This window comes from Taudactylus pleione, unplaced genomic scaffold (assembly GCF_031769625.1).
Source record: "Taudactylus pleione unplaced genomic scaffold, aTauple2 ptg000665l, whole genome shotgun sequence".
Lineage (NCBI taxonomy): Eukaryota > Metazoa > Chordata > Amphibia > Anura > Myobatrachidae > Taudactylus > Taudactylus pleione.
Genome location: NW_028285067.1, coordinates 611,707 through 683,795, shown reverse-complemented (window position 1 = coordinate 683,795; position 72,089 = coordinate 611,707). Strand labels below are relative to the sequence as shown.

The 72,089-nt window shown below is 44.6% G+C and overlaps 1 protein-coding gene across 1 annotated transcript; it reads right to left on the bottom strand.

The window, feature by feature from the left end:
• Nucleotides 1-13,642: 13,642 nt before the first annotated feature.
• Nucleotides 13,643-67,358, bottom strand: LOC148478291 (protein bicaudal D homolog 2-like). Its single transcript, XM_088455686.1, has 9 exons — nucleotides 67,076-67,358; nucleotides 60,098-60,337; nucleotides 45,205-45,417; nucleotides 42,540-42,692; nucleotides 40,411-40,824; nucleotides 30,711-31,655; nucleotides 22,983-23,134; nucleotides 21,762-21,986; nucleotides 13,643-14,255 (listed from the first exon to the last, which is right to left on the bottom strand). Coding segments are annotated over exons 2-9 (2,304 nt in total). The 5' UTR covers nucleotides 60,299-60,337; nucleotides 67,076-67,358; the 3' UTR covers nucleotides 13,643-14,254.
• Between the last annotated feature and the right edge of the window lie 4,731 nt (nucleotides 67,359-72,089).

Genomic DNA, 72,089 nt, shown 5'->3' with positions numbered 1-72,089 from the left:
CGTTCCTAAAAATATGGGAAATGCCCATGGTTATGCTTTTTTGGGGGGGGGGGACCCTACGTAATTTTTTTGGTAACATTTCACTCTTTTTTGGCTATTTACAGGCAGACACTTACATGATCTGTCCAGACTTTTCCCGTAGCAAAGGAGATTTTCTTCCGAGTTTGACATTTGTAAATTTGCGAGTGGGGAAAAAATAGCCAAACTCTCCAGCGATTGCTATCTCGACCAAACTCGATTGTTAGTAAATTTACCCCTAAGTGTGTGTATATGTAATAAATGGAATTCTCTTATCAAATGCCATTGGTCCTCGGTGCCTAACACTAACCTCCCCGCACACCTAACACTCCCTCGCCGGTGTCTAAACCTAACCTCCCCCTCCTCGCGCCCTAAACCTAACCCTCCCCCTAATCAGTGGCATAACTTCATCCCAGACGCCCGGAGGCAAGTTATAATTTGGTGTCCCCCACTGTCACACCCATTGACACTGTAATGTAGCAAGTCGCATGCTGACAGGCTAGATAGACAAAGGCAGCAGCTGATGGTCTGACATGGAGCTCTCCACTAGTGTATGGTGGCTTCTCAGGTGCCGGGAAGGGGTGCCATGTATTGGGCGGCCGTGACAGTACACTCCGGGTACATAGTTACAGACCTAACTGGGGTGAATATATTGTGGGCAATGGAAGAGGTGCCCCTTCAGAGCTGGAGCCCGGCGGCAGGCGCCTCCATTGTCTCCCATAGTTCTGCCCCTGCCCCTAATGCTTAACCCCGCACCCTAACCTTCCCCCTAACGCCCGATACTTACCTTCAGGATGCCGATGCTGTTTGGATTTCGGCAGCCGGTAGTTCGGCCGTCGGCATCCCGCATGCCGGAATGCTGACTACATCCTGAATTCAAGTACTCTACTTTGCTAAGCAGGCTTCTCGGCTTGATCTCTCTAACGAGATTGATGCTGGTGAACTACAGGTCCCAGCCTCTGTCGCTCTCTGCAACACTTGTCTTTAAGATGTCTCTCTACTGTCTTTCAAGGTGTCATGTGCCCCCTTGCTTCACTTCTATGCTACTTTGCCTGTGCCAGTCTGGCTTCTCCGCTCTATTGAGTCTCCGCTCCAATCTGCCTTTGTCAAGACAAAATGCTGCAATTTGTGGGTCCGTGGAGAGGGGGCGGGAATAAATTACGCATTTTCATGTCATTTTATCCCCGTCCCACACTGACCGGCGATTACTGTTTTGATCTCCAGGATGTGGGAGATCCGGCCACTTTCCCGGGGGTGTGTGGGGATACTAAAAAGATCAGGAGCCTCCCACAACTCCCAGGAGAGTAGGCAAGTAAACTTGAGGGGAGTTTGCCAAAAACAAAAACTGGGTTTACCAAAACACGGGGGTCCATGTACATCTCTAGTTATACATAGATAGGCCGGGATGCATATCCTAAATGTGTTGCATCCCGCCAATGATCGCATGCATACTGGCATTTAGTAACATTTAGTATCATTTAAGCAAAGGACAGCTCTTTCCTTTGCGGTGTCGGGACTTCCGAGTTTGGATCCCTCACGGGGAAGTTTTCTGATAAGAAGCTCATAGGCTTCTATTAGGCAATGCCCTACAGGAAAAAAACAAAACACATTGGCCATCACAGGAAGACAAAAAAACACACACATTGTCCCTCACAGGAAAACAAACCATATTGGCCTCCACAGGAAAAACAAACACGTTGGTCGCTAACAGGGAAAAACACACAGTAGCCCCCACAGGAAAAAATAAAACACATTTTCTGGGATTTGACTGCATTTTTAGTTTTGATGCATCCTGCCTATAGTGAGAAGAATCAAGAACAGAGTTCTCTCTTTAGGATAAATTTGGACATAACAATCGACGGAGCAAATTATTATTCTCAAGGCACACACTCTGATATTATTGATATCTGAGAAGATCCTATGTGTTAAGGCCCCCATACATCAGAGATTGAAAAAGGGAAAGATTTTTATACACAATCGATTGATTGCAGCAATCGTGCAATTTGCAATCTCTGATGTATGGGGGACTTTACACTGCTAATGATTAGGAACACAGCAAAATAAAACTTCTGCATTTGAGGCAACACCGCCACCTGGTGGCTGCAACTGAGAAATACACAGGTTTCCGTTTGAATACAAAATGAAACTTTGGGCAAAATTTACTAAGTGGCGGGTTCTAAACCCCGGCGGGTTGGCTGCGGTTTTGCTATCCGCAGATTTACTGCCAACTGCAGGTAACCATTACCTTTCTACAAATGCACGGTTGGCTGATCAACCTGAAAGAGTCTTCCCTGACACCCTTACAAAGGATGGTTCATTTGGGAACCCTCCTGGACTCTTGAGTTCAGAGAATCTACCAGACGGCAGACAAGATTTCAGCACTACAGTGCAGACTACGCAGACTGCTTCACAATCGCAGAGTATCAATTCACTCTGCAATGCAGGCCTTGGGATCAATGGTGTCCATCTTCGTCATGGTGGAGTTCGCCCAGTTTCACTCCAGACCCCTACAACACCTGATCTTCTCCAGGTAGAACGGGCTACCACATCTGCTTAAATGCCAGACGTTGAGACTTACTTACACCCCCCCCCCCCCCAGAGGAGTTACAGTGAGTAGGGGGTGAGACAGGCTCCCAGCACTCAGACCCATCTCCATGTGTCCCTCCCCAGCCACTGACCTCACGGCACGTCACTGCTGTAACCTGTATGTTATTATAAGGTTAGACGAAGAAAAAGGTTTGGCTGTGTCTCCCCTTCCCAACTCATGCACATGATGGGTGAGACGTAAAATATTTTATAATGAATGTGATACTAACCTGTTGGTTCAGTGGGAAAATCCTGTCTGAGTTTGGAGAGGAGACTGAATGCCTTCTCAGAAGTTTGGGAATGTTTATAATGAATCCAGAAGGAGAGTTGCCTGAGTAGGCATCAGGCGTTCCCCAAAGAGCACAGCGACCTCCTGATGCAGAATTTAGCGGAGAAGTCGCATTAAACCCTTAGGGCAGAGGTTCCCAAACTATGCCCTCAAGGCACCCTAATAGTCCAGGTTTTAGACTGTCAGATGACAGTTAGGACCTGATTGGCTACCTAGGGGAATGTACGTCAAGGTTGGCTGGACCAAGTATGTAATGGAGGTATGCCCTGCAGAAGTAGTTAATAACTTTTATTTTATTTTTTCAATAGAACCAATTTAACTTCCCCTATTCATAGGCAAATCTTTTTTTAAAACATTTTTTATTGAAACAAAAATAAGTTGCTTCCAAATCAAATAAAAAAGAAAAATAATACAATAGACAATATAGTGCAACTTGTAATTCAAACCAACAAAAAAAAAAAAATCATAATAGGCACATCATATGAGACAGAGACAGATTTTCATATGAAAAACACATAAAGGATATATGTTCAATGGAAACTAATTTAACAATGTACAGGTTGAGTCTCCCATATCCAAATATTCCGAAATACGGAATTATTTTGGCATGACTGAGATAATGAAACCTTTCATTTTTGATGGTTCAATGTACACAAACTTTGTCTAAGGCACAAATTATTAAAGATATTGTATAAAATTACCTTCAGGCTGTGTGTATTAGGTGTATATGAAACATAAATTAATTTCATGTATTTACACAAACTTTGCTTGAGCCACAAAATTATTGAAAATATTGTATAAAGTTACCTGCAGGCTGTGTGTATAAGGTGTATATAACACATAAATGCATTCTGTGTGTATATTTGGGTCCCATTCCCAAGATTTTTCATTATGATATGCAATTATTCCAAAATACGGAATATTCCGTTATCCAAAATACCCCTGATCCCAAGCATTTTGGATATGGGAGACTCAACCTGTAATATTGCAATGCCTCAAACTCCAATTTGTTTCAAAATGTCCCAACCATAATGGTGAGAGCATGATCTCTGCAACCTTGTCAAATCATCTATAGGCTTTAAACTATCCACCAATAGAGGCTAACCGATTTTAAAGAAATAAAATTGAAGGTGCTATATAATAAAGAAGTCCAATCTATGTATTTTGACGAAGGGTAAACTGTAGACTATTATTAAATGATCCATAAGGTTTGGACTATACACCAATAGAGGTTATTGGATTTTCAGATAATGAAACTGAAGTGGCAATAAAACAAGAGAGTTATCCCATTTGTGAGAGCATAATTAAAAAAAAACATTATTTAAATAGCAAGGCATGAGGAAATAGATCATTTAATTTTAATTTTGTATCTGTGCATACACAAGCAAAAATGGTAAATTAGCTAAATAAGCCTAGCGAGCCATAGACAAAAATAGGACAAAAACAAACATCCTTCCATTAACTTATATTGAAAAACATAGAGAATGGCTCAATAAAACTATAAGGATAAGAGCGCCACAGGCAACCCCTCACTCAAAGAGAAGTCTGAGATAAAAGCATGAATATTCCTCTTAGTATGAAGGGTTGCGGATTGATCATAAACCAGAGACATTGTGTGCATCATGAAAACATGGTTAGCAGGAGTAAAGCAAAAAGACAGGAATTACTAACCACATCAACAACCAGGGCACACAATTTGGTAGGGAAACTAATTAGGACATGGGAAGAAGGATTCCAGAAGAAAACATTTTAGTGCAAAAAGTGTCCTCGATAGTGGGAATATGGCACTGTACAATGTAATCTCGCACAGTAGCGCACATATTGCCATCTTGTTGCAGTAATGCCACAATTTATTGATCTATGGTGCTGGGGTGGTGTCAGAATTACACACATCTCATAGATTTGCATCATATTTGGCTCTGATCATGGACTGTAGAGACAGAGGGCCTGATTCAGAGCCGCTCGTAAGCGGCCGCTCGTTCGCTCCGAGCGATGTTCGCACATCTGCGCATGCGTTTTAGTACGCATGCGCAAACCAGTCAGTGCGGCCGAAAATCGTGTGCTCGCAAAATAGCGAATGCCTGCTAATTTGAGTGACAGGATGAGGCGTTTGTGGGTGGTAACAGGGGAAGGTGCTTGAAAACGGGGAGTGGAGATCCGAACGCAGGCATGCCAAAAGGTCAAAACGGGCGTTTTAAGGGTGTGCATAATTAACAAAGCAGCGTCATCAACCACGTCAGTTGGATGTCAGTTGGGTGTCTTTTAGCCAGAACTGCTCGCATGATTGCGGTAGGAAAATGCAACCACAAGAATAGCGAGCAGTTCATTCGCCTTTCGATGTACTCGATTAATCTAATAAATAGCGGAGATGACGTATGATGCGAGCGGCCAGGAGGCGTTTTTTACAAAAAAACGTCCACATGTTTTGTTCGCTCGTTCAGACATAGAGGCGTCAACAGACCGCAAAGAGCGAACGGTCAATTTAAATAGCCAGCCCCTTTTTCTGGACGAGCGAGCGCAAATAGCGTCCGGCTCTGAATCAGGCCCAGAGTACCCAGCAATCTTCCCTGCTTGTGCTACTGTAACCCTCATTCTGAAGAAACACTAACCCCCAAAAATTCCTGCTATATTTGTGACGTTGGTTGTTATTAAACTACACTTCTATTAAATATATGCAACTTTTGTATTTGATACTTAACATTGTTTCTTCTCTTACACCAGTTCCTCTATGTATCAACCATTACGAACGTTATGTATCTGCCACCATGCACTTCCGAGAGACCATCGCCCAGTGTTCTCCCCAGGCTGTTTTCTGTGGGCGCATCGCCTGGCAAAAACAGCCTAACACCCGGCACTTCCCCCCGCCCCAATGCACCGCATTCCCAGTCACCCCCAATGTGTCCTTGTTGCCACAGATACGGATGCAGGATGCGACGCCAACGCCACGTTCTTCACATTGGAGGCTCCGTGTCCGCCGGCAATAAGGACATGCTAGTGAAGGTTCCAGGTGACGGGACATGGCGCATTACAGCGGGGGGAGGTGTTGGGCAGGGGATGCGGCATTGGGAGGTGACGGGCCGGGGACACGGCATTGGGTCAAGGGAGAGTGCCGAGCAGGGGATGTGGCATTAGGGCTAGTTGTCCATCACAGTGCAGGGGCGGTGTCGGGCTGGAGGGCAAAGATCCCTCCTCCTGTATGAAAGTTCAGGCGGAAACAGTCACCTGAACTGATTAAAGAGAGCCTGCAAGTGGGGACAGTATCTGTAGAGCTGTATAAAAAATATATTCTGTGTAGCCTGCAAGTGGGGACAGTATCTGGGCCTCTAAGAAGAAGATAATTAATATATAAATTGTTATTTCAAGATTAAATCATTAAAAGGTCGGGATTGAAAACATTTTATTAATGCGAAGGCCCCCACCCGGCTACTTCTTAATGCCACCCGGCTGGAAAAATGTTCTGGGGAGAACACTGTCGCCCGTGCATGCAGTCCAACCTGGCCGATATCGACCAGGTTACTATAGGGACCCTTGATAGTTGATCGCGGGTTGTTTAGGGGTTGGTGCTGTGCTGGGTGTTCGATAACGATCATCCAGCACATGCAGGATGATCAGACAATAATATCTTTATTGCTGTCTGATCTGACTGTGTGTATGCGCCATTAGTCTTTGTTAATGTCTACACTCTCAATTCCTCCTTCCTCATTTCTTTTAGACCATTAGTAATTTATTAACACAACGTAGAAGAGGTAGAGTAATCCTGGAGGGATATTTTAATACACCCTCAACTCCTATGTAGACAGATCCAAACCACCACCAAGATCAATACAACATGGTGTCTCTGGTAACTCTGCTGAGCTGTTGTCGCTCCTCGCCCACTTTTTTTTTTTGTGTGTGTGACAAGTAAAAGAACCCACTGCTATGTATTATACATTCTATTCCTCTGTGCACAATATCTATACAGGTCTAGACATGATCTTTCTCAGCTCAGAACCAGCACAACAGATCACGGATGTTATGGGGGGGTCGCTAGGCTTAGGCTATGGGGAAAGGGGTTAGGTGTAAGATACTTACCGCCAGGTGTCGATATCCTAACCTATCGGGATGTCTGGGTTATTACTGCAGGGATCCTGAGCTCCTGCATGCCATACCCAATTTGCAATGATGGGCTCATAAAATAAGCTGTTCAGTATCACTGGGCCTGGGTTTGTTCTGAAAAGGTTTCGGCTACAGTCAGATTTCGTGCACATGACTTAAAATATGGTGTGTTAATAGACCACTGAAAGTGGCAAAAAAAATTACACCTGTTCGTTCCCATGAGTTGGCAACATCTTTCTCATCAACTTTGCACATGATTTTACAACAAGGCAAAGTGGCAGTTGTATGCCTCAATGCACAGTGTAAACTGAATCTGATTGGTTGCTATGGGCAACATCTCCACTTCTAAAGACCCGCACTTCAGTAAATATACCGGTGTGCCTCAATGCACAGTGTAAACTGATTACATGTAATGAAAAATAAACGCCCTCTTGTGGCTGCTAACAATATTGCCAACTTGAAAATTAGAGTTATAAGACATTCTTGCATTTGCCTAGTTATGAGAAGTACAAGTTATTGCAAATTGCTGAAGTCATTCAGAGACAATAAGAAGTGTACAGATTACAGCTGAGTTAATGGAGCAAGGATACTGACATGATATGTCACTTAAACAAACCAAACATTACTGTGTAGGGCAGAGCTGTAGCTAGACATTTTAGTGCCCTGTGCCAGAAAGAGCTTTGGTAAATTGTAAACAGGGACAGTGCTCGCTGCAGGCGTGTGGGTCAAGAAAAGGGCCTGGTCTCATAGGGAAATGGCATGGCCACACTATAGTACCCACAATTCACATTATGCCACACAGTAGTGTCCTTTATTTACATTACACTACATACCTGTAGTAGTGTCCCTTATACACATCACGCTAAATTGTAGTAGTGCCCCTTACACCACACAGTAATAATGCCTTATACATTATGCCTCATGGTACAAATTCCTCCCCACTACAACTCCCCCTTTCCCTTACACATTATACCACAGTAAAAATTCCCCCATTACACCACGCAGTACAACCCCCCTCTCCTTACACATTCTGCCACACAGTACAACTCCCCCACCTCTCCCTTACACATTATGCCACAGCATAACTGCCCTCCTCTCTCTTACACATTATGCCACATAGTGCAAATCCCCCCCTCTCCCTTACACATTCTGCCACACAGTACAACTCCCCCACCTCTCCCTTACACATTACGCCACAGCATAACTGCCCTCCTCTCTCTTACACATTATGCCACATAGTGCAAATCCCCCCCTCTCCCTTACACATTCTGCCACACAGTACAACTCCCCCACCTCTCCCTTACACATTATGCCACAGCATAACTGCCCTCCTCTCGCTTACACATTCTGCCAGAGTACAACTCCCCCCCCTCACACATTAGCCATACAACCCCCTTCATTTCTCTCCCTCTCCCTTACACATTATGTCACACAGGACTTACGCATTATGTCGGGGGAAGTCACAAGCTCCATTCCCGCTTGTACTACCTTCTCTGCACTGACTGGGCTGCAGCCCGGATCCAACGCCAAAGGAACTGCTCCTCAGCGCAGGGCACCGTGGGACTGGACTGGGAGAGACATCATGACGTCTCTTCCAGGCCTTGAAGATACTTTTGCAGACGGGGGAGGTGGCAGGCAGCTGCAGCGATGCCCGCTGTAATGTGTAATAGTAGCGGTGCGCCTGGCAGAGAAGCCAGGCACACAGTTACTACTATACATTGCAATGGGCGGCTGCTGTATAGGAAAGGCAAATTAGAGGGGGTGATCGTGGGTCGAGGTGGCCGGTTACACCCACAGGGCATGTGCAATCTGTGCGGGCGCACCGGCCACACCACCCTAGTTACGGGGGTTTATTTAATAGCCCAGTCTTGCTAGTAAAAGCTTTGTCCAAATACATATCGGCCATAAACACGATCAGAAGTGTCAGGTTTTACATCCCAACGCTTCGTAAATAAACCCCTAAATGTTTTGATTTAAATATGGACAAAATACTAACTTTTGTTTACTAGATACACAGATTTGTAGTGGTGGTAATAAGCGCTGACAGCAATTATCTGTTTTGTATTCATACAAGGCATTAATATCGGCACGCAGCTGTTTCCATGTAGAAAGGATGCCAATGAAACTCCATGCAATTCCCTTTAATCTACAGCAGGCCTGGCCAATCGGTGACTCTCCAGCTGTTGATATGCTAACACTGTGGCAGGGCATGCTGGGACTTGTAGTTTCACAACAGCAGGAGAGCCACAGGTTGGCCAGGCCTGTTCTACAGCATACCACATTTTTTGTAGTATAGTGCCACTTTGTAGCATTCATCTTTTTTTTCAGAAATAAATTTAATTTCATATAATAGAATTACCCAAAAAGCACAATCTTTGCTATGGGCTTGCTGTAGAGTAGGTCGCAAGACAAGTGTAAACCTACATGTCCCTGCCCCAGTGGAGCTTACAATCTATATTCCCTACCACATGCTCATATACACACTAGGGGTTATATTTACTAAAGGTCAATTTGAATCGATTTAAAGTTTATCAAAATCGATTATCGATGTTGTGTTTCTGGGACCAAATCACACATTTACTAACAAACAATTTTTTATTTAGTTTAAGTGCGATTTAGCCCCAGAAACACAACATCGATGTTAATAGATTGATAGTTTTTAAATCGTTTAAAATCGACCTTTAGGAAATATACCCCTAGGAGGAAGCCCACGCAAGCACGGGCAGAATAAACAAACTCCACATAGTTACGGCCACATTTGGAATCGAACCCACAACCTGTGTGTATTGGTTAGCATCACGGCCTCACACCACTGACTACGGAAATTTAAATGATCAATTAAACAAACACCCCTACCAAAATACGTACCCAGTAAAGGCATTACAGCTGGTAACCACTAAAGCAAGGGGGCAAACATGGGTTGCCCATTAGAAGCAGCAGCCAGTAGGTTATGAGAGTCTAAGCCGATCCCTTCAGAACAGCTTGGTGTCCTCCTGTCAGAATATGAAATTTACGGGTCATACAGCAAAACGCCAATTCCTCATTCTGTCAATCATTACTTTGTCAGGGGATTTGGGGGGGAAGAAGAAGAAAAAAAAAAAAATTTTTTTTTTTTTTAAAAAATCGATATTGTCCAACACATTGAATTTTCACAATACCCTGACCCAAGCGTTGGATGAACAGGGAATTTCCCCGATAGAGGCTATATGTATTTGCTCCATTAGTCCCAGCACAGCAGGTATGTGACAGAACCCTAGGGAAATAGAATTAAAATAAGTATAGGACCCAGATTTATAAAATAGGTGCAGTTTTTATATTCTGCTCCAAAAGCCCAGTTATGTGTGAACGGTTTCAGATCATCTTCCTTCCCCGTAGCACAAGACAAGGTTGTCCTCCTTCACCGGCATTGTTTGCCATTGCAATCGAGCCCTTCGCTTGCTTATTACGATCGCATCGGGGTATACAGGCACTTGATTTGGGCTCAAGGACAGATAAATTGGCATTATATGCAGATTAGTTATTGCAGTTTATTAAGGATTACCAGTTTTCTATGCCCATATCCTTGATCTTATTAATCAATATGGTAGCTTTTCAGGCCTATCTATACAGTACATTGGACTAAATCTTGTATCTTTCCACTAAGGGGTTCATGTCTAGCTAATTCCTTAGTTACGTTCTCAGTACAGTATGTAGACATATTTAGGTATATGGGTCTCAAATACATCAAGATTATATTCAGTTGAACGTTAAACCGCAATTGGAATATTTAAAAACATAGGTGAGCAGTTGGCTAAAACTACCCTTATCTGTGACGGGTCGAGTTAATTTAATAAAAGATGGTGATCCTCCCGAAACGATCGTATGCTTTTATTTTTTTTGTAATTCTCCTATATATCTCCTAATTGCAATCTTTAGACAGATAGTTTGGTTTTCGGCTCTGATTTGGGCTGAAAAGCAGGCCCGAATAAAGCTCAATGTACTGACAAGGCCTAGAAAACAAGGTGGACTTGTGCTACCCCATTTTCGTTTATATTATGCCACCCAGTTGGCTCACCTATGGTGGTGGATTAGAGATCTGGATCTGTTAGCATTGTATAAATTAATGGTTGCACAACTAAGAATTTCTCGCACACAGTTACAGATGTTGTTGAGAGGTAAGGTGTTTCGTAAAAACATTTCTCTTTTTGCCCAGGTGACTCGAGTTTGGGAATACGCTAGGAAGCTTTTGGGTGAAGGGGACTTCGATCCGGATACACCTCTTTGGCACTCCAAGATGTTGCCCGAATTAGATGGAATTCAGGTGCGTGAGGTTTGGAGAGAGTGGTCTCAGTGGGTCAACTATAATCTTCAAGGGTGTTAACATCATTCCCCCAGTTACGAGAGAGTTTAGCATTCCCACTGCTTAGTTTTTTAGACTTCTTCAGTTAAGGCATGCTTTGTCTGCTCAATTTTCAGGTGATCCCCCCAGATATAGACTCCTCATATATATATATATATATATATATATATATATATATATATATATATATATATATATAAAAAAAGAAAAAAAAAAAAAAAAAAGTGTCCTACATTTCTTGACTCAAGTATTAGGGGCTATCAGATACTAGAGTTCCGAGGCTGTTTTTTCAGCAAGTGTGTGTATACTGGGCATAGTTGATGAAAATGGGCCGGGTAGAGACACTAACCAATATATTGTGAATCTATGCAGCCTGGCTAAAGTAAGTATAGCCCGTACGTGGATGGCCCATGAAGGTCCAGTGTTTTAATAATGGATATCGTTAATACCACCCTGGGTCCATGAGAAGTATTCATATTTGGTCAGACAAGTGGAATCCAAGGTGGATAAAATCTGGTATAAGTGGATTATTTCAAAACATTTAAAAACTTTATCAGTTAGATTAATTTACTGTGTCCATTTTGTAATTTGTTTGGTTTAGGCAGGGGTTGCAGGGCAGGAGAGGAAAAAAAACCATATATTTTATATACACACAATATATATTCTTTTTCTTTTTAAGTTTTTGTTTGTTTGTGTTTAGGTATGTAACTGCATGACTTGCAATGTATATGTATTCTATATGTTATCTAAGATAATTGTATTTGTATTATTTTTTTGATATGGAAAAAAAGAAAATATTGAAAAAAATAAAAAATAGAAATAGCCTACAATCTTCACGTTCCACCATTCTGTGGCATGCCAGTCCACACCCACCTTATTTGTAAATTCGTATTTTTGCAGAATTTATAGTCTAAAAAATTTTAGATGTTCAAAAAACAATACGTACACTTTTGTGGCTTATCGTTTATCGATACACAGTTGGGCTGGCCAAGAGGTAAGGCATTAGGCCACAGGTTCTCAAACTCTGTCCTCAGGACCCCAAACAGAGCTAATCATTTCACCTGTGATTCTGTGAGGTGATCTGGGACACATGCACTATCTGTGGATCTTTTAAAATGAGTCAGTGAGTAACGAACCCCTGTGCACCTGCTGGGTGACCTGGAAAACGTGAGCTGTGTGGGGTCCTGAGGACAGAGTTTGACCATCACTGCACTAGGCTGATGCACTGTGGGTCTTGCACGGATCACCAGAGAGGGGAGTTCTCTCCCCCACTCCAGTGGCTGAGATGTTAATACATCCGAGTTATTGCTTCCTGTTTCGCCCCGATAAGAGGTAAAGCAGGAAGAGCTATAGCAGCACGATAAGTACATCAGCCCCTTATAATCCATAGTAACCAAAAAAACGGTTTCAGTAGCTATAATTGGTACAACATGTACTACAGTACTTAATAGGAGCAACTAAAGCTTTATTAAATTATCCTATACATCAAAATTATTATAATTTTTTTTTTTTTTAGGCAAGAGGTGTACCCCTGTTGGGCTATTATCAGCAGGGAGGTTGTACATTACCTTCATTTCTGTAACTGGTTAAGTGCCAGACATGACCATTATGAATTTCTGCAACCTTCATTTTGGCCTCCAAGATATCCTGACAATGTATGGCACATTTTATTGGGATCTGGTTATCATCCCTTACTATAAAATAAATAAAAAAAATTCAGGTTCTCTCCTATAAAAACATGGCTATGCTTTATTATGTCCTAACATATTCTAAGTGCGTGGTTCCCAAACTGGGTTCCGCGGGTTGGTGGGTCCATGACCAAGGCAAATTATTTATGGTAAATGTGAAAGGAAAAACCAGTGCTGGTGGATGCCAATCGTAAAATATGTGGACAAACAGAAGCACTACCCTGTCCACCACCACATAACTGACCCTAAGGGTGACCGCTAAGCACAATTTACTTCATTTAAATAGTTTTCGCTGAATTTCTCAATAAACTTTTGGCTTAGGGGTGCCATGAAAAACAACATGCTGATCCTCTAGGGCAGGGGTTCCCAACCACAGTCCTCGAGGCACACTAACAGTCCAGGTTTTAAGGATAGCCATAGTTGAGAACAGGTGACTTAATTAGTACCTTAGGTATTTTGATTTAACCATCTGTGCTTAAGCATGGATAGCACTAAAACCAAGACTGTTAGTGTGCCTTGAGGACCGAGGTTGGGAATCACTGCTCTAGGGTGCCGTGATTGAAGAGCGAGAAATGTCCCCAAAAAATGTAAAAAAGGAAATCCAAGACAAAGCCTTGTACAATAGACTGATATTGATCTTTTATTCATCAATGGAGTTGGCGACAGAACAGTTGTAACATCTTCTAATACCAAATCAAAATTATATTTACAAACACTAATGAGTGATGTCTGGGAAATAACTGTAAAAATGACAACTGGCAATTTAAACACTTCAAAATATAAAAACTTTAGTACATAACTCAGTCTCCAAAACTGTTAAAGGTCATATTGATAAAAATCTTTTATACAGCAGGCAAAATGCTATGGCATTGATATTTGTTAATACCTAAAATAAGTTAGTTAACATATAAACCATTTAAGGCACTTTTTTTTTTTTTTTTTTTAAATAAAGTTTATACATATATTTAACCAATGGTATAAAATTTATTAAAACTTCAAGTGAAGATTATACACAACTTGGCCGTGAAACAGGACCGGTTAATAGATCAGCCAATTTAGAAAAATAAGTCAAGGGTGAAAGCAATGTCTTCTGTTGGAAGCTCATAGTTGGTTATTGTTCAGCTCGTCAGCTCTTTGAAGGCCCTCTGGCAGGAACGTGTTAGGGCTGGTGAAATGCGGAAACCGTGCAGACATGTCAGTGGTATAATCTCAGCGGAACAGTAATGGATGGAAAGAGTTTCTGTGAAGAGAAAGTAGAGCACTGTAGCATTAGGCATATAAATACTACAACTGTTGAAGCAATAAGATATCCAATGGTGTCTAAACCAGTGATCCAAGTGAAAATTTAGAAGTGAGGGGGTATGGAAAACTTAGAAGTAACGGCAGTGCTCGAAGTGTGCCGGTATGACATATCGGCACGTCCAAATTTGCATGGTTCCTAAAGTTTCTCCACAATCTGCAAGCATGTATTTTGTTTGAAACAGAGTTGCCTGGGCAGTGGCGTAAGTTCATCCCAGATGCCCGGAGGAAAGTTATAATTTGGTGGCCCCCCCCCCGCCCGTCACAGCCGCTGACACTGTAATGTAGCAATTTGTATGCAGACAGGCTATAGATAGACAAAGGCAGCAGCTGATGGTCTGACATGGAGCTCTCCACTAGTGTATGGTGGCTTCTCAGGTGCCGGGAAGGGGTGTCATGTATTGGGCTGCCGTGACGGTACACTCCGGGAACATAGTTACAGCCCTAAATTGGATGAATATGTTGTGGGCAATGGAGGAGGTGCCCCTACAGAGCTGGAGCCCGGCGGCAGGCGCCTCCATCGTCTCCCATAGTTCTGCCCCTGCCTGGGCCCACACAGACTAAAAGGCACACATCCACTAGACAGGCAAAAGGCTGAAAACGTTTACGACATTGTAATCGTGCAGTCGTTTGTCTGATGTGCCTTCACTGAACAAGCAGTCGTTCAGTGTAGGCATATCAATCATCTGCAAACATGTTGAACCTGACAATATCGTCAAGTCGTACAACATACTGTATTTGTACGATGATAGAGGTCTAAACGACCAGCGAGATGGCGCATCGCTGGTCGTTTAAGACATTTTCCTTAACGATTTTCAAACTTATTGAACGATAACGATATCGTTAACACATTCAATTTAATAGTCTAGTGGATGTGTGCCATAAGAAAGGTCTCAAGGCTTTAAAAGCCAATTAACAAATGTATCAAACCTATTAAAAGTAACTCCGCCTCTCTGTAGTAATTACTTTCAGTCCTGACCCCTCCCATTTTCTGTACAAACTCTGCATTTGCATATATGCAAATTACTTTGGCACTTGTACATTATGATCTAATGTTTGCAATATCTGGAGTCTTCGTTGATATATACAGGATGAAACGAATAGTCCGTAGCAAATATTAAGTAATACAAACAAAGGTCATGCGCCTAATAGTGTAATAAATTATAGATACTTGTGCACGTGCTCTAAAACAATAATGTGCGTACCAGATTAAAAAAATCTAAGGCTTATCTGAGACTTTGCCTGGTGGATCCAGGTGATGGGATGAGCCTGGAATTCCGGGTGACTGGGAGACCTCAATAGGAGGGGCTCAAAATAGAGCCGGAAACAAGAGAGGGAATATATAGTGTAGTGTAGTACTTCCTTTTTGGATTATAGGATAATATTTATAGATGTGCGAGATTAGAGGAGTGACCAGGAACATATGAGTACATGCTAGTTTACAAGAGTCTCTATGGTACGCACATCTATAAATATTATCCTATAATCCAAAAAGGAAGTACTACACTACACTATATATTCCCTCTCTTGTTTGCAGCTCTATTTTGAGCCCTTCCTATTGAGGTCTCCCAGTCAACGGAATTCCAGGCTCATCCCATCACCTGGATCCACCAGGCAAAGTTAAGATAAAATACACACACACAGGAGCATTATAGAAAAAAGTTACAAATTCATTTAATATAACAAATGTAAGAATATAATTTACACCTGTAATAAAACCACTTAATATGGCCAAAAATAATGTAAATATATAAAAAACTAGTATAGAGTAGGGCAAAATAGCCTCAAGAAGAACAGCTAGAGTCCACTATGCCTCTAGAAATCTGTTTAAAATGCAGGGATCCACTTTGTGAAACATTATATTGTATACCTGGATAAATGTACAAGGATCAGTAAGCCCAAATACTGGCTTTTCAAGCTCAACCTCCTCACCGTGAATCAACCTCACCACCTTGCAGATCTTGAACCCCAGTACTCGGTCCCAAAAAGGAAGTACTACACTATATTCCCTCTCTTGTTTCCGGCTTTATTTTGAGCCCCTCCTATTAAGGTCTCCCAGTCACCCGGAATTCCGGGCTCATCCCATCACCTGGATACACCAGGCAAAGTCTCAGATAAGCCTTAGATTTTTTTTATCTGGTACGCACAGTATTGTTTTAGAGCACGTGCACAAGTATCTATAATTTATTACACTATTGGGCGCATGGCCTTTCCACCCCTCTTTCAGATCACATCTATCCGGTTGCCATATGAACACACAGAAAAGACTGCTGCCGCCTTTTACTAGAAGGACATACGTGTCCAAACTCCACTTCAAGATATCTGCACCAAGAAAAGAAAAACAAAAAAAAACGTTTGGGGTGATCACGTTGTGCGCTATCCTGGAACTACAACTTCCAGATAGATATCTATCGTTTTAAATATATAGGGTCGTATTCAATTAGCGGCAATATTATCGCCGATTTTTCATGTTAAAATGGAGAAAGCTTTTTTTTTTTTTTTTTTTTTTTATAAAAATGTAGAAAAGGGGAAAAATTTGCAAAATCCCTATTTTTGTGTACAAATTTGGGGATTTCTTACAGTACCCTTTGGACAGCTTCCCTAATGATACTTTACCAAAGCTTTTTATTGTAAATTGCGTACTTTGGCTAAAAACGACCGCTGAAATTTCGGTACATTTTTTTTTTTCCCGTGAAAAATGCATTTACTGTATTGGGGCTGGTATTTGGGAGGGACATAAAGATGCGCCATGTGTTTGAAACATCGCACATGGCTGGCGCAGGTGGTTTTTCCCGGTTTTAATAAACCACCTGCGCCAGCCACATGAGATGTTTAATGGCGCATCCTTATAGCCCTCCAAAATACCAGACGCAATATATTAAACGCATTTTTCACAGTGTAAAAAAGAAAAATAATTTACCAAAATTTCAGTGGCTGTTTTTCGCCAAAGTACGCAACTTACGATTTTTTTTCCACTAAAGTATCATTAGGGGGGCTGTCCAAAGGATTCTGTAAGAAATCCACAAATTTTTTCCCAGAAATAGGGATTTTGCTAATTTTTTGCCTGCCCTAGGCTGGAGAAAAGTGCTCTCCAGCAGTCGTTGGGGAAATCGGCTGACGTAATCGGCCGGCCGATTCGCAAATGACGGCGAAAACTGACGATTTTGCCTCTAATTGAATATGACCCATAGTCTCTCTAATCTCAATTGTGTTATAATGTGGTATTTAAGGCAGCTAATAGCTCAGCCTAGTAGAAAGGTTCTTGTAGTGAGTAGGTACACTTGTAGTCAGTCATGGGTGACATGTCTATAAAACATGTAAAACAGATGCCGTAAACGTCTATTCTGCAACTGTGACCCATATGCTACATCTATTTATTGAGTAGGTAAGATCTGGTAACAGTACATCTAGCCATTACCTATACTGCAGTAGGTTGACTGCAAGTAGTCCCTCACCTAGATCTGGTCCCCAGCAGAGAGTCAACTAGGCTTCATAAGTCTTGATAGCGAGAGGGGTACATTGAGACGCTTGCAGTGCAAGCGTCTCAATGTACCCTTTAGATTGCCGGCAAACCATTCCTACTATCTGCCTACAGGACCATCGGTTTTACATTATAGACTTTGATCTAGTACGGTGAGAGTTTACTTTTTGGACTGGATTGGACTATTTTTCCATCTACATGTACCCTATTGACTGTGATGAATTTGTTATGACGATTCTACACTGCGTATACTGAGTTGGGACAGAGTAAAGCGCTTAGTAGTGTATCTGTTTCCCTTCCAGTCACCCATTTAGGGATGCACCGTCTTTCTTTGTGTTTGTATGTTATTAGTGATGTGCAGGTTCGGTTTTACTCGGTTCTTTTCGCCAAAATGATCGCAAGTTCAGATTAGTTCGGATTTATTTTATTGGCTATCCAAAACACGTGATAGCCGATAGCCAATTATATGCAGTTTTTGAGATCCGAGTAAATCCAAACCTGCACATCTCTAGTTTTTATACATCGGTAATAGCCTTTTATTCAATTTTTTTTTTTACCATACCTTATATTGCATATCATGTATGAAATTGCTATTCATTAAACAGAATACTAATCGTACACTCGTATAGTGTCGTGATTTATATATAATCTGTATAGGCCCATTTAGGAAGCGCCAGAGGTTCTTTTCTATATCTAGATTACTCTCTAGGGACGGTGAGCCCCTATATACCTCATAGGCGGCATCATGGACAGGTCCTATAGGTATTAGCGTGGCCTTCATTTTTTTCCCTTTCATAAGTCTTGAGCCAAGTAGCATTATGTATATATTTAATCTACTGGAGATGGACAGTATATTGTGGAAAAAAAATTTAAAATGAAAAAGGGAGGGCCCTGCTCGAGCTTAAACACAAGGTTTAATATGGAAGAAATGAGCAGAGAGGGAATTACAGAAACTTCAAGCTGTATTAAGAAAAGACCGATCCCTTGCGAGCACCTCATGTTAAGCTAATCATCTCACACCACATGGTTTATTATTTAGCGAAGTGTTTGCCAGACATCTAAGTTAGTTGTATTAATAAAGCTCTAATGGTAATTTGTACGTGTGTGTGTCAACAAACATTACAGCTGTTAATTTCCTGTCCCTGAAATACTCCATGGCTGCCATCTATGAATGGGTTAACACCTTAGTTAGCCAAGACATCAGGAAAAAGATACACCCCCTGGAGGAATGGTGTGAAGACCCCTTCCCTTCCTTCTCTTTGAGAACCTGCTCAAGCTGTCCTACAAGATAAACAGACAACACAGATGGGAAAGATATAGCCGATGTGTTGTACTATCAAGGAAACCACCTTACCTGCGCCCCCCCGTGATTCCGGCTGCAGTCCCGGGTCCCAGCATCGCCGCTAGCCAAGATCTGCTGGTGCACGCCTAAAATCACCAGTCTGCTTACTGGTGTTGCGGTACCGGCGGGGGTAGATTGAGCAGCAGCACGGGCATCCTTTAGGACGCCTACAGCTGCTTGCTACAGTAGTAAAAAATAACCAAAATAAAAAGCTTGGGACTACCTAAGCAGTCCCCCAGTTATAAAAGGTGGGTTTGAACATGGTCAGGGGTGGGGTATATGTGGTGGAGGACCTGAGGCATCCTGGGAGCTGAAAGCTAAACAGTTTGGTGTCTGGATCACTCCAACCACATTTTCCCCATGGTATACCTATGGACCCTGAAGAAAATAAAAGTTAAACTATTTAGATTATTTCCTTTTCAACTCCATGGCAGTCACCATTATAATTAATAATACAAATGCAATATATTGCAACAAAACACTTATTGAATCAATGTATAATATTTCTTTCAAACTAGGCATCCATACACAATCGCACACCCAATAGGTAATGTTTGGTAAAGGTATAGAAATGGGACCACCCTGCTGCTTTGCCAAAGTTGTCTGCGGAAGCTGCACGCACAAGAATTTGCCACCACTCTTGTAGATGGGGCCTTAATTTCTTATGTCAGTTAGCACCTTCACAACTGCACAATGACATCTTTGATCCATCTTGTAAGTAAGAGTGTGGTTTGATTGAGAATGTCCTAGACAAGATACTACACATACAGATTCCCCCCTCCCACCCCCCTTTTCTGCAAATAAAAACATAGCTCTGACCAGACTGAGTTTTTCTTTATCATTAGTTGTGGACAAAGTGTAGGAAGCAGAAATTCCTAAGGTGCGATTCAATACTTTCATCGGGTGCCTCAACTAACGGGCGTCAGATGGTGCAATTCCATTGTTGCCCCTATCGGGGTGCATAGCTGTGTGAATACATTTCTGCTGGCAGCCTCCTGAGGTGGTGAGAAGAAATGTGCGAAAAGTCAGCACTATGGGTGCCCAGAGCAGTACTTCAGACGTGTTTAGCTGTTTTGCGCAGCTAAACCTGGCGCGGTCGGTTGCGTTTCACTGGAGCCCACACGGAGCAACAATTTAATTGCTCCGTTGGGCACCCATTAGTTAAGGTGCCAGAAAAAAAGAATGGGCATTACGCTATAACGAATGGGGCCCATACATCTGAGACGGACTGTCCCAATTCCCTGTTCTCTCTAAAGAATATAGCAAAATAATTCTGCCATTATAATTACCTCAATCTGCAGTCACCCAGGAAAAAAGTGCAATAATTGACCCCATGCTGGTGTATGGTGCTTCTCAGGGGTAGGCTCAGGCTCTATGGCTGCAGAAGTCTTCCTGGCGCTAAATCATTTGAGAGGCAGAGGTTCGCTATGGTTATGGTCAGTCAGTCAGCAAAATGGCACGAGGCCGAAAGACTTCGTATTCGCTACTGACGCACTTCCCAGTTTAGCAGAAGAGGCCCCAATCTACTGCCCAGCACTTGCCATTTACTAAGTAGTAAATCGTGTCTTAAGAAAGCCACACTATGGGCCTGATTCAGAGATGGATGCGAATGCGATCGCAGCTGCATTATCCTACACAACGCAGCTGTGAAAACATGCCGATTGCAAAGATCACCGGAGCATCTGCTGCCTTCGATTCATACCTACATAAAATATCTGTACCATCGATGCACATCGGCGGCCATCTTGCCTTTGCAGCAGGTCTGACCAGCTGCAGACTCGGGAGCTCTCCTCTCAAGCTGCGTATGAACACTGGCTAATTTATGCACGCCCACGTAACGGCGTTCAGACACGCCTGCGTTTTTCTGACCATTCCTCGTTACCACCCACAAACACCGACAACCTGTCACTCGCTTTGCACTGGATTACTCTGTGCGTCTAAACGCAGTGCGGATTATACGCATGCGCAATGGCAAACAATTGCTCGATCCGTGTACGACCTGCGACCGCCATTGTGTCCATCTCTGAATCACGCCCAATATACCTTCTAATTGAGTTATTTCTGTCTACTCACTAAGACGTTAATCTATTCGCTAATGGCTGCTATGGCATGGAAAAGAAAAAAGCGATTGTAAATCTATAATATTACAAAGCAGGATTAACAAAAAAAAATAAAAATATTCAAATATGAAGGATATAAATCAAAATAACCTCACACTTGCTCTGATAAAAACACTGGTGTATATTGGCAACACACAATACATGGTTTATATATGTAACATAGAAACAGAATTTGACAACCGATAAGAACCTCTTGGCCCATCTAGTCTGCACTTTGTAATGCTAAACAAACCTTAGGATTTAGCTATGGACTTGTTTTAGCATAATGGAATGTAAACGTAGCAATTGCAGAATAGCGATCATTACAATCAATTTCTGAAAACGTTCCATCGGGGGACACTTCACATTGCAATAAAGGGAGTCAGTATGACGACTAACAGCTAGTGGTGTCCACACATCCAGGGAGGCAATTTGTTGTCATGTTAATGGCAACGAAGGGTTAACACCAAGAGCAGTAAGCAATGTGTAACATCATTTCCCATATTAGAGAGAGCAATTACTCACCAGTTGACTTTTGATTTAGAAACGCGACCTTTAGACTTTGAAGAGGATCGTGGCCAACTACTTTTTGAGACATCTGGTGACCCTTCCCGACCCTCTAAGCGCTGTGTGAGGGCCAACTTCTGCTGGATAGCCATCCGCAGCAAGGCATTCAACGTCTTCTTTTCATCCTCGGCTACAACCAGCTGGCGCTGCATCTCCTCCAACTGATTCACGTACTGATCACATCTAGAAAGAGACTAAATTGGCTTAATCTAAGCATTTCTTACCGAACATAAACACCATTTCTATGCGGGGAGGCGAAGAGAGGGCTTCCACTGACTTAAGCGTATCAACACAGGCCACATTAAAATATGTGAGGAACACAAATAGGATCTGTTTGTGAAACAGGGGAAAAAAAAAAAAAAAAATTATGTAGGGGGAGATGTATCAAGGGAATGGGTATGTGACCGCCGGACGTCAGCCCAGCGGTTCAAATCCCGACGCCGGCAGCCCGATGCACAAGTTCTCAATAGCGGAGGTAAGTTAAATATTCCTAAGCCTCTCTCCCCCCCCCTCCTCTTAACCCTCCTTTAGGGGTGCCTAACCTCAAAGCCCCCCTCCCCCTAAACCTCCCAGGGGGGGGCCTAACCCTAACCTCCCCCCTAGGACCTAAACCCCCCCTTCCCCTAGCCTAACCCTCCCTGAGTGGGTGCCTAACCCCAAGTCCCCCCGGGGTGCCCTAAACCTAACCCCCCGGCTACATACATACCTACCCCAGGCGTTGGACGATCGGTCCAGCGTCCTGGCGTCGGGATTAACATAGGTGTCGGCATTTCGACGCCTATGTTAGATCCCTTGCCGGGATTATGCTGTAGGTATTGGGCCCGGCAGGCATGCGTCTGCCGGTCTCATAACTGCATACCGTATCAAGCCTTAAAATGAGCACTCGCTAAGATACCGTACAATATATTGTTCCAATGTGGATTGGATTATTATATCGTGCGGATTGCATGTGCAGGGTGGTTGTTCATCGCAGCTCCCAATCATGGAACAATTTGGTGAACAACGCCATGATGCAGCATGGATCCATACATTGCGCAGTCGTACACTGGACCGTCACAATGTGTATCATTACATAGCGTCGTTCCATTGGCTGAATACACATCGTATAGTGTACTCAGCCAAAAGGAACAAAGTCCCTGTAATCACATAAAAGTATACTTCCTGTAGTTCATACACTACCTGCTGGCAAACATGGAGCGCATTGATGAAAACGTAGCAGCATCCTCCTTTAGGGCTTTCAACTCGTGTCTCAGCTTCATCATCGTCTCTGAAACTAGGGTCTTCTCATTCTCATACTTGCTCTTCAGGTTTGACATGGCCACCTCAGCTGTCTGAGCAGAGATAAGGCAAGGACACATTAGAGGTCATTACCAGCAAGCAAACTAGATGTACAGGATAAAGTAGTAGTGAACATTAATCATCCATTATAACAGGTAACCCTTCGCCCTCACAGCCAGCAGTCACAGTATAGGACAATCTGGTTTGGCCCGGGTTAGCACAGCTCTTTCAAGAATATGTTGGCCGACAGATCTAACCGTTTAAAGCTGGTGATATGCATAAGGACCTGGGCTGGCTAAATAGAGCTCTCCAATTTAACAGATAGTCTTATATGTGGGCCTTGGCTGACTTTACTCATTTCGGCAGAAGTTGAAGTGGAAAAATGTATTCTATGAACCAGGGGGATCTCAACTCCAGACCTCAGGTACCACCAACAGGTCAGGTTTTGAGACTCTTTACTCATGCACAGGTGAGTTCATCTATTTTGCTAGGTCAGTAATTAACCCACCTGCTTCCACAGACAGAAATCCATAAAACATGAGCTGCTGGGAAAACTATGGATGTATTCCACATTTATAGACACGGACCAGCACGTAACAGTTGAGTGGTCAGTGCTTAATGTAAATAAATCCATTTAAAATACATCAAATCAGTGATAAAACATATGAAGTATGCAAATCTGGATAAAGAAAAAAAATAAATAAATAAATCCACAGCACTCACCATTCCTAGATTTGGGGTGCAACATGGTATGTGACCACATTGTTTAAATAGAAATCACAGGGGCTCTGCACTCACTATAATAACTAACAATAATAATAAACCTGTTTATTATTATTGTTAGTTATTATAGTGAGTGCAGAGCCCCTGTGATTTCTATTTAAACAATGTGGTCACATACCATGTTGCACCCCAAATCTAGGAATGGTGAGTGCCGTGGATTAGTGCTTTTTGTTTATTTTGATTAATTTTTTATAATTAATCATTTTTGTGATCATTTTCTCAAGCACCCCTTATAACTAGTTTAATGTAACTTGTGTCGGCTGTTTTCCTAGGTGCTTTGCAACAGGTGAGCCACAAAATTATTGAATATATTGTATAAAATGACCTGCAGGCTGTGTGTATAAGGTGTATATAACACAAATGCATTCTGTGTGTATATTTGGCTCCGATTCCCAGGATATTTCATTATGGTATGCAATTATTCCAAAATACGGAATATTCAGTTATCCAAAATACCCCTGGTCCCAAGCATTTTTTATATGGGAGACTCAACCTGTATATATATTATACACACACTACTTTTGCATTGTCTCTCCCTAGCGTTGTTTGAATGTAAAATTGAATTAAATTTAAGTTAATATATGTTGAATCAATGAAATTAACTATCCCTCAGATATCTGAATAGTTTGAGAATTTGGTCATCAAATTTAATAATCATCCAGTTTAATTTCCTCGGGAGTTACTCCCAATGGGCCAATGTTTCTGTTCCAATCTTCATATTTCCCCACTCCTTCCTGCAACCAAAATAACCCCAGAAACCTTTGTGCCTGTGTCTCAAGCTTTTGCTTCTCTTCTTCTCATTTTGGGGTGTTGATACCCTGAAAATAGCTTTGCTTCCAAATTCTATTACTTTACCTTATACTGCTACTCCAAAAAGTCTTGGTAAAAGTTTCCCAATTTTCATTTAAATAGGGATAAAATATTAAAAGGCCTACAAAACGCACACAACCACGACAACACTGCTCTTTTATAACAGCAATTAGCTGGTTTATTTTTTCCATCATACACATTTGCCATACAATGAGGCAGGTTTTTCTGTTAAGGTGGATACACACCTGAAAGATATCTGCAGATTGTCTTTCATACACACTGAACGGCCATCTATCCGGCAGCTGCAGGTCCCACTGGCAGGGTGGTGGGGTCGCTCCCCTCCCCGCGGCTGCAGGTGTGTGTGTGTGTGCAGTCTGCAGACGGCCCGTACACACTTGCCGATGGACAGATATGTCTGCAGACATATCTGTGCAGCACAGCCAATGAGATATGTCCGAACGACGCGGTTCACAGAGTCTGTACACACTGGCCGACGGCCAGCAGATCTATTGGCCGATCAATTGATCGGCCAGTGTGTACCCAGCACTAATCTAAAAGCAGTTTATTTAGTGTATGTTAATTATAGCTCAAGGTCTTTAAAATGTACATGATGCATGGACATCTCTTTAGTTAAAAAAACTAAGTAGAGCAAGATGGTGGGCATACCCATTAAGGTTGCCACACACCCTGCAATACTGGGCAAGGATAAAAGAATAACCAATATAAACATAAGAAAAGAGCATATAAAAGTGGTTCTCTGAAATATGGGAAATGTAATCTACACACTGTGGCCTCTACAAACTGACAGGAAAACTATTAGGAATGTCCAATTCCTGCCCTTATGTGCTATGCATTCTGCAATTATGGTGAGCCAAAACATTCCAACAGATCTGCTAGAATGTATTACAACAGTATGTTATGGTTAATCAAATGATACCAGATACCTGTGCGGGGACCCAAGCAGGAGATCTGGGGCAATAAACAGAGTCCACTCCCCAGCAGGCTCAGTAGCCATGCAGTGTAGAGGCCAGAAACACCCATCCTGCACTGCTCAGCCGCCGTCGGGTCTCCCATGGGCCCTTAAAGAACACTGAGGATCAGGGCTGGCAGAGAGGAGGAGCTGCTCCTTTTGGTCCCTTCCAGCAACCCTTGGTGAGCAGTGTCCCACAGACTGGATGGATAAGAGACTGGGGTCACTAGTCAGAATCAGGTATCTAATATTTATTTCTCCAGAATCCAAATAGGAATGAAGCTTCACATGGGACTGGAAGACCCTCCTCTAGAACAGTGGAGCATGCAACATAGGGATAAGGGTTTCCATGTAATATATATAGCTACTGCCTCAAAAGCAAAAAAGCGGCTTCACTACTAGCTTTAAAATTACAGGAAACCCAAATCAACGGGTCTACTCTATACAGTTTTACTTTTAGCTCAGCCTGTTCTTCCATCTCTGATAAATCGGATATACAAACACTGCAGACTATTTTACTGTGGTGAAGCTGCCTCCAAGGATAACTTATTATTGTAGGTTTACATTATTGATATTGCGAGTACTGGAAACTTCTTGGAACTGTAATTTTGTCATAATCACTATTAAAGTTAAGGACTGAACATAAACCAGATTGCTCCTTCTGACTTGTTCTCCCTCTATTGTAATCTTTTTGCAGTCTACAGAGTAGACGAAACGCGTTGCTGTCCCGTTTCTACCATCTGGATTTTATCATTCTGAAATATCGCTGTTGCACCTTGCCTGATCGATTGACCGTATCCAGAGTTTCTCCTCTACCCCGAGGGACTGCCGGAGTTCCTTTAGAGAGAAGTCCTGTCTGTGCTGGCTATTTCCAATCCATCGTTAGTCTCCACCACCTGCTGGTTCTCAGCGTCATTGTGCACGGCGCTTAAATGGAGAGGACCCGGGCGGTATCCAGCCCGTTTCACAGGTCAGGAGTCTTCCACCACACGTTACAGGAGAGAATAGCGCTTGAAATCTCCATTGTAACAGTATAACCTCTTGGAGATTGTTCCAGTACGGTGATACGGGGCCAGTTGCTTGCGGTGCGGGCGGCACACACTGGATTACAGCTGTGACAGAACTCTGGCATATAAATTTATCCGGCTATCCTATACCCATTTCGGGCCAACGCGAGTTATTAAAATTTTGCTCAAAGTGGGGGGAATAACAGGTGATCAGTAGTTCTAGAGGCCAAATACTGACATTTGAACTGTGACAATATAGACCTCTATGTACCCATTTGTGGTGCAATAAAACCTGCTGCTATAAGTTATTTTTAAATTAGCAGTTTGAGAACTGCTGACCTAGATCAAGAGACTCTAACTGTGGGTCGTGACCCCAAAGTGGGTCTCGGCCATCCCAGCTTGGGGTCACGACTCACATGGGGTGAGGTTGCTGACCCCTCTGAGGAGAGTGAAACCAGTTGGTCTGTTATTTCAGACTCCTCGGATCACTGGCTGAGAGATCCGAGGAGTCATCAGGCAGCCCCGCCCCCACCCCAGTGCTCACCTACTCTTGTCCTCCTGCCCAGCAGCAGAAACTGACACACAGGCAGCAAGCCTCAGCAGCAGACAGACCCAGAGGAGCCAGCTGCCAGACTCTCTCTGCAGTCTGTGCAGATGTTGTTAAGTGCAGCCTGGGGGAACCGCTGCTGCCAGGGTGGGAGAACACAGAATGTGTGTTGATTGCTGTGTAGGGAGAAGAAACTTAAGCAGGAGGAGGAATGAAGGGAGTGTTGAGCACAGACCCTATGGGGGAACAGGGGAGCACACAGTGTGGGAACTGTTACCCACTGCCTCCTATGTCACCCTTTGCCTCCCCAGTCACCCACTGTCTTTCCTCACCCTATGCTGCTCCTTGCCAGCCACTGCTTCTTTCACCCACTCCCCCCCACCCACTGCTTCTTGCTGCCACCCACTGCCTCCCCCTCACCCACTGCCATCCTTTGCTTCTCCCTGCCACCCACTGCCTCTCCGTCACCCACTGCTTCTCTCTATTACCCACTGCCTCCTATGTCACCCTCTGCCTTTTCATGCCACCCACTGCCACCATCACCCACTGTTTCTCCCTGTCACCCACAACTTCTTCCTGTTATCCATTGCCTCCTACATCACCCTTTGCCTCCCCAGTCACTCTGCCTCACCTTGCAGGGACAGGAGCTTTGAAAGGAGCTTGTCCCTGCAATGTCTAAATGAAATGATCGCATTAGCGCAGTGGTGTAAGTTCATACCAGATGCCAGGAGGCAAGTTATTTTTGTGCCCCCCTAAAACAAAAGGGAAAATAAATGTGGTGCATATCTATCTATCACTTATGCACAAAAACACTCATATAGAATAGCCTTAAGTGGGGTGACTATATTGTGGGCAATAGAGGAGGCACCTCCATTGTCTCCCATAGTTCTGCCCCTGCATTAGCAGATACCTCACTTCAGTTTACATAGTCTACTGCGTCTCCATAGTGCTACTGTGCATGAGCGATCTGCTGACCACGCATGTGTAGCAGTCATTCTGCAGTAACTTGCTGGGGTCCTGTAATATTTTTTATTGTTGGACGGGGTCCCAGAGCAAAAAAGTTTGAGAACCCCTGATCTAGGTATTACACCAGCAATGATTTATTCAAAATTGTTTCTTGTTTTAATAAATGCAATGATGTATTTTGAGGTGTAATCAAATTGTATTTATTTATTAAAATGTATCTAGTGCTGTTGACCTTTTTCAGCCCTTTGCACTTCTGTCTACTCCTCCTCCTCTTTTGGTGAACTTACAGTCGTTTGTCCTCCACTACCACCTCTAAGCAGGTAACCTCCAAATCTACCTCCCAGACTCCTCTCCATTGTTACCCTGCATGTGTAACAGCATTGGGACATCCTGGTGGAGATGGCAGAGGCACAAATTAAAAAATAAACACAATGTCCTAATCTGTACTTCTAAACTTTCTCCCTTCCAAGGTCACTGCCCTGCCCACCGCCCTAAAGGCTGTTCCCCCAAGGCAGTTGCCTCACGGTCATCATTAATCCATCCTTAATCTTCACTGCATACATCCAGTCTCTCAGTCCTGCCATCTCCTCTATGCAATGTAGCCAAAATGTGCACCTCTCAGTAAGTAACCAAAACTCTGGTACATTTGCTCATCTTCTTGCTTGGACTATACCCAACTCCTCCTTGTTGGCCTTCCCCTCTTCCATTCACACAAAATGCAGATCACCTTCAACTCCTGTTGCTTTATCTGCAGAAATTAATTTACTGGCTTCCCATTCAGTGCAGAATAAAAATTTTAAGCCACTTACACTAACATACAGACACCTTTTCACTCTACCATATCCCCCCTACTAGACAATGCCCAATTACTTCCTATGCATTGTCCAGCTCTGCCAAACTGTTCTTAATCTCCACCTGCCCCATCCCTACGATTGTTGCACCTAATTGACAATTATGTGAAATTTCAGCATAAAGTCTTTCTACCAAGTTCAACTTCTACATATGGAATGTTAACTTGACTACTTACCATTGAATCTGAGCAACTTATAAGTGTACTTGTACCATGTCTTTATTATGGGATGTAGGAGACTCCGGAATCCCGATGGTCATCAGAAAACCGGCTCCAATTCTGATGGCCAGAATTCAGACGGTAAGTATCAGTATTAGGGTTTAGATTTAGCCAGTTGGAGGATTAGACTTAGGTTGCAGGAGGGTTGGGTTAGAGTTAGACTGCTGGAGGATTTGGATTAGAATACTAATCTAAAGCCATCAGAATTTAGACTGTTGGGATGCCACCATCTGTATTCTGACCAACAGCATCTTGACCGTTGTGATCCCATACCCAATGCTTTATTATGTTTAATCTGTGCTCATTTATGCGTTGACTGGCACTACTGAATATGTGGGGCCATACAAATAAAATGATAACTTCTGGGGGGGGGGGGGGGGGGGTGAAGATTTAAGAACCCACCAAGAAACAGCTCATCCACTTGAGTGGTTTCTATAGCCAACCACAACAGTGAAATAGTGCGGCATGGTAATCTACTGCAGGCATTTATATGGCTTGGAAGTTGCAAAAGCTATATCAGCAGAGGCAGTGTGGCATAGAGCAAGGTCTCCATTCATTATTATGCCAATTTTCTCAAGCTGTTTATTGAAAGTAGCATGGGGGAAATCTACTGGGGTGACTGATAAAACAGGTCTGAGATTTGTTTTTGTTTTTTTAATTCCATTAAACAGAAAGACGACATGGCTTAAGACCAGTTTTCCCAAATAATAAAAAAAGAAATAAAATAAATTAATTAACTTACGGAGTTTGTATAGCTTTTGACAATAAAATAGTTTATGGAATTAAGTAACCTTATGACCTTATGTCAACATCAGAATATTTTAAATGGCTCCCGGTACAGTTCTTAAAGTCTGACTGCATTGTAAGTACGCTTTAAATTATAGCAGTTATATACTTTTGGATTTAAAATATAAAATTTCACAATTGTCTTTGCACACAACCCCCCCCCCCCCCCAAAAAAAATAGCTCTTCATTGGACTTTAATATATTTAGAGGAATATACAATTTCCCCTTACTTGGGGGGGGGGGGGGTTCAAGAGGACTGGACACATTGGGCTCGATCCAATTAGGTGAGAGATCCTCACACCTGCAACTGCGGCTGTATGTCGTACTCGCACATTTCTCTTCAGGACCCCTTAGGGCTGCGAGCAAAAATGTGCAAGTCTTGAGTGAGATCGGTCCGTGAGGAGGGCGAATAGCTGTGACATTGTTTCTATACCAATCCAACGACAATTCGCCCCCTTCGCACCTAACTGGATTGACCCCGTAAACCCACACCACAAACCCACATGCAAGCATGATCAAAAATTATTTTTGAAATAATAACACAAATCTTGAGAGCTAACTTAATTTATTAAATTTATAAAAATAAAGTATAAAAAAACACAGTACTAAACAAATATAAAAAACATGTATAATTACAAAACACTTAAAAAATAAATATAAAACCGGGAGCCCTAATTATGACAAAATGTACCTGCTTATTAGCCTTCAGAACAGTCCTCAGAGTAGCTATCTGTTCTCTCTTAGTGCTCAGCAAAGCTTTCAGTTTCATAATTTCTTCCACCAGGGCCTCTTTGTCCTTGTCCATTTCAGACGTTATTGTCTCTAGAGAAGTATGGTGCCATGACACTGCAAGTGCACCCTGCAGGTGTTTGATCTGGTCTTTAACAATTGCTACAAGATGGGTGATACCAAGAGGCTCTCTAGCAGAGTCACCACAATCTGACCCAATGGAAGAGTCAGGGCTACTCAGAGGTGAACGCTCACCACTGTGAAACTCAGATATCTCCAAGTCAGGGTTAACCAGAAGTTTACCAAAAAAGTCTGAGGATTTTCTTTTTCTGAAGTGTAACTTTGCCCCTTTGCCATCTCTGTAGTAATCAAGCAAGACACGATTGGGTGTCATGTTATGCCTCATGCATACATGGTTGTAGAGATGAGCTAGCTCTTCGATGAATGACAAAAGTTCATCTTGTGCTAAACTTAACTTACTTTGATAGTCACAGTACAGTCTTCGAGCAGACCTTAACTCTTCTTGAAGATTGGACAAGATTCCTCGGTCATCATTCTCAGATTTCATAGCTGTACAGAGCTCATCAGAAACCACTTGGAACTTTATCTCCCACTCTTGCTTTTCTTTTTGGTACTTCTGTTCTAACACCTCATATTTCTGCATGATTTCTTTAAGTTCTTTCTTCAGTTTTGATACTTCGGTACCCTCGTGCCCACAGGTACATTTAAAGATATCATCTCCATTGTCCAATTTCAGCAGATGGCCATTAGCCTTCTGGAACATCTTAATTTGTTCAAGCAATTCACGGTTTGTTTGCTGTTCATTACACAAATCCTTTTGCATACTATCCAAATCCCTTTGCATCTCTAGCATGTCATTCTCCATGCCAGCCTTCTCACGATCAACCTGCAGAATGGGAGAGGAGAGTTTTTAGATCATACACATTAAAAGGGTAACTACACAGAGAATCTCTGGTCAACAGACCCTCACTGTTCGGCCTTAAAAGCACACTTCCACCAAAAAAAAAAAAAAAAATTATAAATATATATATATATATATTTTTTTTTATTAGTTTCCTTCCCTCAAGAAACTATATAAATACATACAGTGGTCAAAGCAGGTAGTGTACACCAGTATGACAGACAGCCACTTCTGCTGCAAAAACCATCTATTAGATTTACATAATCCATACCCACTTCTAAACTAAGAGGCATTCTCCAATCTTCCTACTAGCATGGGCCTTATTCAAATACTTTTCCAAAGTGACACTACTCCCCTATGAGCTTCTTATTTGCCAAAATGGCAATATATATAAAAAAAAAAAAAAAAGGGGGAATGGACATCAAGTGTTTAAAAAGAGCTTCAAGGGTTTAATAGTTTTTTTTGTCTATCATTGTTGAATAGATGGTCTGTATTGGGTTTCTTGTGACCCTGCATTTGTTCTCCTTTTTGTCTTATATTGTATTTTATTTGACCATTTAAAATAAAGAATTATTAAAAAAAAAAAAAAAAAAAAAAAAAGGAAGGGGTAATTCTAAGCCAATTAAATTAATAAAGCACTTTTGTAAACCAAAAAAAATGGCTTTAACTAAATAAAAATGTACAAAACATTTTAATTTGGGGTAATTTGAGAAGATTATTGGTTTTGACAACCAGTACTGACACAATTATTGGACTAATTAAGCCAATTGGAAACTTCCTATTAGTCATTGGGTGTTTTAGGGCAGCGGTTCCCAAACTGTGTGCCGCAGCTCCCAGGGGTGCCGTTTGTGAATGGTTTGACAGCTCAGCTAGTGAGGTGGTCGGGCCACACACTGCCTCTCTCAGCAGCCCGCAGCCATTTACACACATACCCAGCCCCATGCTGTGCTGCTGCTGGCTCTCACTGACAGTCAGAGCCATGCAGCCCCGCCCCCTTCCTACACTTCCTGGACTCTTCTCTTTTGCAGGCTGCACCACAGTGTGGCTCCTTGCCTCTGCTTAGGTTGGTGATATTCTGTCACTCAGAGAGTGAAGTTTTAACATAATGTAGTAGTTACTATTACAATTTAATTTATGTAATTTAATATTTATTTTACCCCTACTTTATCAATGTGTTTAATTGTTAAATCTGTATATTTAGCATTGGTGTGGGATGGGTGTATTGCAGACCATGGTAAATTATTACATGGTTATAGAGATAAAAGTGCATAAGACATACTTACTTTCTTTTGCACTGTATCTTCAGTTAAAATATCTATTACAATGTAATATCATTACCAGATTTGAGAAGAGGTGGTAAGCACCAAATGCGCTATAACCAGCACTATTTGACACTGACTGCTTTCATACATAGTGATGACGGTTTATGTAGAGAAAAATCACTTCTCTACGTTATCTGCGAACATCTAATGATTTTGAAGAAAAAAAAAAAAAAAGCAGCAAGGCTTTTTAAAATTTTGCATGCAACTGGATATGCCCCTAAGTAGTCTTCTTCAGGTGATCAAACGAATGCAGAACAAATCTATAGCATAGTCTATAATGAATAGGTGAAAGATTATACATTGATAGGGAAGTGTCAACATTAGAGTGAAAGCGCCACATCCCTTCCTACAGGATAGTCCTATTACGTCCTAGCTCTGCAGCTGCTTCTTCACAAAACAGCCATTACATTTTCACCTTATTAAAATAAAAACCACTTTGTACTGCTATTTGCTTACTGTATTTACATATTAAAATCTATATCCACCTATACACACACACACCGAAAATGTAATTCTGTTCTCCATGAACCACACAAATCATAATCCCTTATGTTCTTTGTAGGTTCTATGTGGGTTTGCACAAATAGAAAACAAAGAACGATAAAATAAAATGAAAAAAGAAAACAAAACCCTAAAAATCACTCACTTCCCCTTTCATTTCCCGTAACTATAAAAATATCAATCGCCTGTGTAAAGTGTTATTGTAATAAGCAACTATCGGATTACTGCAAAATCAGCGCTTTAAAGATTTACTTATTTCCCCTAAATGTCACCGGGGTGGACTGCCAAAATGCATGGTCACATTTTTTGGTTTACCAAAACAAACAAACAAAAAAAAAAACCCACCCTCGTAGCCCCTGCTCAAAATATACCAAGTATGTAGTCACATGCTCCCACTTGTACACAACCAGCATTTCCACACAAAAAGATCCAGAATGAAAAGCTTGTACCAAGGAATGGTGAGCAGACATAAAAATAGCAGCTTATCACCTTTACTTACATCTATGCATGGATACACCTCAAATTGTAATGTTTTCCCTATCATAGTTTATTTTTCATTGATTCACTTGTCACAGGTAATATTGTAATTGGTATATATAAGGCAGGCAAAGCGTGATGCTGAAGCCGCAATTGTATCAAATCTATAAAACTTCACAGCAGTGAGCACCAATGACCAAGTGGTCGCATGGCACAATAGTAAAAAGTCAAGGCACCCCTACGTGCCGTCCATGACGTACCCACAGAACGTGAGGAATGAGCCGACAAGGACATAGGAGACGATCATAGTTGAGACAAGCTGAACAGATTGTCAGTCTAAGCCAACAACGGATTGTCAGTCTAAGCCAACATGCCAACCCTGTTTGGATGCTGGCCAACCCTTCCGAACCTACTCAGACTAGTGTAAGGACGCAGTCCGAGCAACAGAGGCGGAGAGCTCGAACCATATCCAGGGTATAAGAAACACCGGAGTCCCCAAAGAAGGTACCACAATAGGCCGATTTATGTGGAAAGCAGACAACCGTAGGAACAAAAGTAACTTGCGTCCTGAGCTCCGCCCCATCATGAAACACAAGGCTTAGTAGACAGAGCCTCCCATTCCGAACCCCTATGAGCCAAAGCCCGGAGGAGGACAGTCTTCCAAGACAAATACTTAATATCAACCTCTAAAGAGGTTCACACATGGAAAATTGAAGAAACAAAAAAGTACCAAGTAGAAGTCTCAGGGAGTCATAGGTGGTACAGAAGGTGGCTGCACCCGCAACACACCCTGAATAATGTCTGCACTTTTAATGATCCTAGGCGAAGACCAGAATCTAATCCCGTTTGGAGAGAAGTAAAAACGGGATAACGAAACATCCTTGACGGAAGGCCCAGACTAACAGCATATGATAGAAGAGCGCCAGATGCGATAAAGCGCAACCGAAACCAGTTTCCTGGCGCGAAGCATGGTGGGAATAAGTCTGGGATGCCCTTCCGTCTAAAGATATCGGATTCAAGAACCACCCCGTTCCACGCAGTTGCTCCAAGTTGGGGTGGACTAAAAGGACCCTGCTGCAGAAGGTCCGGACGAAGAGGAAGTGGCCCGAATTGACTGCCAAGAAGGACCAAAGAACCAACTCCTCCGAGGAAAGTTTGGTGCCACGAGATTGACTAAGGCCGACTCGTGTTTTATTAGTGTTAGTAGATGAGTAATTAGTGGAATCGGAGGAAACAGGTAAACCATGTCGTAGGTACATGGAACTGTTAGGGCGTCGACAGCCTCTGCCTGCGGATCTGGAGTTCTTGACACGTATCTTGGTTGCTGATGTTTAATCGAGACGCCATGAGGTCCGCCTGACAACCCCAGTGCGTGAAAAATGTGTGGGTTAAGCTTCCATTCCCCGGGACGGTTATCCTGGCGACTTGGGCAATCTGCTTCCCAGTTGTCCACTCCCGGGATGAATACTGCCAACAGGATTACTGACTGACTTTGGACCAACTAGAGAATCTGAGATACTTCTCGCATGGCCATGCGACCTCTAGTGCCTGCCCGGTGGTTGATGTAAGCGACGGCCATCGCATTGTCTGACAGAGCTCGTACCGGAAGAGACCTTAGAAACTGCGTTGCTTCTAGCAGAGCATGGGAAACTGCTCTGAGTTCCAACACATTTATGGGCCAGTGTCTTTTCTGTAAGGACCACCTACCCTGAAAGGGATAGTAGAGGACCACAGCGCCCCCTCCTCGGAGGCTGGCTTCATCACTATTAGCCAATTCCACACTCCGAATCTTCGACCCGCCAAGAGGTTGTTGCATTGTATCCCCCAGAGGAGATGGTTGCTGGGGCCCAATGGATCAGTTGATTTAGATGAAGGAGACACCCTGATCCCTGTTAGCAGGGCCAGCTGGAACACTCGGAAGTGGAATCTTCCGAATTGTAGTGCCTTGAAAGCAGCTACCATTTTCCCCAAGATACGAAGACCAAGAAACAAGGACACCCTCTTTGGTCTGAGGGCTAGCTGAAAGAGCAACCGGATATCCTGGGCCTTGCCTTCTGGAAGGAAAATACTCTAATGTAGTCTCTAGGATTATCCCCAGAACTGGGATTTTTTTTTTTTAGAATAATATTTTTATTATTACACATTTTAAACAGAGAATACATTTCTCGATATAACAAATATAACAATTCAATGACATAGTAATATAGAGAAGGCTAGGATGTATGTCATACAATAAAAGATATTCTCCACCTAGTTATCAGCAACTTATAAAGATAATGCTTAGAAAATAGCAAGAACCATATCGTGACTATTATGCAAAAAAAAAAAAAAAAAAAAAGACTCCCGCACAAACTATAAACAATATGATTTACCCTCAGAATGGTGGATGACCTTTCTCAAGTATCTCCGTATTATACCACGTGGTCATAATTACTATTTTACGTATCTTTTCTTTAATAGATGAAGATGGGAGTATTGATATAAGGGAGCCATATCTCAAAAAAATTTTTGCACTATTTTCAATATCAAGAGAACTTTCTACCCAGTCCATCTGATAAAGATACATTATTCCCTTAACGCTTATGTTACCAAGATTAGAGTTAGAATCGATCCACTGTGACAGGATAGTTTTTTTGCTGTTCCCGCGACTCTAGCTAATAAGCGTTTTCCCCTTGATATTCTCGGTTGAGTTGTGGTAAGGTAATGGTTCCATTATTTTTGTAAAAAAATTTTTGTTATGTCAGTGAGGCATGGTCCAAGAGAAGAGATTCCGATGGAGCCTTGATTAACTGGTCATTATGACAGACAATTCTAGTGAAAACACGGGGAGCAGAGGATAACCCAAATGGCAACGCCTGAAACTGATATTGCGTTTGCAAAATCGCAAAATGCAGTAAAGCCTGATGCAGTTCCCAATTTGGGACATGGCGATGTGCATCGTTTATATACAGAGAATTGAGGAACTCCACCGGTTTCAAGCTCACAATGACAGTCTGAAGCGACTCCATAGTGAAACTATGCAGCTTCAGATACTGGTTAGAAGACCTTCGGTTTAATAGGGGCCTGCCTGCAACGTAACTGGAAACTAGCACTGCCGATTCTTGCAGAGACTGAACTGCTTCCTGCAGAACCCTGGCCTGGTCAGTGGACACCGGCAGACTCGTAGAGAAGAACAGATGTGGAGGCGTAACCTAGATATCTGTTCGGAACCGCACAGAAAGTAAGCTTGCGAATTCACGGATCTGAAGAGGTCTGGTTCCAAGCTTGGTGAAAAGTCTGTAAGCGAGGTCCCACCGCAGGAGATCCCAGGTGGGATGGGAGACAGTCAAGCCAAATGTTGGTCGACTGGTTTCTGATCCTGTCGACGTGCAACTGTATGTGGGCGACCTCTACCTCTGCCACGCCTAAATGTTCGAGGGGGTACCTCTGACCCTTTAACTAAAGGGCTGTGCACGAAAGGAATGAAATGAGGGACCAGTGTAAGTCCTCCTGGGTGACGGAGCAGTCGAAGAGAGGAAAGAAGACTTATCCCCCTCTTGGGATATCCATCTGTCTAGTTCTGGACCAAAAAGCATAGACCCTCAACAGCTGGTTTCATACATGCAAGCATGCTCTCTACCACGGAGATACATCCCCTTGTTGGATTCTGCGTCCCGCCTCCCAAGAGCGCAAGCAGAGAATCTGGCGGCAGAAATGGCAGAAGCGGACATACGAGCACTGACTGACATCTCAGGAAACCCTGGTCAGGTAAACTGCTGACTCAGAGTTCTGCTAGTAGTCGTAACTCTGCTCTGGAAGTCCAAGCCGGTAATCAGCTGGCCCTCCCAGCAAGTTAACTCAGGCGCTAACAAGCATAGGCTTAAGTTGGGCTACCGCTGCAGTGTAAATGGATCGCAATGTTTCTTCCAACTTGTCCTTAAATAACGTAGCACTCGGCACAGGGAGCATTGTTTCCCCTGCAAAAAAAACAAAAACAAAACGCATCTACTTGGTGTTTCACACTGTTCCATCATGGATGATGGGAATGGATAGCCGGAGGGGAAACGATGTGGATTTTGAACAGCTTATCCAGTTGTTTCCATGCCACAGAAAGCCGCCTGGTTATCGAATAGTATAGCTGAGCTGCAGGAACTACTTTCACAGGTAGATCTACCTGACTGCTAGAATTAAAAGGCTCCACCCAGAGAGGCAGAGTCTAAATTCTGCGGAGCGGAGCTGCGAGGGTTTCCTCATCCGACTGGAGGACAGTTAGCAGAGAACGCTTAGTGCAGGCTTATGATAGGCAGTGGAGGACAATGTAGAAGCGGTACACAATCTGTACCAGTCCAGATATTTGCCTCCTATTAGCAGTCAATTCTGACGTTACAGGCGCCATAACACCTGCCATGTCAGCGGCCCATGGAAAAGTAGGCGAGACAGTAATAGTTACTAAACAAGCATCACATAGCGTGGTGCCAGCAGCATCTGGCTTAGTTTGTTGTTACATTTGGAACAAACCCCATTTATGATAAGCCTTAGTCCTGTCAGTGTGACACACACACACACACACACACACTATGATTAAACAGGGACAGAATACAGAGACAGAAGGCTAGTGGGAAACAGGAGGAGGCTCACACCACTCCCTCCCAACAATTCAGATTCCCTGCACTTTGTACACACCAGTGTTACTCGCAGCCCCTTTTGGAAAGGATCCTGTAGAAGGGATGTGTGCCAGGAGAATCAATCCTTCTGCCCACACTGTGTGGCTTCTGCACTCTCCTGTAATGAGGAGAGATGCAGGTGTATTAAAAACGTCAGCCACGCTGTTAGAACAGCCGCTTGCCGCGTATAGATAGAGCCTGCTCATTAGACTCCGCCCCCTTCCTCCCCTGAGGCATGCAATATGGCTGCTCAACACTGGCCATATATTAACTTCCCCCTCTGACTGCCCCCTCCCGCCTGCAGCTGCTAGCAGGGAGAGGGGAACCTGTGTCACGCTGACTGCAGCACTTGTCAGTCCCTCTGCAGCCCGCAATGTTCTAACTAGTGGTGAGAGGGAAGATCCGTAGAGAGCAGCGCTGAAGCGCTGCTCTAAGCCAGCGTCGGGAAGCGGGGTGAGAGATTGAGACAGGGGATGCGCAGCTGAGTATACTCAATGCGCTCCCTCAGAGGTCGCTTCTCTCATTCAGCTCTGCACCACTTCTTGTGACCTGCCATGTCACTGTGTAGAAAAGTGCTGTGGCAATAAGTAGGTGTCAGTTGCTCCTTCCTGCTCTACTAAGAACAGGGTGCCAGGTACCTGGACCCCACCTTTAGAGAGGTGGTGAATGGTGCCTAATAAGTGTAAAAGATGTAGTAAAAATTTTTTACCTAAATTAAAATAAAAAAAATCAAATGTATTGCTGGAGCACAACCTGTAGTGACCAGCTCCTAGGGCACATTTTCTAAACGGAGGGCTGGTGGGGAATAGAGTGGGGAGGAGCTTCACACTTCTTAATTAAATAAAGTGCCAGCTCCAGCTATCCACACCTCTATACCCAAGCGTAAGCAACTCCAGTGTCCCCTAGTGGATGAAAGAGAAGCTGCGGACAATACCCAAGACAGCAGAAACGCGTGAAGATGTATTTTTTTTTTTGCCACATACTTACAAAATAAATAGCCACAAGGTATACTATTCAAAATACAAACTTAGGACAAGACTTAAAGCTTCTTTCAGCAGTAGGGGGTTCTTAATTTTGGAATCCATTAACAAAAGGGCCCTATTTGATATAGCTATGTTATATTGCTATATAGGGAGACCCGTTTTAACAACCACATTGGATGGTACAGTGACTTAAAACCCCCACCCACTCTGCAATATACATGCTGTTTCAAAGTAGGTGCCTTTCAGTTTCAACAAATAAAGGGTACTGTACACAAGTCTAAGCAGCAGGCTTATGGATGTTTTCTACAGTTTGTAAAGAGACTAGGAGATTCCTCCCACGGAACAGCATGTACAATACATAACTGATAAGGTCATGCTATCTCAGTAACTGAACTAGAATGATGGGAACAATGTAATGCATCCATCCTGTGATTAACATGTGATCGGGGAAATCTGCTGAACTTTAACAACCATTTCTTCCCAGATGTAGTTGTCCTAAATCAGAGACACATGGAGAAATTAAACGGATTGGACAACTTGTAAAACTATGAAACACTTTATTAGCAAGTGAAAGAAAAAAAAAAAAACCCAGTTATATTCAACATTGGTAACATTAAATCCCTAATACTATACACTCAAATTTCTGCTGCATGTAACAACTACAGTATTGGATGCTGTACTATACCCCACTGTCAGAAGCTTCAGTGTCCCCTAGTGGATGAAGGAGAAAGTAAAGATTTTCCTACAAAGCCTTCATCCACTTATAAATATAGAGAGCAACATATTTAGCACGGCAGGAGAAATGGAGGAATACCTGTAGTAACTGCTGCTTGAGTTTCTGTATCTCTGTCAGACTAAGTTCGGTGAAAAGATCGGACGCCAGCTTGGGGCCAGAGTGGAAGATGTCACTGTTACGTGGAGTGGACATCAACCTTCCTCCAGTTGATTTATTGAGGTCACCGCCGTTATATCCACTGTCAAATTCTTCATCATTTGGGTCTTCAAAGTTTACTTGCATGTTTCCTATGGAGTCATAGCTAAGGAACCCAGATAATTCTCGTCGGAGTTCATTCTTTTGTTCCCGCTCACTTTTCAGTGTTTCCAGGGCCTCCTCCAGCTGACGCTCAGAAATATCCTTCAGCCGCACCAATTCATCTAGCTGCCCATTCAAAATATCAATTTCTTCATCTCGTCTTTTCAGTTCGTGTTTTAAGCCTTCATATTCCACCTGAAAGTACAAACCTAGATCTTAAAATACGGCAGACAAGCATGCAAAATCACCATCAAGTCCTAAAATGCAGTTTTGGGGGATTTTAAAGACAGATAAAATAAAAGGTTAACTGTGGAAGACCCTTTCACCCAACATCTGCACAATAGGGGTCTCTGAAGAAATCGGTCGCTCCATATAGTAGAGCTTAATTTGCAGAACACCACAAATTGTGACCAGTCGTCTCAGTCTCCTGTAACATTCATTACAGTTCTATGACCAGCAGCAGTCAGTGTACCAATGCAATGCTTCGCTGTGATGGTGGGAAAGACCTGGGCTTGGTTTGCAGTCTACTCACTTGTGGGAGCGAGATTTGATCACAGACCCCTACAACAGCAGGCAGTTGACCGTCCTCTAGGGAGTAGGTCCACCTAATTGTATAACTTAGCTTATATCTTCTCTGCCTGCAGCTATCAACGACTGCATATCGCACCCACTGGTATCGCAAGTAGACACTACCGTAACTGGCCGATACAGGCACAGCTTGGCATCGCCGCGATGCCCAGTGGCACAACGCATACAGTTGAATTGCCCCTGTGTCTGATTTATTTTATTTTATTTTTTTTAAACACACCCACACCAAAAACAGTATTAGAAATATCCAGCGAGAGTCAGATTGGCTGCAACTTTCATGTTCACTAAATCAATTTGTATTCGATCATTTAGGACTCATGTGACCTGCAAACATAAGGGGTCTATGTACCAAGCCTTGGAAAAAGATAAAGTACCAACCAATCAGCTCCTAAATGTCATTTTTCAAACAGCCTGTAAACTGACAGGAGCTGATTGGTTGGTACTCTCTCTCTCTACAGGGCTTAGTACATAGATAATACTACCAAATCCTCATGTGGTGTAGGGTAGTAATATATACAGCACTAAACTTCATGCGAAATGCATTAGACCAGAGGTCCCCAAATACAGTCCTCAGGGCTCCCCAACAGTTCAGGTTTTAGAGATCTTTATGGTGGAACACAGGTGGTCAAATCAAATTGGCTGAGGTACTAATTAAGTCAACTGTGGTCAAGCATGGAGATCCTGAAAACCTGGACTGTTAAGTTGCCTTGAGGACAGAGTTTGGGTACCTCTGGTGGTGGTGGGGGGGGGGGGGGGCGCAGACGGCAGAAACCCACAAGTGAGACAATGGTGACTAAGTACTGAAATACTGGGAAATGCAGCCGATTCAGAGGTGGACGCTAATCCAGACGTTCCTGCGTCTTTGTACGCAGCAGTAGTGAGAAGTTATACAAATTCTGCAGCCATTAATTTGTACTGAGATGCCTACCAGCCAAGTTTCTAATCCACCGCTTGTGCACCATTGATCTAAGCAATTCTATGGATGCTCAGAATGTCCAAAGGAAGTGAGCCGGGACCAGTGAAGCTGCGTCCAAAAATGCAGTCATTGGCTGCGACACAACCACAAAACCCTCTCTACACGCCCGGAATTGACTAGGCACCCTCCGTTACCTCCCATAAATGCACGCCGACTGGCACTCAGAGTCCAAACACTCACTACGACCGCCGTCAAGCCATCGCCACGCATGAGCAGAACAAAATTAATCGGCAGAATGTCCCCCCTCTGCATCAGGCCCTGTGTCACAAGTCTCTCGAGCAGACAGAAAATGGGTTCTTGGGTCTGAAACCTCATTAACATGCCACAATTAATGTGCTATAATCACCTGGCTTTCCTTTAGAACAGACACTTGTTTAAGCAGAGAGATATTTTCTTCCTCAATTTCTGAGAAGTCTTGTAGCTGTCTCATTTCCCTGATCTTGCATTGTTTCATCTCCTCCCGAAATTTAGATTTTTCCTTCTCGGTGTCCTGGCATTCCTAGATCAGCAAGAGACAAAAACAGATCAATATACACTCATGAAAGGAAGAAATGCCAGTGCACTCCGTAGGGAAAACAAGGGGTTAAGTCACAACAGCGGTTCACAGTTCACCACGCTATTTGAAAGTTTAATACAGAAAGAATTGACATCACTTATTACGGGCGTCAGTTTTGAAGTGTAACTGCAGTTACATTTACAGCAAGTCATTGTAAACACCAGTATTATATTAAATATTATTATTAGTCACTTTCCGCAAAGTATTCAACAATGCTGTTTTTGGACAGAAACTGAAAGTCAGCAATGAGAAGTGCAATTTTCAAATGAAGAGGAGAGTCGATGAAGGGGTTATGTCAGAGGTTCCCAAACTGTCCCCAATGAACCCCAACAGGTTTTAAAGGAAATCCATGCTTGACCACAGGTGACTTAATACCTCAGTCAATTTGATTTAACCATCTGTGCTCAAACATGTAGTCAATTTATGGATATATTTTTTGTATAAAAGTGCTATTTCCAATTCTTAAGTATACTTAACTGTAAATATTTCAGCTTCTGCTAACAACCTTCATCCACTCACCTCTTCAATTACTAAAACACTTGCTTTCTAAACAAAGCAAACTAATTACTACAGTAGGGAGGGGGGAATCTATACAAGTACAAACATGGATCCTTTTGTTTAAAAAAATCTTTTGCTCTATGATAGTTTCTAGATGGGAAATTAAACGTATAGAAAAAGACGACCAGACTAGTTTGCTGCAAAGAAAAGCAGAATAAATCTCACAAAACGAAAGCACAGTACAAGCCAAGTTTGTTGCACTGTACGATAATATATCAGAGTACAAACGCTGCCGCTTGTGTCATTTAAAGGCAATAACCAAGTGCATCTTTCTGGATTAGTTCCTACACATGTGGAGGAATTGGTTGGTCTGTATGTGCCCTGAGGGGTGTTTGGGAAACCAGTACAGGGCAACTTATCACTCCATTAGGGGGATCCCGATGTAGTAGCCTGCAAGCATCTGCGCAAATCTCACACTGTTTTTGAAGTGGCAATAATTTAAGAAAAGGCAAAAATTAGGTTGTTTAGCCTTTTAAGTTGTTGCAAAAATATAAATGGGGCACTCGCCGTAACTGTGCCAATGCCTGCATCTCGCAGCCCATTACACTACATTGAACACATTAATTGTTCCTTATTTCACAACTAGGCTCACTATATTTCCTGTCTCAAAAGTCACATAGCGTTTCTCCCCCGGCCTTTCTGATGGGCACTCTGCCTGGCGTTTTCCTTACACCGGCCTGTGGGGGGCGCCGTGGACAGCAGAGGTGTTCCATGAGCCGGGTTCGGCTCCTGCCCACTCAGCGTCAGCTTCAGGCATTGTGGACTGGCAGCCTTCCCCTTCTCCTGCCTGGAGGCCGCCGGGCAGTGGGCTGCTGGGGAATATATTATATATTTATAGTGTGTGTGTGTGTGTGTGTGTGTGTGTGTGTGTGTGTGTGTACACACTGCACAAGGATAACACGATGTGCGATAATCACGCTTTATTACAGGGTTTCAGCAGGTTTAATAAGAAATGGATGTTATTATGGCCATAATTTAACCAGTTTACAATGCCTCAATGATCTATTCATGACAACACAATTAGATGCAAATTCCTGCATTTCCTGTGGGGAAAATGGCAGAGTGCAGTTTAATCGCGTTACCGCAGGAAAGAAAGTTTAATTGCACTCACCAACATTTCACGTGGAAATAAATGACATGCAATTCTCATCAATAGGAATCATCCCACAGTATGTACACAACAATAAATGGCCTGTCTTTCCGAAAGGAAAAAGGATAGGGTAGGAAACGGCAGAGATCTCTCCATGCAGCGCCAAGTGATAAAGCCCCTTCCCCTTCTGCATTCACAGGCTTATTACTCATCACAGGCAGCTGGCTCTAGGTTTCCTGTACAATCTTCCTTTCAATGTGGCTTTGCCATTAATATTAGAGGAAACAGATACACGTGTAAATTAAATTTACTTAGTCTACATCTGCCCCTTCCTCGAGGGCGATAATCTATTAATATTGACTATTCATTAATGGCGTTCCTTGAGGAATGATAACAGTGCAATATTTTACAGAGAAGAATCTTTGATAAGTTATAGAAAATATTTATACTAATCAACACTTGAAACAAATACTTTATGGACTACAAAACAGAAATCCATTACAATATAAGCTGCATACAGCCTGTTACCCATAGAATAATTTGCACTTTGCTACAAATAATGAAAGCAATTGTAATCAGACAGAGGCTGCACTGTCCCATACAGCCTGTAACAAGGGAAGCGGATCACAGCCAACTCTGTTCTGTTTGTTGACAAAACACTAGAAAAAAAAAAAAAAATGTATCATTAAAATGCAAATATAGGCTTTGCATTCCCAGCCACAAGCTCCAGTCAGCTGATTTAAGCAGCGATCATCACACAAAACTGATGCCAAGTCCAGGAAGACGCTTGCATTTTCATTATCTTACCGTCCTTAGGTTGTGTATGCTGAGGGTGAGGCGCTCGTTATCTGAAGAGGTGTTGGCAAGGAAAGCTTTGATCTGCTTCAGCTCATTCTGGAGTTCGTCAATCTTTCCCGTCAGTTTTGCTTCCCTGGAAGCGGTTTCTTTCAGCAAAGTTTCTTCTCTACTTTCCCCATCAGCGGCCGTTCTCTTATGGTTGCTGTGCGCTTCTACTAGTGCCTGACAAAACAAATAAAACAGTCACTCCAGTCAGCACCACTGTATATCAGTTATAGGCAACCGGATATACTTAAGGGGTCACGTGAGTGGGCGTCTTTGCCTTAAATGGGCCATGCAGCACCCTAATCTCAGTTAATGGGGGGCATTTTAAGCTGGGTACACACTAGGTCAACAGGCCGGCCGACCTTGCCGACTATTGGAAAATGCGTACACACTTACCAATCGTCTGCCCAATGTGTCGGACTTGACATCACAACTGTTTCAGGCATTTCAAATTTAAACGCCCGCGTAGTTGAGTCCTTGCAGCATGTGTACAGGCTATTTTGGTGGGTCTCCTGTACACTGATGACAGATATATCGGCCATCTGCTGTGCTGCAGGGCAGATCTGATATGTCTGAACGATGTAATTCATGGACATAATCTGGTGTACACACCCACGTATATACACTATAGATTTATCGGCTGTTCAATTGATCCATCAGTGTGTACCCAGCTTTGAACAAGTCTTGCAAGCAAAAAATATGGTAGTTGCTCAATCAGCTTAATGATATACTACAGGTGCTTGTAAAGGGCGGGGTTTACACTGAACACAAAAGAAAAAAATTGCCCCCCAGCACACTGCAGATAAATCAAAAAAAATACTTGAATCCACGAGGTACTGGTTTACATACATTTACAAATATATGAATAAGCGCTGGGCCGACATCAAGGCTCCTCTATACCAGCGTCCCTAACATTAAGGGGTTCACGTCCGAGAAGCAAGGCACCCCAAAAAATTCCAGCCAAGGACCATCCCCAGGGCATCACACGAAAAGGGGAAAAAAAAAGGTGATAGTGAAGTGTAAAAGGATAGATGTGTAAAGATAAATCAATAAGTGTTAATGAAATGTAAAAGAATTAAAATGACAAAGTCTTACAAGCTGTAAGGAATCTGACAAAGATGGGGTGTAGGTGAAGACTTGGAGGGCAACTTGCTGCCCATCAGTGCAGAGCGACCACTCAACGCCTTGTTCACTGTACAATTACACCACAAATTATCCTTCTAATCATATCTGCAGAACAGTCCATGACTAGTTGGTGTTATGGACAGATGGAAGCCCCCTCAAATATGGGACAATTAATTGCCTAACAGTATTCCTCAACTGTACAGTAGCTGGTTTGTTATGGGGTGTGGTGTATTCATTGCCTTCAATTATGTAACCCTGCGATTTAGTCACGTCGCTCAAACTTCGAAAACAAGTGTTTCTGCCTGCAAGCTGCATTGTTCATTTGGGACACCAATCTACTTCCTTTAATGCTCTTTTCATATATGGTTCATTTAAACTACAGGATGTGGTTTTCAGGCTTTTCAATACTGTAGCAGACAAATTATAAGAACATCTGCCTTGTGGTTTTCCAGATTCTGAACGAAAAGTGTACACACAAATTCTATCAGTAGATGGGGACAGAAGATGTTGGCACCATAAAAAGCTTTATTGCAACACACACCTGGTAGATTCTGACATAAAATGACCAGCTAAGACATTACACACAAAAATCGGAACCTAACCACTATTGGCAGCTATTTTAAAATGGGGACTAAAACCGTTCACCACTTTAGGTGGTACTGCTGCTTTAAAAAGATAAAGATTTCATTAATATTACATTTAAAATAATAAGCTGAAAGAATATATGGGTAGGGTTAAACGATAAGACTGCATAGGTAGACCAAACTCCCCTCCCCCAAAATATATATATATATTTTTTTAAATGCAGGTTTAAGAGAATTTTTCTCCTCCTTCTCTACAGAAAACCTGCCAGGCATAACGTGCATACTTACATTTTTCTTCTTCCTGCAGGCTTGAAACCGTATGCAAAGAGCTTCGCATAACATTCCACAGGTTTTCAGAGCCAAGCATTGAGGTCAGTCCCTCTGACCGCTTTACTTTGCGTTTCCACTTTGCAGTCCTATTTGGTCGGGGGGGGGGGGGGGGGGGTTATGGGGCATTCAATTGTTTTTTGGATGCCTGATGAGAACTATTCAATTGTTTCTGCCGAAGGGCGCGAGTGCCCACGAAAAAGCCAGGCTTCTGGGCGACCAAACGCAGCAGTGCTTTAGACAGGTTTAGCTGCTTTATGCATTTGGACGCGACATGTGCAATAAGTAATTGGCACCTAGTTACTCGCACCCGCTGTCAAATAACTGAATATCGCCCCATTACTTTACACGGGAGATCGGGCTCAAACAAAAGAAAACTGTTGAATGCCCCCTTTGCGTAATGTAAACATTAAGGGATCAATCTGCAAAAAGTTAAAAAGGAATTTTACTACTTTCTAGGATAATGCTGGCAGGTCTGCTTCCAGGGATCACTAGTGGATAGATAGGTTCCATAATCCCCAAAGCTCCTCCAAGGAGACTAGTGTCGTAGTTATGCAAGTGTAAAGCTCACAATTCAAGAGCAACTGTGTGTAGTCTAGTGTCAGAGACAAATGAGACTATAACTTGTGTCATATGATCGGATAACACTGACGATGTGGTCAGAGACATGAAAAGGAAACTACAGCAAGCCAAGAGGTCGCAGATAGCCCAAAGGCAGCAGTAGAATCCCGATGTACACTTCTAATATTCTTGTTTTCGTTATCTGACAGCTCTCTTCAATAGTACCAAATAGCAAAGCGGCTGCCAGCATCAGGAGACAGAAAAGTGGCATGGTTCCTAGGAGGGCTGCTACAGGTCATCTTACCCCAAAGTATAAATATGGGTAGACAAAACAGTGTTTGAGAATTACAAACTAAAAATATGGCACTTAGGGGGCAATTCAATTGTTTTGGACGCCCAGTACATATTGGGGATTTCTGCTCACACCACAAAAAGTAGATCTGTAGGGCTGGGCACAAGTGCAGAGCGAGTGCCAAGTGTACCTTAGCAGCAGCGCCCCTGTGCATAACGGTTCATCCAAGCATCCCTACATCAGCACTTTTTCAAATAGTGTGAAAAATCGCCAAAAAGTATAAGATACAGTCCATACATTGCTTAAAATACATTGGGGCAATTCAATTGATAGAAGATTTAGCTTCTTGACATGAAGCCCTATTGAACACTGTTTTCTGCTCGTGCCTCAGGCAGCTGCGAGAAGAAATCCACAATAAGTGTAGTCTCAGGGCTTGTCGCAGTGATCTAGTAACTCCCTGGCACTTCCCCAGGAGCTAAATTCCCATGTAACAAGCACCAAGATAGTGTATAACAAGAGCACAGGCAGCACAAACTCTCTAGTCTACAGAATCTGAAGGAGTCTCAGTTGAGATAAATGGTGAAGGACAATTACACCTGCAACCAGCCAAGATTAGAATGGCTAGTTCACCTTTCATGTCTCCAACTTCTACTGTTCTCCTAATTCCAACTGCTCCACACCACCGGTAGCGGCACTAAAAATCCCAGTCACCAATGGCTCTTAAGAAGTTAAGATTGGTGGCTGAAAGAGTTTTTTTTTTTTTGGTCTTACAATAACCATTGCTTCACTAATAAAAATAAAGTACGCTTGTTACCTTTACCAGCTTTTTTTTAGTTTCTTTTAAACACACACTTGAGTAAATACAATTCCGTTAAAGAGGTTCCACTCAAAGTTCTATTCAGCGTGCTAGCAGCTTTTGAGAGGCATTTGCAATTGTCCTGAATGCTACTTTACAAAGTAGTGTGTGCTTTGAGAGGGAAAAACAAAAAAAACAAAAACAAAACAAACTTACTGGCGGTTAAGATCTGCTTTTATGGGAAAAAATCCAGAAACTTGACCAAGAGTTAAGGAGGAGGAGAATTTCATGGCAGCATGTCCAGTCAACACATTAAGCATTTATAAACTGATCTGGCAAGCAGCATTTGACTGACAGGATGTCTAAAGGTCTGGTCAAAATAGCCCTGCAGTTCACACTTGTTCGGCGGTTCGATTCCTGGCAGCGCCTGGCAGACAAAAGCAGAGTTCCGGCAGCAGAAGCCCGACAGCGCTGGAAATCCCGATCGTCGCTAAGGTAAGTATAAACTAACCTAACCCTCCTTAGGGGTGCCTAACCCCCCCCTTCCCCGCTGCCAAAACCTAAGCGCCCCGGGGGAGGGGTGGGGGTACCTATCCCTCCCCCTAGCCTAACCCTAAGTCCCCTCAGGTGCCCTAAACCTAACCCTCCCCGCGGCTGTCCGCTCACGGCGCCCGGCATCCCTTCGATCGTGATGCCGGGCGCCGGTCTCCCGGCGTCGGGGAAATGACGCCGGTCATTTATCCCACACCAGGATAAAGCAGTCGGGAAGCCGGCTGCCGGGATTCCAGCAGCTGGCTTCCCGATTGTATACCGTCTCTCTCTATTCCCAAGTCTGAATCAGGCCCTAAGTCTTTTAGTACATTTTAACAATGACAAATGCTATAATGTATGCAATATATGATGTGACAAGAAAACCATATGAAACCTACAAGTTAAAATGTTACACTTGACTGCAGCAGAGAGAAAAAAAATAAAAACTGCATTGAATCAGAGTTTAAGCTCTTTTAAGAAATGATTGAGGCGCGGCAAAGGGCAACCGGGCATAACGGGGAAGAGGTGATGCAGGCTTGGGTCCTTCTCCCGTCTATTGCTACCAGCTGCTGAGTTCCAAGCTATTGTAGGAACCGGACATGGCTGGGTGATGTCGATGCTGGGCCACTGTTTCCTGGTACAGCTTGGAACTCACCTGGAGCAGATAGCAGGACCCATCGGCGCAAGAAGAAGCCACAGAGGACCTGGAGTGAAGCATTAGGGTAAGGATAGGGCTAGTTAGGCTCACCAAGCCTGTATCACCTCTTCCAGTAAGCACCGTTTTAATGCAAGGTCATTTCTGTTGCAATCAAGTGTAAACACTTTACGTTGAAGGTCTCATTTGGTTTTCTTGTAACATCATATTATATACATTATAGCGTTCCCTTTTTGTCACAATGTTTACTTTATAGCCTTGACGATTGCTGCTGCACATATCCTAGTGTAGGTCTTCAGCTCTTTATCCATAATGTTTTGGTTCAGTTTACACCTGGACAACTAACCGAGAAAACAAACAAAGCACCGCCCAGACAAGTCTACAACTCCGTTCTGTAGACGAAGGGGTATATATTTACTAAAACAAGAGATATGGTAAGAACTTACCTTTGTTATCTCTGTTTCTACGAAGTCCATAGGGTCCACAGGGTTGACCTTGGGGTATAGCTGGATCTGGATCCACGGGCACCACGCAGTTAAAGCTTTGCTGCTCCCAGGATGCACTTGGGTCCGTCCTCCTCTATACCCCGCCCCGGCCACAGGCACCTCAGTTGGTAAGCAGCTAAGGCCGGAGGAGGAGACTAAACAGAGAGAAGGAAGACTGGAACACACAAAGAAACCATACTCACAGAAATGGGAGACGGAAAACCGGTGACCAGCCACACAGCCCATTTGAAGCCAGGTGCGTCAGGGCGGGCGCCCTGTGGACCCTATGGACTTCGTAGAAACAGAGATAACAAAGGTAAGTTCTTACCATATCTCTTGTTTTCTACTTCAGGGTCCATAGGGGGTCCACAGGGTTGACCTTGGGGATGTCCCAAAGCAGTTCAACTAAGGGCGGGGACGCTCCTGTGCTGAAAGGAGTACCCGGCGCCCAAAGGATGCATCCTGAGAGGCGAAGGTGTCAAACGCATAAAACCTCAAAAACGTCTGAATTGAAGACCAAGTAGCCGCCTTACACAGTTGAACAGCGGAGGCGCCACGTCTAGCAGCCCAAGAGGGACCCACAGAACGAGTGGAATGAGCCTTAACAGAGGCTGGCACAGGTAAACCCTCCTGCGCATAAGCCTCACAAATAACTGAACGAAGCCAACGGGCTATCGTTTGCTTGTTGGCAGGCCAACCCCTCTTGTGAAAACCAAAGAGGACAAACAAAGAATCCGACTTCCTAACCGAAGCAGTCCGGTCCACATAGATTCTAAGTGCCCGGACCACATCCAAGGAAGCCTCACCAGCCGAAAGATCAGGTGACTGAAAAGCTGGCACAACAAGTTCCTGATTAATGTGGAACTTTGAAACCACTTTGGGCAAAAACTCAGGACACGTGCGGAGCACTGCCCTGTCCTGGTGAAAAATCAGAAAAGGAGGGCGACAGGAAGGCGCCCCCAATTCTGAAACCCTCCTGGCCGAAGCAATTGCCAGGAGAAAAATGGTCTTAAACGTCAGCCACTTGAGCTCCACCGACTCAAGCGGCTCAAAAGGAGGACCCTGCAAGACCCTCAGTACCACCGTCAAGTCCCACGGAGCCACCGGAGGCACGAAGGGAGGCTGGATCCTGAGAACACCTTGGAAAAAGGTGTAAACATCTGGCAGTGTAGCAATCCGTCGCTGAAACCACACGGACAAAAGCAGACACATGAACCTTCAGAGAGGCCAGGCGTAAGCCGAGGTCCAAACCCGATTGAAGAAATTCCAAGATTCTGGAAACCCGGAACACCTGCGGATCATAGTTTCTGGATTCACACCATTGAAAATAAGTGCGCCACACCCTGTGGTAAATCCGCGCGGAGGCAGGCTTGCGTGCCCTAAGCATGGTACCAATCACTGAACTGGAGAAACCCCTAGACCTCAAGACGGCTGTCTCAAGAGCCACGCCGTCAAAGACAGCCGACCCAGATCCGGGTAAAGGCAGGGCCCCTGAGACAACAGGTCCCGACGCTGAGGAAGAAGGTACGGAGCGTCGATGGAGAGGCACCTCAGATCGGAGTACCAAGGACGTCTGGGCCACGCCGGAGCCACCAGCACGAGCGTGCCGCCGTCCTGCTTGAATTTCCGCAGAACCCGAGGAAGTAAGGATATCGGAGGAAACAGATACGCCAGGTGAAACGTCCATTTCACCGACAGAGCGTCTACCAGACAGGCGCCTGCGTCTCTTGTCCTTGACCCGTAAACGGGCAACTTGTGATTGTGACCGGAGGCCATCAATTCCAGCTCCGGCAGCCCCCACCTGTCCACGAGTAGCTGAAACACCTCTGGGTGAAGCGACCATTCCCCGGGATGCACATCGTGACGGCTGAGGAAGTCCGCCTCCCAATTGAGGACTCCGGGAATGAAGACTGCCGAGATCGCTGGAACGTGACACTCCGCCCAAGCAAGAATGCGAGACACCTCCGACATTGCTGCCCGACTGCGAGTTCCCCCTTGGTGGTTGATGTACGCCACCGTGGTGGCGTTGTCGGAATGCACCTGAACCGCCCTTCCGTGAAGAGCGGGGCCGGACGACTGCAGGGCCCTGTACACAGCCCGCAGTTCCAGGATGTTGATGGGGAGAAGTGCTTCTTCCGCGGACCAACGACCCTGAAGCGATAATGAGCCGGTCACTGCCCCCCAACCCCGAAGACTGGCATCCGTCGTGAGCAGGACCCAGTCCGGGATCCAAAAGGGGCGCCCCTCGACCAGATGCACCGTCTGAAGCCACCAAGCCAAAGACTGCCGAACCTCCGCGGACAACACCAGCATCTGAGAGCGGATCCGGTGAGGTAACCCGTTCCATTCCGATAGAATCAGCCCCTGCAGGGGCCGGGAATGGAACTGGGCAAATTCCACCATGTCGAATGTCGACACCATGGACCCCAGAACTCTCATAGCTGAATGGACCGACAGGCGGCAACTGCTCAGGCAACTGTGTATCCGCAGCTGCAGGGAGGAGACCTTCTCTGGAGTCAGGAAAATCCGCTGCTGACGAGAATCCAGCAGGGCTCCCAAATGAACCATCCGCTGTGATGGAATCAGGGAGGACTTCTTCCAGTTTATCAACCACCCGTGTGCTTGAAGACAAGCAATGGTCAGGTGGAGATGTCGAAGAAGCACCTCCGGGGAGCTCGCCAGCAGCAGAAGATCGTCCAGGTACGGCAACAGACGTAGACCCTGACCCCGAAGGTGGGCAGCCATAACCGCCATCACCTTGGTGAACACCCTCGGAGCTGTGGAAAGGCCAAAAGGCAACGCCCGAAATTGGTAGTGATGGTTCAGGATAGCAAACCTCAGATACCGCTGATGTGCCGGTGCTATGGGCACATGGAGATAGGCGTCCTGGATATCGAGGGAGACCATATAATCCCCGGGTTCCATCGCCAGAATGATGGAACGTAACGTTTCCATCCTGAACCTGGGAACTCTGAGGTATCTGTTCAGAGACTTCAAATTCAGGATAGGGCGATGAGAACCATTGGGTTTCTGTACCAGAAACAGAGTAGAATAGTACCCCGTCCCGCGCTGAGACTGCGGAACGGGAACAATGACCCCTGCTTGTAGCAAGGATTCTATAGCTACCTGAATCTGACCAGCTTTGGTCTTGTCCAGAGAAGGACTCGTACAGAAAAACTGGTGGGGCGGCCTGAACCGAAAAGACAGGACGTACCCCTGAGAGACTACTTCTCGAACCCAGGCATCCGTGGTGGTATTGTGCCAACACTGGGCGAATTGGAGAAGTCGGCCTCCCACTCTGGGGTCCCCCAGAGAGAGGCCCGTCCCATCAGGCAGCAGGCTTATCCTCCTGCTTGGAAGAAGGGCGCCGAGCACTCCATGCCTGCTTCTTGGGCTTGGGTGCGGCCTTGGTCGCCGAATGTCTCGGGAAGGACTGGCCCTTGGCCTTACCCTGAACCCGAAAGGACCGAAAGGCAGAGCTCCTCACTTTAGCCGGCGCAGAGGCCGAAGGGAGAAAAGCCGACTTGGACTTAGCCAAAGTATCCACTATTCTGTCCAAATCCGGACCAAATAGTAAATCACCATTAAAAGGCAAGGCCTCCAGACCCTTTTTTGAATCTGCATCAGCCCTCCAGGACCTCAGCCACAGGGAGCGCCGAGCAGATACCGCTGCAGCCGACACCCTAGAAGTGAGCAGGCTGGCATCCAAAGACGCTTCCCCAATATAGGAAGCTGCATCCCGCATCTGTCCCACTAACGCTCTCTGGATATCCGGAGCCTCATCAGGAAAGGTATCCTCCAAGGCATTGGCCCATGCCTCAATGGCTTTAGCCACCCAGGAGATAGCCATGGACGGGCGAGCCACCGCCCCGGAAAGAGAATAAATGGACTTTAAACAAGTCTCCACCTTCCTGTCCGTGGGATCCTTCAAAGAGGAGATAGACGGCAATGGCAACGTCGCGCTTTTGATCAAGCGGGTAACGTGGGAATCCACCGCCGGCGGAGTTTCCCATTTCCTGCAATGAGCTTCAGGAAAAGGATAGTTCGCCGCCAACCTCTTCTGTGGATGGAACCTCTTACTAGGTAATTGCCAGGCCGCCGCCATATGATCCGATAATTGATCAGACAGGGGGAACACAGTTGAGGTCACCTTGGCCTTTTTAAAATTAGGAAACTTCGACCTAGGAGCCGGCGCATCATCCTCAACATGTAGGATAGCCCGCACCGCCCTAACTAAGGCTGGAACATTAATGGAGGACTTAGCTTCCACCTCCTGCCCCATGACATCAGAGTCAGAGTCCTCATGGATTTCTCCATCATCTGAGGACACTTCCGAGTCCGACAACTGCGCAGCTAGTGAACTCACAACCGGACGTTTAGACACCCTTGGTGGCACATCACCTTGCAACATAGACTGAAACGCCGAGGATGAAGCCGCCAGACTCTGTACGGAGCTGGATAGAACATCCACCCAAGGCGGAGGAGCCGTCGGAGCAACACTCTGCAAAGGCACTACAGACTGACACGTCCCTGGGGAAGACTGCACATACACAGGCAGTCCCGAGTAAGGACCCACAGTCTGGGCCCCGGGGGAAGACCGCAACATTTGTGGAACCCTCGGGGAATGGTGGGCTGCGGTAACGCCCTAGAAGGGACCGCTGATGGGACCGATAACCGGTCCGCAATAGACGCCAGCACCTGTGAAAACATCGCCCAAGGAGGGTCCTGTGATACAGGGGGGTTGGAGGGGCCCGGTACCAGCTGGCACCGCCCGCACAGACCATCCTGAGATAAGTCCTCCCCATCAACTCCAGCAGCACAGCGTCTGCAGGAAAATAGCACAGGAGCCACAGAGCGCTCAGTCTCCTCATCCGACATGATACCGTAAATACACAAGAAATAGGTATCACCAGAGGAATTACGGTTTTAACACCCGCGCACTCACCAGTATGCGAAACAACAGCCCAGATATGGTACTGTGTAGCACACAACAGTATGTGACTGACCCCACAAATACGTGTTTTATATATGTGAGGGTCTCAGAAAAACGCCCTTCCCCCACACACCTGCCGGGCCGTAGGAGAAGGAAAGGGATAGTTATAAGCTGACAGTAAGGAGAATAAGTCACAGACAGGCAGCACTAGCAATAGTCACATACAATGCAGAAAAGTTATACTCACTGCACCTTCCGCTACAATCAACCGCCCAGATTCAGTGTCTGGGAGGGCTATAGCGCTGTGTACACTGTCCTTTAGCAGGGGAGAGGTACACAGGGGGGACCGGTCCACTTGATACCGCCTGGGAGTCTGCGATGTGCCAGTAAAGATGGCCGCCGGAGACCTCAGAGGAGGAGTGGCCGAGAGATAAGAGCAGCTCAGCGACGCCAGACTCCTAGTTGAAAGGCGCGCTGAGCTGAGGGGAGGAGCCGCTAGACAGGGAAGGCTGCCTCCCCTGGCTAGCAATTAACCCCCGGGTTGCCGGTCCCGCTACCAGCCTGATACCCTGGTGGTCTAGCGGACACGCGGGGTATTCCTCAATTGAGGGGGAGCCCGCCGCCGCTAGCGCCTCCGGTCTGTCCCCAGAGACCGGAGGCTCCTGACTGCATTGAAGTATCCGCGGGCCGCCGCACGCGGCGACCCGCGGCTTACCTGATCCCCGTCGCGTCCGGCAGCAGTCAAGGGAGTCCCCAGAGCCCGGCTAGTACAGGCTCTGGGGTCCCGCCGCGATCCCCAGAGCTGTACTGGCGTCGCGGCGCCAGCGGGGAGAAGGAGCGGCAGCGTGGACGTCCTAAAGGACAGTCTGATGCTGCCGCTCTAAAAGTGTAAAAAAAAGTAGAAAAAAATAAAAAATTTCTCTTTTAAAATAAAGCTTAGGGGCTGCTCCTGCAGCCCCACTGCGACAGGGTGACCCGACTCCGGCCGGGCACCAACTAAAACTGAGGTGCCTGTGGCCGGGGCGGGGTATAGAGGAGGACGGACACAAGTGCATCCTGGGAGCAGCAAAGCTTTAACTGCGTGGTGCCCGTGGATCCAGCTATACCCCAAGGTCAACCCTGTGGACCCCCTATGGACCCTGAAGTAGAAAGTGAGAGTTTTAAGAAGTGATGTTGCCCATAGCAACCAGATTCTACCGTATATACTCGAGTATAAGCCGAGTTTTTCAGCACAAAAAATGTGCTGAAAAAGTACCCCCTCAGCTTACACTCGAGTCAAGTGTAGCGCTGCCCGGACGGAGTTCGGTCAGCGCTACACACTGCCAAACACACAGCCGCCGGAGCCGGCAGCTGCGTGTTTGGTGTAATCAGCAGACTCTCTGTCAGACTCTCAGCGGCTGCTGCTGCTCCCACTGCGGGAGCCATCTTCCGGCTCCCGCAGTGGGTGATGGGAGACACGTCGTCATGACGACGTCTCTCCCATGCAAAGCGGCTGGAGGAGCGGACAGCGGCGGGTGTTTCAGGTAAGTGATTTTTTTTATTTATTCTTGTCTCGTCTCTCTACTGGGGGGGGGGGGGGGGGGGATTACCACTGGGGGGTATTACTACAGGGGGCACTAAAAGGGGGGACTACCACTGGGTGAACTACCAGGGGGGGGATTACTACAGAGGGCACTACCAGTGGGGGATTACTACAGGGGGCACTAAAAGGGGGGATTCCCACTGGGGGTACTACCGGGGGGGGGGGGGGGGATTACTACTGGGGGCACTACCAGCTGCTGCCATTTCCCACGCTAGACTTATACTCGAGTCAATAAATTTTCCCAGTTTTTTGGGGTAAAAGTAGGTACCTTGGCTTATATTCGGGTCGGCTTATACTTGAGTATATACGGTACTTATTTAGCTAGCACCTTATAATAGATAATAGCTAGAATCTGACTTTAGTAAATATACCCCTAAGCTGCATACACACAACGATTTTGTTACCAACGATTTTGTGAACGATTTTCTGTCAGATTTTTTTAAAGTGTAATGAACGATTTTTTGAACTAAACACGATTTTTGTAACTTCCCTTAATGAAAATCGTTCAGTTGGTCAGAATGAACTACAAATGGGAACGCGCATGAACGATAATTGTTCGTTATAACTCAGAAACTGAACGATTTTGTCGTTAAATTGTTCAAAAAATCATTAAGTGTGTATGCACCTTAAGAATTCAGTGTTTTTCCCCATTTAAAGTGACATTCCAAAAAGTGGTTTGGCCTAGTTATCAAGTGGTTACATGCAGTTGTTGCTTATAGCTAGCATTCCAACCACTAAGCTCTTACAGAGTATAAAAGCCTCAGACCTATACAGCTTCCTTTTATAGGATACATACAGAGAACATTGGGCCTGATTCAGAGCCGGACGCTCTGAATCAGGGCCATCCTACCTAAACTTGGAGCGGCCTCCTGGCCACTCGCATAGCTGTGGGTGACCACCCACTGCATATACGAGCGGCCAAATAGATGGTCGCGATGGTCAAGACCATCGGGCTTGCAACGAGACCCTGCGGTAGGGTCTCGCTGCCGCAAGCCCTGGAGTGATTTTGGCTCCATCAGAGCCAAAATCACTCCCACTGACATCACTAGTGATGTCAGTGGGGCCGGACCCAGACGGTAGGCGTTCCCATGGGAACGCCTCCGTCTGGCAGTCATGCCCCCGACACACCCACCAAAGGGGGCGTGCTGTCAATCACCATCGACAGCACGCCCCCTTTGGTGCGAGACCCGGAGCGACGGCTTCCCCGTCACTAGCCGGGTCTTGCGCATGATGGAGCAGCCTCCGTCGTGCGCATGCGCACTAGGGTACCATCGACCCGCTTGCGAGCGGGTCTGAATCAGGCCCATTATCCATTGTTAGGTGAGAAGCATAGTAGCTTATTGTACATTCAGTAACAAGGGAATTGGAAAGGATGGCAATTTCAGTCACGGGACAATTTTGTTGTAGAACATTGGGATAGGAAAGTGCAAGAGGCCAATGTTAAAAGCAGAAACCCAGTATACCATTACATTTAATCAACTTAAACATTGATATAGTTCCCTGACACAAGAGCATTTGTCCATTTCCTCTCTTTCAGCCAAGCAGTGAGTCACATCATTATCACATGGGGCATTTTAATGCAATACACCAGATGACAGCTGTGCTCCTGCTATTGTGTATATTGCAAGCCATAAAGAGTGAATACTTAAACATACCAGAGCTCAGACACACAATCAGCTTTAGGGATGGCAACTCTGCAGTCACACACAGGAGAAACATCATGTGGGAAGGTGACCAGACTTGCGACCCATGATTCGTGCGTACGCACAGCGCACACCATTTTTAAGCAGTGTGTTCTGCACCTAACATGGGGGAGGTGTAAGTGCTGCCGATAGTGATTATGCAGCACTCGTGGCTGGAGGCTGTGAGCTCAGAGACATGCCCAAGACTCAGATTACAGTCATAGGCACAAAGAACTTACAAATCGCTGTAAAGGTGGGTACACAATATACCCCGCGCCCCTCCCCGCAGCTGCCGCTGTGTGTACAGGTGGTCTGCAGACTGCCTGTACACATGCATATGGACTCATGTCTGCAGACATATCTGTCCATCGGCAGGTGTGTACAGGCGGTTGGCAGACGGCCCATACACACAGCGGCAGCTGCGAGGAGGGGAGCGGGACATTCCGCCCGCCGGGAGACGCCCCCTGGTCACCAGGACCTGCGGGCAGGCACAGGTGATTGTTGTTCAGTGTGTAGGAACAACCATCATCTGCAGATATATCTGCACATCACTCGATCTGCAGATATATCTGTATAGTGTGTACCCACCTTAAGTGTACGAAATTGAGGTAACATCACATGCTCGTACATTCAGGCCCAAAGTACACAAGTGGCGAAAACAGATTGCGATCACTGAAAGTGGAGCATGTATTGTTCATGAGAATATCTGTACAAATCATCAGTTTAACACACAGAGCTATTATCACTATGCTTGAGTTAGTCAGCAGTCTGCCGACGCTTAAGCTGGGTACACACTGGGCGATAGATCGGGCTTTCAATCGAACAGACGATATAGAGTGCAACGGCGGACGTATACCCCCAAACAACATTCACAAACCTATCGCATCAGCTGTGCAGCACAGCACATGGTCGATATATCTGCACATATATTGGTGCATCTGCTGGTGTACACAGATGACCTACCAATCTCCGGTACACATGCGGCAGGGACCCTGCGGTGAGTGACAGCTCAACTAGGCGGGCAAATTTAAATGCCCGTCCGGTTGTGACATCAGGCCAGACACACCGAGCGGACAATTCGTAAGTGTACATGCACTTACCAATAGTCAGGTAGGTTGGCCAAACAGCCAGCCCGCCAGCCTAGCGTGTACCCAGCTTCAGGCCACTTTCAGAGTTGTTACTAGTGCAACTTTTTAGCCTTTGTCTGCAAACCACTACAGAAAGCAACATATTAAAAGAGGCCAGTGGCCACTTCACTGCAAGCCTATATTTGCTAATAAACAGATACTTCATTCCGGTCTTACCTCTGTCATCTGCTTTAGCTCCTGCTTCAGCGCATCACATTCAAATTCCAGGTCCGAATTCTTTTGCTTTAACTCCGCATTCTCCTCTAACACAGCCAGTCCATACTGAGCAGCCTGGAACTTCTCCTCGGTGGTCTCCTGCAGTTCAGACGATAGACGGACAAGCTCTGCGCGCAACGCTGTAATATCTTCGATGTCCATTTTACGCTTTATAAACTACACGATGCTCCCCAGTCCAACCTGTTGTAAAAGTAATAAATAGGTGAGAGCTGCATTTTACATGCTAGAGAAACTCAAAATAGAGGGAGGAGAAGAGTGAAAAGGTCTCTCCCCCCCCCCACAACTAATCCTGCTAAAGAAAACAGATGAACTTTACAGTTACACAAATAGCTACACAGCAGTAATCCCGTGACCATGTTATTATACACGCCAAGGAACAAAATCAGATTTTCCTGTTAAATCAAGTAGATTAAATTAACCTTTCCCAGCCCAGAACAATAGTGATGTTTAAATGAGCTTTAGGCTGGGTACACACTACACGATAAATTGGACGCTGTGTCGTTTTGAGGCAAATCGGAACAAAATTGTGCACATTGTGTAGTGTGTATGGCGAACGCGAACTATAGCAGGTCGCATGCGATATCATGTGATCAGCCGTGCTGCACGGCCAATCACACGATAGCGCATGCGGGGCTGTTTAGTTTAACGAAGGACGGAACAAGTGATCTGTCAGTCATTTATTACATCTAATGTGTACCGGCAAAATTGCATGGCTATGGGGCGAAGGTAAAATTGCCCCTACCATTGGAAAGATTGTAGAGTCGTCTAACGTGTGCCCAGCCTTAGTCAACTGTACAGCTGTTACAAACTAAACTACAGTATTGGGGTAGAAAGATTTGTTGGGTTCCTGCTGTCATACTAAACTAGGTTGGAATATGTAAATAAATATTATACTAAAAAAAATAAAAAAAAAGCCACTCTTGCTACTCAATTTAAGATTAGCGTCATTTACAAAAATGTTTATGTTTTAATACATTAGTTCACAGGTTCTCAAACTCGGTCCTCAGGACCCCCAACAGTGCATGTTTTCCAGGTCACCTCCCAGAATCACAATTGAAATAATTAGCTCCATCTATGGATCTTTTACAATGTGTCAGTGAGTAATGAATACACCTGTGCACCTGCTAGGTGACCTGCAAAACGTGAACTGTGTGGGGTCCTGAGGACAGAGTTTGAGAATCATTGCATTAGTTGATATGGTTCATTTTTTTACAAAACCAAATGCATACTTAAGGTGCGTGTACACACACACACACATAAGTTTTTGAATGCTTTAACTATAACAACGTCATTATCGTTCATAAGAATCGTATTTTTTAGCCTAAACGATGAACGATTATCGTTCATGCACGTTCGTAGTTTATCGTCTATTCTGACTGAACAACTTAACGATTTTCATTAAGGGAACTTACAAAAATCATTTGTAGTTCAAAAAAAAATATATTTAGTAAAAGAATGATTTTAGTAAACGATTTTCGTTAATTTTTCCCTTGAAAAAGTGAACAAAAATAGTTTACTGAAATCGTTAATTTACAAAATCGTTGTGTGTGTATGCAGCTTAAGAACCCACCCTAAATAGAATTTGGCTTCTTAGTCCAAACTTGGGGTCTTTATACAAACATTAGGTACCCAAACAATTCAGTTCTAATGCGCTTCCAACTTACAATCTAAAGAAAAAAAGGGAGTAACATTATGTAGTAAAATCAAAAGACTCGTGCCAAAGATTAAAATTTGGCTTGAAGCAAAATTAAATAAAAATGTACAAATCTAAGTTTGGCGTAGCAGAATAAGTAGGATATAGTTCAAGCATAGAAACCATTGTCTAAGAGGGTTATTTAACAACACTGGCCGTTACCTAAAAGCCTGCATAAAGTAATACAGGTTGAGTCTTCCATATCGAAAAATGCTTGGGACCATGGGTATTTTGAATATCGGTATAATCCATATTTTGGAATTTTTGCATACCATAATAAAAAATAAAAAAAATCTTGGGAATGGGACCCAAATCTAAACAGAATTTATGTTTATACACACACACAAACACACACACACACTGCAGTTAATTGCATACAATATTTTCAATAATTTTGTGGCTCAAACAAAGTTTGTGTACATACATGAAATTTATGTTTCATATACATCTTATACATAAATGGGCGTGGTCAAGAGAAAAGGGGCGTATCTATAAGACACCCCCCTTTCCACCACTCTTGGGGGTGTGCCCAGCACTTATGGAGAGGCTGAGCTGCCCCCAAACTCTCCCCTCTGAATAGATGTGGCATCTATTTACTGGCAGAAAGCGTTGCACCTCAATTTTCCCACCCCTGGGAATTTTGAAATCGTGCAGGGCACAGCACCCCGCTAATACAGCCTAGCAGGAATGCTATAACAGATTTTCTACATACAAACGGGGGACGCAGAGGTCAGCACTGTTGCATGGGATGTCCGTCAGGTAAAGCACACCTGGCTGCAGTCGCCTCCCATACATCAGCAATTGTGGCAAATCTGCAATCGATTGAAAAATTGAAAGATTTTTATACACAATCGATTGCAAATTGCAGAATTGCTGCAATCAATTGCTGATGTATGGGGGCCTTAACTGCCATGCAAGTGATTAACAGCAAGATTGCAATGATCTCCAGTGTTATGTAACCTTGCTTATTTTAGTTTGTGTGCCAGAGGTCCAAGCTATAATAAAGGAGTATTTAGCTACCATAATATACTATGGAACAGATTTCACTAGCTACAAAGTTCCATCAGAATCTCATGTGATTTACTGCTGCTCACATCTCTGGGTATTATGGCAAGACCTTGCTTACTTTTGTACAAACCTCTATGGGGCACGAGCAAAAATAAGCAGGGTTTTCCTACCCCAACATCCCAGAGAGTCAATGCATGAGGTTCTGACGAAACATCAGAGATAAGTGAATTGGCCACTAATGGTTTCATGTACCGCTCTTCTACAAATATAATAGCGATAACCCCCTTTTGGTAAGAATCTTCGAAATCCCTATATTACCTTTCATGGCAATCTTGCTGCGTAGTTCTGTAATACAATACCAACCAATGGCAGAGTGGCTATACCAGTGTTGTTCCTTTATGTTTCTATGCAGTTGTGATAGACACCCACAGAATGGACTGATGCTTCACTGCACTAACTTATCCCTATACAGGATTATTTTTCGCTTTTCTTGCTATATACCTTCTAATAAATCACGCCTCATTATATTACAGTTGTTTTGCATGATTACATGACACTTTTGCATTCAGTAACTTAACAAGCCTGTGCCAGTCATATAGGAAACCACTAACCTTCCCCCACAACCATAGTCTGTGACACTACCTTGTTCACATAAGATCTTACAATAGTTTTTCAAAGGCCATGGTACGATAAACACCAAAGGTGAACAAAAATAAGTAGCCAATGAGTCAGGGCTAGGAGCCAGGGAAGAAGAGGGTCCATTCATCTGACTAGAAAGGATCCTCAAGGTTGGGTGCATTGGCTACCAGATTTTTGAGAAATGCCCAGCCCTGGAATAAATAATTATGGTAGCAAACAGGCCTCTAATCTGAAGCACAGGCTAATCTAATCACAGATCATCAAGGTCCATGAGTTTGTATTTTCACAAGAAATTAAAAAAAAATAAAATAAAAATAAATTAAAAAAAAAGAGTTTAATTGGTTATTAGTGGTCAGCTAATGACCACAATATAATCAGTGGTAGATAATACACGGACATGATAAGCAACAGATAAGACTAATTTAGATTTACAGATTTCTCTTGGGGGTCAGGAGCAAAACCGTATTGTCCATCAGTTTTAAGTTTTTGTTTTTTTTTACCCGTACATAGAACCAGCAAAATTTGAAGTAATATCTATGAGTCATAAAATGTGTCGGCCTCTGTTACATACTAACAGTCATGTTTACTTATATTTAAGGAAGAACCATGTGTTTTACCTCCAGCACTGGAATAATAGAAGAGGCTTTACCCAGTGTGTGAATCCTGGTGATGGGATCATCCTTCTTTGTAAAATGTGGTTCTCTATTACTCTGGGAGTGAAGGAATGAACACCCCAGTTATTGCATATTATGTATATGTAGCACGATTTCAATTGGTATGTCACTAAAGTGAGTAAAGGAATGGATCTCTATCTTATGGTGCATACACACGATCCAACTTTGCAAGACAATAAAAACGATAACTATATTGTTTATCAATATATCGTTGACTTTTTTGCATTGAACGACCAACGATGCGCGTGGCCGTATGGACGATGACTGAGGTCGACCGTACATGCAGGCCAACTTGGTCGATATCATTTAAATACTATCAGATATCGTTCATTTTTAAAGTAGAAAAAAATCGTTCAAAGATATCGATGATCGAACAAGTTGGACCGTGTTTATGCACCATTAGGAATGGATTTAATTAGAAGAGAGCAGGTGCGGATATATGTTGCACTAAAGGTGGGTACACTGTACGATTGTGTACCTGCTGATGTGACCCACGATCCCAGGCAGACATATCGGGGAGCCCATGCACACGGGGCCTGATCGTACGATATGCCAGGATCATCAGCTGCATCGCCTGATCTTTCTGCATTTACAAAAGATCAGGCGATGCGGCAGACGGCCACACGGAAGCGCACAATGAACGATATAGTGCCTATACACACACAGAACGGTATTGACATTTGTTCGCTCCGATGCGTCGAAACGTTAGCAATATCGTTCCATGTGTAAGGGCCTTTACAGTACCCACGGAGTTCAGGGCAATATCGGGCCATGAGTTGCGGGGCAATTAGCAGAGTTTACACGCCATTACTACAGCAACTCGTCCCCTTGCGTCCAACGAATAGACCCCCAAGATAGGATCTGGTAAGTGAACCAATAATATGACCAGGGCTCACACTGTGGGCAAAACCTCTTCTCTTCCGTTATTGGGTTCCACGTTTCAGTGCCGTAAATAAAACATAAGGTTCTTACCATATCTTTGAAGCTATATGGACATTTTCTAAACTTCCTAGGCTGCCGTAATTAAAAACTATACAATATTGTTATTTACTCTAGAGATGCTAGTCAGAAAACACCATAATATTCAATTTAAGAAACCATGTATCAACATTTACACTGTCAAAGAGCCCTACTCCGAACTATGTGCTAAAGCTGGTCATGACAGACAGACATGTAATTTTGTTCCAACACATTCCAGCTGTCATCTCTGGCCTGGTTACCATCCTCTAGGGAACATTTATGGAGGAGTAGAATACAAAGTTTCAGTTACCAGAGGCATGCACAATGCCAAGTATCTAAACTACTGGCAAGACACAATTATTTGAATTACAATTACATTAGGACACTTTCATTGGAAAGTTGATGGCAGGTGAGGTTAACAAGTAGCACCACATCTGCAGAATTACTGGTGTGTGATGCTGGGAAATTATCTTTGTAAAGACAAGAGGTGGCTAGATGACAGTACAGTGCTGTGTACAGCAAGGAACATATCTTTATTTACCATACAGCAATGAAAACCCAGGGGAAATCCCTGTTCACCAGGAACCAAGCTAGTATACATCATGGGAAAAATTCTGGGTTGTGAGCAAAGTGCAAAAAAAACAAACAAAGAAACAGGGCAAATGTCAGTCTGTCGACCGCATCAGTGAATGCACGGCCTGATGCAGCCGATTTTTAACTTACAAAATATCGAATCGGTCAGACATGCTGGACAATCCAGCAGGACCGACCAATATTTTCAGTTTACTCTCACGTATACACATTACGTTTAGCTGGGATGGCCCAGATAATTTTAAAGTGTAGTAACGTCCCACCCCAGCTTCGCACGGGAGCAATTTTGAATGTACGGTGATTTTCCTTTTTAACCGAGGTCTTCTAAGATTGCCTTGTGGACGACAAAATCGACACTGCTTGGCTACCTTTTGTCATAGATTAATGTTTCGTACACCTAAACCTTCCTCCACTGATGCTCTATAGCACAGGGTCCCAAACGTGGTCCTCAAGGCTCCCCAACAGTTCCGGTTTTAGAGATAACCATGGTTGAGCACAGGAGACATATGCCCCTTTCACACGGCCATCAAATAACCCTGATTATTGCACATGAACGTGCAGCAACCCCAGTTACTGTGCAGTCTTCTCTGCACACTTATACCCCTTTTACACCGGAGCTAAAACCCGGGTTTTTGAAGGGTTAACCCGGGCAGCTCCCTGGTGTAAAAGGGGAGAGGGTTGGATCGCTGGGTCCAACCCAGGTAACTAGCAGGGTTTAACACGGGCTTAGCCCGTGAAACCCTGCTGTGAGAACAGCACACTCCGGGTCACGATGACCTGGAGTGTGCTGCTAGCCGGCCAATTGGTCCGGCTTCAGTGGCGCTTGGAGATGAAGTCATCTCCAAGCGACCACTTTCACTCCGGAAAAGCCAGGTCTATGCAGACCCAACTCCGGTGTGAGCGGCAAAATTTTGGGTCTGATCCAGATAGGAACTTTGTTCCAACTACGGGTCAGACCCGGAATTTAGGTGGAAAAGGGGTACTACTTACATCTTCCTCACCTGCAGTTCAACATTGTTTAACCAACGCACAAACTTTGTCAACTCCGTATGTACCAGCCTCTTAGGTCAGATTGTGATTCCAGCCGTTTATTCTGCGAGTTCCGTGCGTTAAGGAGAATAGAGATTAGAAGGCAGAAAGAGTCCTCATCAGAGCCAGTAATGGTGACACGGTGGGGGTTGTAGTACAGGACACAACACTGGGCATGCGCAGTATGGATTAAACAGCATGCCCGATAAATACTTTCTAACGCTGTGAGCTGTGGCTAAATATAAAGCCTATGGACATAAACGGGGCGGGAAGGGACGACACACAAACAAACATACCGCCCGCACAACTTTACCAAGCACTTACTCGTACGATCGTCGCAGCTGGACGCTTATGCCGCCATTTGCCCAGAGTTAGGGGGATCTTCAAGATGGGGCAGAATAGCGGTAACCGTGTACTTCTATGCACCGTCCTTCTGCGATCCGGTGTCCACACCTCGGCCGCCAGGAACTCTCCGCCGCTGGTGTTAGTGGTAAGGCTGCTGCCGCTGCTGTAGATAATAATGACCCCTTAGCTAGAGAGAGGGGGCGGAATAACAGCGTTTAATTTGAAAATCCTCTTCCGCCCAATGGCTCGGTTGCGCCTGTAATGTGTTCTATCAGTGGCTAGCTACACGTCAATCAGCCATTTACGTTCTAGGGAAACTCCGCCTCTTGCACATGCGTACAGCTGATTGGCTGGTTTCTCATTAGGCGGTGTGACTGTGTGGCAGTGAGTGTACTGTACAACAGTTATATAGATAGATAGTTACTAACTGGCTGCTGTGGGGATGTCTCTCCAATATGACTACCCGGCCGTCTGTCTGGTTAGGTTTGTCTTAGGTACAGTTTCATTATGAGTTTGCTAAAGGGAAGATGAGAATTGAAACTATTGGGTCTAGTTAGTGAACTTAATAATGGCGTTTTTTTACAGCATTTTAGAAATATAGAAAATGATCATGATACTAGTATCTCTGCAATCCTATAGGTTTCAGTGGTGACTGGGCACAAACACTTAATATAGGTGAAACCACCGGCAGCTGTGTATGGCGGTATGTCTCCTGGCAGTGGAGAAATGCTGGGAAGAGACCAGGGACTGTCTGGCAACTTTTAGCCTGGGGGGCAAATGCAATCAAGTGGCCTCAGCTTTTCTACCAGTGCATGGCAACTGCAAAAGGAAATGGTTAAAAAAACTACAGGCGTGGTTTATCTAATTACCCCCTTAGTTGCACCTTATTGCCCTAGCATAACCTCTCCATTGCCCCTCCATGGCTGTCTCACCAAGCCCTCCCTTCATATCTCCCCGATTACCCCATTCATAGCTGTCTCATTCAGTCCTCCCTGCATATATCCCTGATTGCCCCCTCTATAGCTATCTCATTACCCTCTCCATAGTTCTTTCTCTCACTACCAGTTCCTTCCATATAACACTGAGCTGCTCGCAGCACACACTGACCCTCTCACAGCTCACTCACAGACCCCGGGTACAGCTCAAACTGCGCCCCCTAACAGCACTCACTGTCCACCTCACAAAACCCCCTGCCCCTTTAGTAACCACCTCACAGTACCACTCCAGACCTTTCAATGTCCACCTTACAATAACCCTCATTTAGTAATCACATCACAGCACTTCCCCCTTCAATAATCACTTCACAGCACCCTCCTTCAATAATCACCTCACAGCAATCCTCCCTTCAGTAATCACCTCACAGCAACCCCCCCTTCAGTAATCACCTCACAGCAACCCCCCCTTCAGTAATCACCTCACAGCAATCCTCCCTTCAGTAATCACCTCACAGCAATCCTCCCTTCAGTAATCACCTCACAGCAATCCTCCCTTCAGTAATCACCTCACAGCACTCCCCCCTTCAATAATCACCTCACAGCACCCTCCTTCAATAATCACCTCACAGCAATCCTCCCTTCAGTAATCACCTCACAGCAATCCTCCCTTCAGTAATCACCTCACAGCAATCCTCCCTTCAGTAATCACCTCACAGCACTCCCCCCTTCAATAATCACCTCACAGCACCCTCCTTCAATAATCACCTCACAGCAATCCTCCCTTCAGTAATCACCTCACAGCAACCCCCCGTTCAGTAATCACCTCACAGCAACCCCCCCTTCAGTAATTACCTCACAGCAATCCTCCCTTCAGTAATCACCTCACAGCACTCCCCCCTTCAATAATCACCTCACAGCACCCTCCTTCAATAATCACCTCACAGCAATCCTCCCTTCAGTAATCACCTCACAGCAACCCCCCCTTCAGTAATCACCTCACAGCAACCCCCCCTTCAATAATTACCTCACAGTTTCCACCTTCATTAATTACAGCAAGTACCCCCTTCAATAATCTCACAGCAAGTCCCTCCTTCAATAATCACCTCACAGCTCTCCCCCCTCCTTCAATACTCACCTCAACCTCCCCTTCCCCAGCAAACTTAGCTAATTTACTTTGGTGACGGGCTCTAGTCTCCCGTTCTGTTCTGAGACGGCTCTTTTGTTTTGATGGTGGACTTCTCCCCTGCAACGGCTCGCAGCAACCTGCCCTGATGTGACATTATGCCACGATCGTACATGGGCACCTGCCAATACTAAGAGGAGCTCAGGGAAGTGGAGCTGCCCGGCTGCTCGATTGTGTTATAGGCTAGCAGCATAGAGCAGGCAGGGAGCATCCTCTCTGCCTGCCTCCCACAGCCAGCCATGAACATGCAGCTGTGGGGCCGGCCCTAGATCAACAAAATTGTACTGGCCCGGGGGCAGATGGCACACTGGATATTTATTCCTGCCTTCTCCCTCAGGACCCGCTCTGTGGATGCGCTGGCTACATACAACCTGCTCTGCTCATACAGATGTAGTCACGCTGATTTATGCCGCGATGCGCGGATGGCACGACTAGCGTACCCGCATCTATGGCGTACGCGCATGCATGCGCAGACCATAGACTTCAATGGGGTCATCGCATTGAGTGCTCGCAGCCTGGCGAATGCTGTGCTTTGCTATGATGCATGTGCGGGGGTGCATCGCGGCAACGATGAGGCTGGCTACATCTGTGCATAATTATGTTAGGGTCTTATGCATTTGTGAAAGACAGCAAAGAAAAAAGTCCACCACAACCCAGTTTTCACCTCGGCAGGACAGGCCTTTATCGCATCCTCTGTCCCGACAGGAGTTTTCTTATAAATACATAGATGGTAAAAATGCAAGAAAGGCCGATAATTAAAAAGTGTCTTCCACATATTTTACTAAATAGACCCCTGTGGATTAAATGAAGAGTAAACGCATGAAGCACAGGGATCCGTGAAACACAATTGGAAAGTCAAATATTAGACCAACTAAAAATGCAAAAAGGTGGAATTGATTCAATATTGAAGTACAGGAGGTTCTGCTATTGTGTATTTTATTGCCATAATATAATATAGAGCAGATATAATATATTGTGATTGTTAACTAAGCAGGTGCCAGGGTCATTACACAGGTACTAGACCAAGGCAAAAATAGGTACCTTGGTGGCAAACCCCCCCCAAAACCTTAGCATTACAGGATAGAGCTTCCATTACTATGTATTAAAGATGCAAATGCACAGTATCAAGTTCTGATAAAATAATTTTCATAGTTTTTACTAAAAAAAAATATCGGGTTATTACTACTTCTCTAAAATATATTAAGAGGTACACTATGAAGCCTTTGGCTTCTTTTAATAATACCAACCAATATAGCTGGCAATGGCAGTGAAGCGCGAGGGCCACCTAAGCTTTTCTAATTCCACGTAGCTCTATCTGAGGATGGTGCTATGTTGACTTACAGGTCCCGCTTCCGGGTGTACTTACACCATTGGTGTATCTATAAGTGGTGTGTGGTGCACACAGGCCACTGGGTCCAGGGGGGCTTATACTGCACATCCCGCACCCATATAATTAGTATACTTACCTCTCTGGAGTCCCGCATCGGCTGGTACTGCAGACTTTAATCACAGAGAAAATGGCTCAGTGGCCATTTTCTCAGTGATTTGTGCATGCGTAGTAGTGATGTCCCCGGGAATAAGACACGGGCACCATGTTCCCAGAGATCTTTGCATGCGCAGTAGACTCCAGCACAAAACCAGTGTCTACTGCGCTACCAGAGAGATAGGGGCCCACACGGCGGCTGCACAGGGGCACCCTCCTCTCTTAAAACACCCCTGCTTTGCGCATGTGCAGTTAATCACAATGAGATCTTGAGGTTTTTCCAGGTTTTGCATACACAGTTCGGGACCAGGATTCATCACGTAACGCACCAGCACTAAGCTGGGACAGAGATCGCTGGAGGGGTGAGTTACCATATTACCTCTACGGTGACTCTCTTGTTAATACATTGCTGGTCGAAGAAATTCTTCATCGATGCAATAAGTGGTGATGCAGGATGCCTCTTAGCACAGAGATAAGTGATATAATAATACAAATACCCCATAGTCCTTAATCCATACAGACATGGTGACATGAAAATATGCTATTCAAGCTATAGGAGCAGCAGAGCCACTGAGTACAGCATCATCCCCGCTAATTGCAGTGGTATCTGAGCTTGCAACCCCTTTGGGAAGCCTGGGCCACTCTAAAACTGGGTACACAATAGGGATGTGCAGGCTCGAATAGGTTCGAGTTTGCACGCCGAGATCGGATTTTTCCCTCCAAAATACAGGACTCAGATGCAAAATGTCATCTTACATGGACAAACATCATCATTCCTGGACAAAAGTCCAGGAATGATGATGTCTGTCCATGCAAGATGACGTTTTGCCTCTTTCTGAGTCCCGTTTTTTTGGAGGGAAAAATCCGAACTCTGCGTGCAAACTCAAACCTCTCCGAGCCTGCACACCCCTAGTACACACTAGACGATAAGTCCGTCAGGATCGGACGACATATCGTCCACATCGGCCAGTGTGTTCTGGCTATGTTGCCGACGATGCTCATTCCCGCGGGTCGTCAGCGCCATCAACCCTTTCGGACCTGCATGTAGGACCGACAAGCGATATTGTCAACGGGGGTCATGCTGCCGAATGCAGCATGGCCCCCGCCGTCGTTCCGTCACTGCCGTCACTGGATGCACTTGCCGATGCCGGCACCCCCACCGGGTCCCGTCGCGAATGATATTGTGCTGGGTACTCATCGTTAAGTGTGTACCCAGCTTAACTCCCTGATACCACTATGATTAGCAGTGACACATTAGACAATGTGTACTCAGCCGATCTATCATGCGTGACGTTCCCGGCGGGGGTGCCGGCATCGACGGAGTGACTGTGGGGGTTAGCGGGAGCCATGCTGCATTCGGCAGCAGGGCATCGCTAACTACATCTTCTGATC

Excerpts from the sequence above, each read along its gene's own strand:
- LOC148478291 (XM_088455686.1), bottom strand. The coding sequence starts at position 60,298 with ATGGACATCGAAGATATTACAGCGTTGCGCGCAGAGCTTGTCCGTCTA. Across the intron at positions 45,418-60,097 it reads AGCTAAAGCAGATGACAGAG|GCACTAGTAGAAGCGCACAG; the intron begins GTAAGACCGGAA and ends TTGTTTTGTCAG. Across the intron at positions 31,656-40,410 it reads TCAAGCAGCAGTTACTACAG|GTTGATCGTGAGAAGGCTGG; the intron begins GTATTCCTCCAT and ends CCCATTCTGCAG.